General features: G+C 37.9%; 1 protein-coding gene across 1 annotated transcript; it reads left to right on the top strand.

Moving 5' to 3' along the window:
* Positions 1 to 16,717: 16,717 nt before the first annotated feature.
* Positions 16,718 to 66,166, top strand: EIF3E (eukaryotic translation initiation factor 3 subunit E). Its single transcript, XM_032760265.2, has 13 exons — positions 16,718 to 16,842; positions 25,206 to 25,320; positions 27,036 to 27,153; positions 30,894 to 30,936; positions 31,991 to 32,095; positions 38,494 to 38,619; positions 39,299 to 39,423; positions 50,187 to 50,313; positions 51,126 to 51,227; positions 52,925 to 53,034; positions 64,409 to 64,511; positions 64,795 to 64,929; positions 65,986 to 66,166. The coding sequence occupies exons 1-13, from the start codon at positions 16,753 to 16,755 to the stop codon at positions 66,022 to 66,024; spliced, it is 1,338 nt and encodes a 445-aa protein (XP_032616156.2). The 5' UTR covers positions 16,718 to 16,752; the 3' UTR covers positions 66,025 to 66,166.
* Positions 66,167 to 72,089: the final 5,923 nt, after the last annotated feature.

Genomic DNA, 72,089 nt, shown 5'->3' with positions numbered 1-72,089 from the left:
TTTCTACTTTGAAAAGAGGTCAGGAGTTCCAGACCAACCTGGCCAACATGGTGAAACCCCATCTCTACTAAAAATAAAAAATTAGCTGGGCATGGTGGTGGGTGACTGTAATCCCAGATACTCAGGAGGCTGAGGCAGGAGAATCGCTTGAACTCAAGAGGCAGAGGTTGCAGTGAGCTGAGATTGCACCACTGCACTCCAGCCTGGGTGGCAAGAGCAAAACTCCGTGTCAAAAAAAAAAAAAAAAGTTGTAGGCTGGGCATGGTGGCTCATGCTTGTAGTCCCAGAACTTTGGGAGACTAAGGTGGGAGGATCACTTGAGCCCAAGATTTTGAGACCAGCCTGGGCAGTAAAGTGAGACCCCATCTCTCTCTCTCTATATATATTTTAAAAGTAAATCACACTACAGGGAATATTTTTGTACTCACTTAAAGATAACATTTTGAATATATCTTTAAGATAGATTCTTTTTTAAAGGAAACTGATAGAAGGGATATAAGGATTTTTAAGGCTTTTGATATATTGTGATTCAATGACCTGCTGCTGTATAATAAAATTTCTACAACTCTGTGGCTTTAGAATCACAGCCTCCATGCCATTCTAAGGGAGTAGTAAAAAAGAAAAAAAAAATAACAGCCATATATTATGTCTCTGCACAATGTTGACTGGGGTCACTCGTGCAGCTGCATTCAGCTGAAGGCTCAACTGAGGCTGGATGTCTAAGATGACTTCACTCATATATCTGGCACCTTAGCTGGTATGTTAGTCAGTTCTTGCACTGCTGTAAATAAATACCTGAGACTGGGTAATTTTATAAAGAAAAGAGTTGGCCCACAGTTCTGTAGGCTGTACAGGAAGCATAGCAGCTTTGGCTTCTGAGGAGACCTCAGGAAACTTACAATCATGGCAGAAAGTGAAGAGAAAGCTGGTACTTCACATGGTTGAGAGCAGGAGGAAGGTGGGGAGGGAGGTGCTACCCACTTTTAAACAACCCGATCTCATGAGAACTCACTTGCTATTCAGTATCAAGGGGGTAATGGTGCAAAACTGTTCATGAGAACTCTGCCCCCATAATCCAATCACCTCCCACCAGGCCCCACCTCCAACACTGGGGATTACAATTCAACATGAGACTTAGGAAGGGACACAGATCCAAACCACATCAGCTGTGATGGTTGGAAGAGCTGGGAGATGACTTGGCCTCACTCTGCATAGACTGTCATAATTCAGTAGTCTAGCCTGAACTTATCTATAGGGCAGCTGGATTCCATGAAAATAAACTTAGAAGCTTCCAGGCTTCTGAAGACGCAGACCTAGAAGTCAAAGCAAGTCATGGGGCCAGCCCATATTTAGGGGGAAGAGAAGTAGACTCTACTTTTTAATGGAGAAGCTACGGATTAATGTTGCAGAAGGAGACTGAGGTAAGAAGAATTGTTGTGGTCATCTTTTGGAACTATTCAACCATATATCACCATATTATTATTTTATATAACACTAATTTACAATAAAAAAGTGTATGCAACATATACTTCCATCAGATTGCCATGAATTAAAAGGTGTCAGCAAGGATATACAGCAACAATAACTCTTATATACTCCTGGAAACAGTGTAATCTTGAATGCCCACTTTAGAAAGCAGTTTGGTATTAACTGCCAAAGTTCATAGGTATATACCTGAAAAAATGGGTGCATGGGTAGACTAGAATATATGTAGAAGAAGGTTCATAGCAGCATCATTCATAGCTCAGTATAGCCCAAAACTAGAAACCCTAAACTTCATGGAGTCTAAAATAGATTTTGTGGAAATGTTAAATATTATAAAGCAGTGACAATGAACAAACAATACACTCAGCAACATGAATGAATCCTTTACACATAATGTTGAACATAAAATCCAAGTCACAAAAGGATGGATACAGTGTGTTTTCATTTATGTAAAGTTCACAAACAAGCAAAATGGAACTATGTTGTTTAGGGATGCAACAAATAATATAACTATAAAGGAAAAAAGAGAAATTGTTACCATTTCAAAGCTAGAATAGGAGTTTGCCCCAATGAGGATGAAAGAGGATGGAGAGGAGAATCTAGGCAGAGGAAACAGCGTAACCGGATGATTGGAAGGAGCTGTTTAAATTTACGGAAATTAAAGCACATGCACAAAAGGAAGAATAGGAACTTACAGGCCAATTTAAGGATTTTCAGGTTTCATGCTAAGAACAACAAAAAGCCATTGATTAGTTTGAAGCACATCATAATCAGGTTTTCATTTTCAAAGGGTAATTTTGTCTATCCTGTGTAAATTGATTAGAGAAAGTCAAGAGTGGATACAGGGATATAGTTAGGAATCTATTTGCAGTGGCTTCAGGTGAGATATGATATGGCTTCAACTGGTGCAGTGACTGGAAAAGGTGAGAAAACAATAAATCTGAGATAAACTTGGAAGGTGGAATTAACAAGAGCTGATGCTTGGCAATTAAAAAAAAATAGAATGAGTTAGCGTGACTTTTATCTTCTGGCATGATCAACAGGGTGCCATTGATCAAGAAAGGGAACACTAGTGGAGGGCTGGACCTTGATTTTGGATTCCTGGGAGACATGCAATTGCAGATGTTAACGAATAAGTTGAATAAATGATCTGGAGCTCAGATGAGGTGCTTGAGTCAGAAAGAGGAATTTGGGAGTCATCAGCACTGATATTTTTTTCTTTTAATATACCGTGGCAGTAGATGAAATGGGGCATAGCGAAATACCAGGAGAGGTAAAATGACTCAGAAAGGACAGGTAGAAGCAAGAAGCAGTGAAGATATTAAAACTATCTATGTGCAAGGCACTGTGTTTGATGCTGGGGCACATGGATGAGTAAGATATGGACCCTAGTTTACTGCCAAGTAGAGGAAATAGACACTTTAGCATATTACACATATTTTACTTGGTAAATGACAGAATAAAGATAAGTACAAGATGCTGTGGGAACTCAGAGAAGGGCAGTGAAGCCTGGGAAGTCCAGTAAGAATTAGCCAGAAGAAGAAAAGTGGGAAATGCAATCCAGGCAGACAGAATAAGACACACAGAAGCACTGAGGCTTGAAAGTATATCATGTATGTACATGATTGCAAGCAGACCAGTATTATTAATGTACAGAGTTTGAAGGCTAAGTGACGGGACATCAGAGCAAAGAGGGAGAAAGACCCCAGTCATGGGGACCTTGGATGCCCTGTCAAAGAACTTAGGATTGAATCAGTAGGAATACAAGTGACATAGTCGTATTTGCATATTAGAAAGATTACTTAAACTGTGAGTGAGGGGTGAGAGTAAACTGAACACAGCTGAACTGGTTAGGAAAACAATAAGTGGCTGAATAGTGGGTGCTGATAGGGACATGGGAGAAATACATTTGATAAATATTTAGGACTATTCTTTAATTCAAAGAGCCTTTCTGGAAGGTCATAAATGCTCATTTCTAGTTTGTCCCAGTTTTAAAAGCAGTTGACTAGTATTTGGGGAGATGGCAGTGGCCCAAATTGTCAATCTCTGAATTCCTACACACACACACACACACACACCCCCACAGCAACTAGATGGCAAAGCCAAAACGCCTAAGTAATATTTACAATAAAGCTAGGGGACCTCAAAATACAAGCAGGTGGTGGTAACCCCTCAACAGTCACAGACTGTCAGGTTCTGTGCGGGAGGAAGAAGGTAGCCATGAAGCTGAGGACCAAGATCACTGCCAGCAGGTGACAGCAGGTGCGGGCATGAGCCTCAGCAGCCGTGGGCTCGCGGACCACTGCTCAGAGCAGCCGGATAGGAGACAGCACATTGTCCTCTTAGCCAGGGTGGCGCTCCTGCTGGCAGTCTGCGGGCACCGGAGCAGTCCAGCCTACCTGTAACTCCAAAACTTGTGACTCGCCACTGCTCCCTCCCATCTGGGACACGGCCCCACACTGAGAAGAATCTGCTGCAAACAATCCAAAGCAGCATTGGGATAAATGGGATAAAGAAAAGTAAAGGTCCAGTGGAGAGGGCTCGGGGCCAAGGAATCCCAGAAAGCAAGCCACTGATGCTTTGACCACTACGCAAAAACAACAGAAGTGGGAGCTTCTTAAAGTCAGAAAAGATTTCCTCCATTCCATCCCATTGTAAAAATTTGGGAAAAACTAGAACTGAACACCAGGAGAGTACGGAGGGAAAATCCCATATTATTTTTTTTTTAAAAGGAGCAAATAAACATCTACAGACAAGGAAAGCAGGCCAGGAAGATGTGCCCACAAAACAGCTCAAAATAGTAACTTCACACTTTAAAACAAGTCTAAGAACATTAAGAAAATTATTCAAGATTTTGAATAATGGTGTTTTGTGGAAGAATGTGTTCACTGGGTAACTCATAAGTTACAATCAGAAAAGCTCAGCACTGAGGGGACAAAACGACAAAGAATTAGAGATAAAAGGAAAAACATTTCCAACACAAAGATGAAATGAAAAAGAATATCAGAGAAAATAAACACAAGAGATAATGCCTTAAAAGAAATAGGAAGTGGCCAGGCACGGTGGCTCACGCCTGTAATCCCAGCACTTTGGGAGGCTAAGACGGGCAGATCACTTGAGGTCAGGAGTTCAAAACCAGCCTGGCCAACATGGAGAAACCCTGTCTCTTCTGGAAAAACATAAATTAGCTGGGCTTCATGGCATACACCTGTAGATCCAGCTACTTGGGAGGCTAAGGTAGGAGAACTGCTTGAGCCCAGGAGGTGCAGTGAGCTGAGAGTCCCCCACTGCACTGGGTGACAGAGCAAGACTCCATCTTTAAAAAAAAAAAAAAAAAAAGAAAGGAAGTGAAAAAGGAAATTTAAAAAAATTAGAAAAGCAATATTTTTAAAATAAAAAAGAAATGAAGAGATAAAGACTATTAGTGAAGCTAGTAGTCTAGATAAACCTTTTCCAGCAGCTACAGACAGAGCTCTGCTTTGTATCTGCCGCTGCCTTAAAACCATCGTCTTAGGCATCTTTGTATCTCTGTGGCCTCACTTAGTTCTTGTCACATGACAAGAAGGTGATGAGAAACTGGGGGAGCCATTCTACATAGGAAAGTCAGGGAAGACTTCTCTAACCATATTCATAGCCTCACATTATGAGCTTAGTTTGCTATAATGTTAAAATATTCAAGCACCCATGAATCCCGGTTGTTCTTCTGTGAACTAACTACAGGCCTCCTTTCCTTTTTCCTTATTCCTTCCAAAAGGTACATGGGGTATAGTTATAAATACACCTAATTCCAGACCTCTTAGAACTCATAGTTTAGTGGAAGGGACAGATGGGTAAACAGTAAGTAAATACAACATGACAAAGGGCATATCACAACTTTGAACAGTATTACTGTTCTCGTTGGTAACTCTTCTCCCTTGGGCCTCTGAAGTCCCTGGAAAACCCTGTTTTCCTGTTTGAATTCCAGGCTGAATATCTGCCTGGCTCCCTACATCATCTCAATATTTACTTTTTATTTTTTGGCTAGATCAGTAACTTGACCTGCATGCAATACTAGCTTAATTCCCTCATAGTCAGTTGATTATAGCATTGGCTTGAGATACATGACTTAATGTAACATGACAATTTTATTTTAAAATTACTTTCTTAAAGAGCCTGTATTTTTCACACCAAATATTTTAAATAAATGCTAAATAAGACTTTTGGCCAGATAATTCAAACTAGCTATTAGCCAAGAGAATGCATTCACTGGGTAACTGTCATTATTAGAAATCTATGCTGCATTCTAGTATTACTGTATTTCTATCAGTAAGCACAATCACCAACCACTTGGTCTGGTAATCAGGCAGGGAGTGTTTATCTGTACTGCAGGAATTTTTAAAGACAGATAACACAGACAGAATATTCTGTAAGAGACACACAAAATTAGAAGTATTTAAACAAATACATAGGTATTTTAATTATGTTCTGAACTGGCTAGTGGTTTCTATTAGCTTGTCAACTCTTCTAGCTTTACCACAATTCTTTTAGATTCCTCTGAGGTACTCCCAATTACTGGAAATTGCTACCTTCCCCCAAAGAATGGGGTAGCCACATTCCAGGGCCTAGTGTTGGGGACAGATGAGAAAGAACAGTGACGGTTCCCCTTTCCCAATATCCTTCACTTCACATATTACCAGGCCTCAGAACTAGAGTAAAATTGACTGTCAATCCTAGCTTTATATGAGGTGGTAAGTGAAGAAAGAAGGGGATTAAAGTTCTCCAGAGGCATCTTCTCTCCAGGTGATTCTTTAATGAGGATGACAGCAGGTTTGAGGCTTCTGGAAATTCTCACACAGGCATTAGGTGTAATCATAGGAAGTTCCAATAAGGTCCCTCAAGAGCAAGAGAATAAGGTCAGGAAAAAGTCATCTTCTGAAGATACATACTCCAAGAAACAATAATTATTTTACAAAAAGACATAGAAAACACTTAGATGTAAGATACGTATATATTTTAATCTAATTAAACTACTCCATTACGACTTCATAACGCATCACTATGGTCGTACTTATCACACTGCAGCAGAATTCTAAGTTTTGACCTATCTGTCCCTTCTACCAACCTGTGAGTTCCTTTACATAGGAACAGTATTTTAGTCATTTTTGTTTTGTTTTACCCTCAGAATCTAGCTCTGTGTCTGGCTCAGAAGAGGGATGAAGAAAATGTGTGTTGACTAAATGAGCTGGAAATATAATGAAAGAAGGCAGACATTGAATTGTAATAGGCATCTGCATGTAGTATACAGGAAAGGTTATTTGATGATTAAAATGTTAAGGCTATTTAGAAATATCTGAGATATATGGAATCAGCAGATATGAACATTCTGATTGCTAAAATATGTGCACCACAGTAGTGGCAGGTATTCATTAGACTATTCCAAAACATAAGCCAATTTCTTTCAAGAACACATAGTTCTAGATATCCAGGTTTTGTGCACATTCATTTATTTCTAGAGCATTTACATTTATTAAATACTTTTTTTTTTTTTTTTTGGAGACAGAGTCTTTTTCTGTCACCCAGGCTGGAGTGCAGTGGCGCGATCTTGGGTCCCTGCAACCTCCACCTCCCGGGTTCAAGTGATTGTCCTGCCTCAGCCTCCTGAGTAGCTGGGACTACAGGCACACACCACCACACCAAGCTAATTTTTGTATTTTTAGTAGAGACAGGGTTTCACCATGTTGGCCAGGCTGGTCTCAAACGCCTGCCCGCTTCGGCCTCCCAAAGTGCTGGGATTACAGAAGTGAGCCACCGTGCCTGGCCTACTGAATAACTTTTATGTGCCAGGTACTGAGATGGGAACCGGAACTATAATAACAGATATTCATAGTCTTTTTTTATCAAGATGTTTAGTAGGAGGAAACAACAACAACAAAAAAGGTAAACTAAAATGTTATAAGCTTTGAGGCCAGGTGCCATGGCTCATGCCTGTAATCCTAGCACTTTCAGACACCGAGGTGGGCAGATCACTCGAGCCCAGGAGTTTGAGACCAGCCTGGGCAATATAGCAAAACTCCTTCTCTGCAAAGAATATAAAAATTAGCTGGATATGGTGGTGCGCACCTATAGTCCCAGCTACTTGGGAGGCTGGAGTGGGAGGATCACCTGAGCCCAAGGAGGCCCAGGCTGCAATGAGCTGTGATTGTGCCACTGCACTCCAGCCTGGGCAACAGAGTGAAACTCCACCTCAAAAAAAAAAAAAAAAAGTAATAATAATGTTATAGGCTCTGAGATAAAAGTTTGTTGCCAGTAGAGAGCGGTAGAAGAAGAGACTGATGACTTTAGATAAGTTTTGCTAATGGGAAATAGAGAATAAAAAGATGCTTCATCCAAATCTTAAAATATGACAAGGTGATCAACAGGGTGAGGACAGAAGAGCATTTTAGACTGAAGGAGCTTTATTGAAGAAACAATAAACTTGGTGGCTTACTTGAGCAGAGCTTACTGTGGAAGGGGTGTAGGGTTCTGGAGAGATGAGGTCCCAAATAACTCTATTTCATGGGCTAAGAAGTTTTGACTTTATATTACGCAAAATTGGAAGTGACAGAGTATATTAAATTGCTAGGGCCACCATAACCAACTACCATAGAATGGTTGGGTTTAAGAACAGAAATTTGTTTTATCACAATTCTGGAGGCTGGAAGTCCAAGATAAAGGTGTTGATAGGGTTGTTTCTTCTGAGGCCTCTCCTTGGCTTATAGATGTCCATCTTCTCCCTGTGTCGTTACATGGCCTTTACTCTGTACATATCTGTGTCCTAATCTTCTCTTCTTATTAGGACATCAATTATATTGGATTAGGGCCCACCCCAATAATCTCATTTTAACTTAGTCACCTCTTTAAAGACTCTACTTCCAAATACAGCTACATTCTGAGGTACTGGAAGTTGTGACTTTGACATATGAACTTGGAGAGAATATAATTCAGCCCATAACAGGGTTAGATTTAATTTAGATCATCAAGACAGCAGTGTGGACAGATGCAAGACCAGGGCAGGGAGACCCTTTGGAAGACTATTGCAGTATTTAGTTTGTATGGGTGATGATCCCAAGGTTGGTTTGGTTGTTGTTTTATCCCTGTCTTGGCTGATAATCTGAATTTGAACAAGAGACAGAGGGAAGCCCGGCAAAGGAAGATGTCAAAAGGGTCAACAGGAATATCATGTTAAGGATCACTGGCCTGCAGGATAGAATTCAGACTTTTTGGCACAGTCCACAGGCTTCTGACAATTTCCTTCTGATCCCTCAGTGCAGCAGACTCTCGTCCTGCCACTCAACACAGTGCACGCCCTGCCCTCTAGCCATAAAACCTCATAGTCTCCAATCACACTAGGCTTTTCCTCAAAGCCAAGCCTGTGTGCCTGCTCTGCCCTCTGCCTGAAATATTCTTTCTCCTCTTCTTAGCCAGCAAACATCTATCTGTTCAAGTAGAGGTAGTCAAATGTTGCCTTCTTCGTGAAACTCGAACGTTCTCTGGCAGCGAGGAACTTCCTCCCCTAGACTCCCGGGAGCATTCTGCCTAGACACTCTCATTTGGTGCTATGATTAGTTTACATTTTACACACTTGCTACTCTGACTAAATTGTAAACTCCTTGTGGGCTGGGACTGGCTTCCTTTGTTTCCCCAGAGCTCGATATTGTGATCACCAAATGGGAAAGTCTTCAATAAATATTTGATAAATGTGTGAGAATCAAAGTCTACACCTGTTACCACCTAGACACTACCAGGTAAAGCCTTGCCTGTGCTTTCTCTGTGATATCTCTTTTTAACTAAAACACTAAGAAGAGGTTAAAGAAAGTCAGATTCTCCATATTTGGGGCTAAATCTCTCTTATAAAAAGAAACAAGATATTTTACAAACCAGCAAGGAAAATTCCAGGGGAAAAGCCAGGGGAATCAGCAGAGTTTCCAATCTGTCACCACTTTAATCCATCTTGTAAATCACTTCCAGTTTAATTTTAAAGGACAAAACACCACTGTCTTCATGTCTTTTTCTATTTAAAAATTTAACAAGTGGCTCCCTTTGCCTATCTGATCAAATCCAAGTTTCCCCATATGGTTTTGAAGACCTTCCATGGCCTGGCTCTATTTTACTCATCAAATCCACTGTCTACACAACTGTCAGAATCACCTCCCTGAAACACAGACAGGATTATTCACTATCATACTCAAAAATACTTTAAGGCTCCTTATGACCTAAGATAAATCTCAAATTCCTCAGATTAGTTTTCTACTCTAGTAAGCCCTCATTTAACATTGTCAATAGGTTCTTGGAAACCGTGACTTTAAGCAAAATTAAGTATAATGACACCAAGTTTTTGGGTTTATTTTCCTCATGAATGTTATAAGGAAGCGACCTTGAATGAAATGACATTACTCGAAGACCTGCTGTACTTTGTTTCGCTTAAGGTTGCAGTTTCCAAGAACTACCAACAACATTAAGTCGGGACTTACTGTACTTGGCCCTGGTCTTTCTTGCCCAGCAATTCTCCCCTATAGACTCCAATCATCAGCTCACTTCCCGAGTTGTCCTTCACAGATATTTCTTACATTTTCCTGTTTCTGTGCCTCTACAGTCTTCAAGTTGTTCCTGAACCACCTGTACTGTTCTCTTCCATATCTGTAGTACAACTTAGCAGTCTTAATACAAAAGACTTCCAATCCACTAACCTTTCCAACTGCTCTACCTCCACTGATAATCAATTCCTGTTTGGGGTCAGTCTTGAACTAACATCACCATCTGATATAGTTAATTCCTCTTTACTGCTTGGGCCACTCTCCTCCTTTGACTTCTAGGACACCACTTTCTCTTCTTCCTCCTCTTCTTTCTTCCATGAACTGGCCGATCCTTCTTTAGCTTTTTTATTTGATCTGAGTTGTCCCAACCTCTACAAGTTGAAGTATCTAAGATTTAACCCTGCTAATCTCTTTTCTAAACACACATATACTCAGATTTCATCCAGTTCCATGGTTTTCAATTTCATCAATAGGTTAAAAAGATCTAATTTTCTATCTCCAGCTCTATCTCCTTTCCCCCGATTCCAGATTCATATGTTCTACTGCTTAATTAATATCTCCACTTGGATGTCAAAAAGGCATCTCAAACATAACATGTCCAAAACTAAACACTTTATTTCCCTCTTCCCTAAAACTTGCATCTGTCATACCCTTCCTCATCTTAGTAAATGGCCCCCAGTTCTTGTAGATCTTAGAATCATCTCTGACTCCTCTCTTTCTCATCTAATCCATTAGCAAATTTTGCATTGAAAATATGTTCAGAATTGCACTGTGTCTACAACTCTTTCACTGCTACCACTTTGGTCCAAGCCATAATCATCTCTTTTTTGAAGTATTTAAATAGTATCTTTACTGATCTCTCTGTCCCTGCACCCCTAACCCTCAAGGTGGTCTTTCTAGAGCTGATTATGTAAACTCCTCTGCTCAAAACCCCGTTAGTAGCTTCCCATCTCATTTAGAATATAACCAAATTCATTACCATGGCCTACAAAGCATTATGACATCTGGCCCACCATTGCTTCTGAGTCTATCTGCTACCACAGCTACTCTTAGTCAGCTCTAGCACTTCTAGCCTCCTTGTAATTCTTGCAGGACTCCAAGCACACTTCTGCTTCAGTATCTTTATATTTAATATTCCTTCACCAGCAATGTTCTTCCTCTAGATAGTCACAGGCTCTCTCACTTCCATCAGGTTACCTTCCAAATTCTACCTTATATGTCCAGGTATAGTGGCTCATGCCTGTAACGCCAACACTCTGGAAGGCCAAGGCAGGAGGATCATTTGAGGCCAGGAACTTGAGATCAGCCTGGGCAACACAATGAGACTCTGTCTCTACAAAATTTTTTTTTTAAAAATTAGCCAGGCGTGGTGGCACATGCCTGTAGTCCCAGCTACTCAGGAGGCTGAGGTGGGAGGATCACTTGAGTGCTGGCGCTTGAGGCTGCAGGTCAAGCTGATACCACGCTGCTGCATTCCAGCGTGAGTGACAAAGAAAGATCCTGTCTCCCAAAACAAAACAAAACAAAACAAAAAACAAAACCAAACAAAAAATTCTACCTTATAATTGAGGCCTTCTATAACTACTTTATACAAATTAGCAACCTTTCCCCATCATTCTCTAGCCTTTACCTTGAGTTATTTTTCTTCATATCACTTACTACCACTTAATAAAGTATATATTTGTTAATATGTTTTTATCTATATCCTTCCACTTGAACGTAAGTTTTCTTTAGAGAATGTTGTTTTCTTTCCTTCTGTATTCTCTGGACCTAGAATAGTGCCTAGCATGTTGTAAGCATTTAGTTTAAATTGAATAAATTAATAATTATCATCTATAAGACTGAAAGCTCCTGTGGCCACGGACTAACACTTACTGATTATATATTCCCAGTAACACCTAGCTTAGTACCTTGCATGTGGTAAAAGTTCAGAATGTTTGTCAAATAGAATTGCATCTTATTTCTCTCTGCTTCTCAAAGATGCTCTCTGTTCCTTTTTGGAAAGTTTTCATACTGCTACCTGCTTCCTTCCTTCCTATGCTCTACCTCACTTCTGCCTCTTTTCTTGTTTATATTTTATTACAACTTCCTGGGGTTTCAGGAAACTTCAAATTACAACTGTTATTTCTCAACTCTTAGAGGCCACACAGACTATGCCCCACAATTTAGCAGCTTATACTAACATGTATTCTCTGCTTCATGGGCATTCATCCTTGCTTTCCCAACAATACTGTAAATGGCATAATGGTAGAGATCATATAATACTTCCACATCATTGTAAATTTACAAGGTGACATGCATTGTAAGCAATTGATAACTATATCAACTCATTCAGAATAGTATCTCCATTTGCTTACTAGACATAACCACTCAGATATTTAATAGAGATCTCATTTTGCAGAACTCCTTGTTTAAGTACCCATGCATATTCTTTTGCCATTCTACCCCATACACTGGTCACCAGAAGGAACTCAGTTTCTTAAGCCCAAAGTGGAGGAATAAACTTCTTAATTTTGAGATAGAAGATTCACATGCAGTTATAAGATCAATTTGTAAGCACAGGGGAGATCCCATTTGCTCTCTACCCAATTCACCCTAATGGTAACATCTTGCAAAACTATAATACAGTCTAGCACTTCCTCAAACTATGTAACCCAGCAATTCCACTCCTATACATATACCTGAGCAAATTGAAAACACATGTCCACAAAAATACTTGTACACGAATGTTTATAGTAGCATTATTATTATTATTATTATTTTGAGACAGAGTCTCGCTGTGTCACCCAGGCAGGAGTGCAGTGGTGCGATCTCAGCTCACTGCAACCTCCACCTCCTGGGTTCAAGTGATTCTCCTGCCTCAGCCTCCCAAGTAGCTGGGATTACAGGCACACGCCACTACGCCTGGCTAATTTTTGTATTTTTAGTAGAGATGGGGTTTTGCCATGTTGGCCAGGCTGGTCTTGAACTCCTGAATTCAAGTGATACTCCTACCTCAGCCTCCCAAAGTGCTGGGATTACTATAGTAACATTATCCTTAATAGCCAAAAAATAGCCAAAAGATGGAAACTATATAAATTTCCATTTACAGATGAATGGATAAACAATATGTGGTCTATAAATACAATGGAGTATTATACAAATACAATGGCCATAAAAAGGAATGAAGTACTAATACCTGCTACAACTTGGATGAACCTTGAAATCATCATGTAAAGTGAAAAAAGTGGGATACAAAAGGCCACATATTATACGATTCCATTCATATGAGCATCTTGAATAGGGAAACCTGTACCAATAGGAAGTGGTTGTTTAGGGCTGGAGTGAGGGGAATGGAAGGATAGGGGAGTTACCCTTAACTAAAGGGTACAAGGCTTCTTTCTGAAGTGATGAAAATGTTCTACAATTGACTGTGGTGATGACTGCACTTCTCTGTGTATGTCTATGGAACTGTATACTTTAAATGGGTGGACTGTATGGTATATAAATTTTATCTCAATAAAGCTGTTGAAAACAAAACATAAATTACAGTACAATAGCACAACTAGGATAATGACATAGTTAAGATCCTGAGCATTCCATTACCACAAAAATCCCTGCTATTGCCTTTTATAGCCACCCTCACTTCCCTCCCACCCCCACATCCTCCTTAACCCTTGGCAGTCACTAATCTAGTTTCCATTTCCATAATTTTGTCATGTAAAAATATTATGTAAATAAAATAATTTAATATGTAACATTTGGGAACTAACTTTTTTTTTGAAATGGAGTCTCGCTCTGTTGCCCAGGCTGGAGTACAGTGGTGAGATCTCAGCTCACTGCAACCTCCACCTCCCTGGCCCAAGCAATTCCCCTGCCTCAGCCTCCTGAGTAGCTGGGATTACAGGTGCACGCCACCATGCCCCGTTAATTTTTTTGTATTTTTAGTAGAGACAGGGTTTCACCATGTTAGCCAGACTGGTCTCGATCTCCTGACCTCAGGCAATCCACCCACCTTAGCCTCCCAAAGTGCTGGGATTACAGGCATGAGCCACCGCGCCCGGCCGGGAAGTAACTTTTATTCACTCAGTGTAATTCCCTGGAAATTCATTCAGGTTGTTGTGTGTATAGCTAGTCCTCTCCTTTTTAGCTGAGTAGTATTTCTAGAAATTATTTTGATTTTTACTCTTCCTTATCCATCATATCCAATCCAGGAACAAGTCTTGTTGGTTCTACCACCAAAGTCCATCTTGGTTCTTATCTCTTCTCTCTACTTGTATGAATATACTTGTCTATACCACCATTAGCCCTCATCCAGTCTGAGAACATCAAACTGATCCTGCTGCCTTCACTCCTGCCCCTTCACAATTCATTTACCACACAATAGTTAGAATACATTTTAACTAAAAATCTTTACATCAGGCCAGGCACAGTGGCTCACGCCTGTAATCCTAGCACTTTGGGAGGTTGAAGCGAGCGGATCATGAGGTCAGGAGATCAAGACTATCCTGGCCAACATGGTGAAACCCCGTCTGTACTAAAAATACAAAAATTAGCTGGGCACTTGCCTGTAGTCCCAGCTACTCAGGAGTCTGAGGCAGAAGAATCGCTTGAACCTGCCAGGCGGAGGTTGCAGTGACCCGAGATCGCACCACTGCACTCCAGCCTGGCAACGGAGAGAGAGTCCGTCTCAAAATAAATAAATAAATAAACTTTACATCACTTTCCAAAGGCCTACCTCCCTCTTTTACTCATATACACATTCAAAAATATTTATTGAGTGCCAACTATATACTGGGCATTGTTTAGACTTTGGAGAAGCAGTTATTATATTTAAAATAATGACAAAATCCCTGATCTTGTGGAATTAATACAATAGTCAGGGAAGACCAAAAGTAAATAAAATAAGTAAAATATTGTAAAACAAAAAAAATAAAGCAGGAAAGCAAGATGAGAAGTTCTTGTAGGTAGGTTAGTTACATTTTTAAATAGACTGGTCAGGGAAGGTCTCATTGAGCAGATGACATTTGAGCAAAATATGAAGGAGACAGAGAAAGAGCTATGCAGATAACTGGGAGAAGAACATTCTGGGTAGAAGGAATAGCAAATATAACAGAACAAGATGAAAGCAGGGTGGGAGTAGCTGAGGAACTGAAGGGAAATCTGTGTGGCTGGAGTCAAGTGAGCAAGAGGGGAACATTTAGGAGATGAGGTCAGAGAGGTAATGGGTCCAGATGATCTACTGGCTTGTTAGGTCACTTATAATACCTACTACATCTTTTACTTTAAATGAGATAGCAAGCCTTGGAGACCTTTAAGCATAATTTGGCTTTTAAAACTTCACTCTGGCTGCTTTATGAAGAATAAAGCACAGGAGGAAGAGGGGAAGCAAGGTGATTAGTGAAGAGGTGATTCCCAAAATCAAAGCAGGAGATAGTGGTGGTTTGCACTAGAGTAGTAACTTTGGAGGTGGTGTGAACTGATTGGGTCTGAATATGCCTTAAAGATTAGAGTCAAAAGGTTTTTTGGTAGATTTCATGCACAGTGTAAGAGAAAAAGTCAACGATGACTCTAAGGTTTTGAGTCTGGGGAACTGTACAGATGGAGTGGCCATTCACTGAGGTGAAGAGTGCAGCTGGAGCAGGTTTGGTAAGCTACATGGGGAAACTTGGTTTGGGACAAGCTCGTGTTGAAATGCTGGGTACATTTGAGTCTGGGACTAATAGTCAGTGTTGTGGCTATAATTTGGGAGTTGTCAATGTGCAGACTGCATGTAAAGGATGTTACCATTTAGGGCATTGGTCTAGATGGAGAAGAGGTCCAAGATCCCTGGGGCTCTTCAAAATGAAAAGGCCTAAAAGATGAGAAGTAACTAGCAAAGGACACTGCAGAGTACTTAGAAAACAATCCCATATTCCTTACCATAATCATGACCTGACCCTTGTCAAACTCTTTAACCTTACTCCCCAGTACACACAGGCCATTCAATTTTTGAAACGCACACACTAAGTCCCTTCCTGTCTCATGGTCATTGTTTTTGCTGTACGTTCCAACAAGCATGTTTTTACCCTGGCTCTAGGTTTAATCACCTCCTTCTCTTACCACCACTCTCAGCTAACTTGTTACTCTATCAGACTTTTCTCTAATTTCCTTAATTCCTACTGAGTTATCTCTAACCATCCTAATTAAATAGGTCCAACCCAACCATCTCCACCAAATTATGGCTCTTACTATATCTGAAATTTGTTTCACTTATTTCCTGTCTAAAAACCCACCCTCACTTTAACAATCGCTTACAAAATGATTAGCGTATGCCAAATGAAAAAGCCTAGATATTCTTCGCTGTATGCAACTTCCTAGAGAGCAGGGGCCTCCTCATCTTGTCCTTTGCCGCATCCCAATGCAGTCACATTGCCTCAGCAATCAATTCTGAGCTTTCAATAGTTATTAACGGTATAGATCGCAAGCCACTGACTGGTAATCGAAGGCCAGCATTAGAAAGAGGATACCGACAAACTTACAAACAGAGGGATCTGTTTCCGTCACTCGAGGCCTAACGCAAAGGGTGGGACAACCCGCGCGCATGCGTCGTTGTCCACTGCTCTCCAGGGTAAACCCCGCCCCTTTCTTCAGGCCAGTTTTACCACAGCACATGCGCAGTACTGGATCTGTCTGTTCGTTTGTCGGCGCTACCAATAAAGTTTTAGTCAGCACGGACTCCCTTTTCTTTGGCAAGATGGCGGAGTACGACTTGACTACTCGCATCGCGCACTTTTTGGATCGGCATCTAGTCTTTCCGCTTCTTGAGTTTCTCTCTGTAAAGGAGGTGAGGGGGTCTTTGGGTGCGAGGAAGGCGTGGGGGCGGATGAGGTGCTGAGCAAGGCCGAAAGGCGGTGTCTGTAGCCCTAGGCCTGACACGTGCGAGGCGGTCGCGAGTTTGGTTCCTGCACGGACAGTAAGGATCTTCTGGTAGTTTAGCTTCGTCTCAGTTAAGAAGCACCGCAGTATTCGGCAGTGAGGAGGAGGGAGGTTACGGAGAGAGAAAAGACGTCTCTTTCACTTACTGAGGTGTCAGTGCGGGCGGGACTTTCGCATCAGTTCTTCTCGGAAGTTGGCGATTCGCTGGTTTCGCTAGAGAACGTTAGAGCTTCACAGGCTGGCTTCTAAAAGCAACCTGGTGTGCTGTTAGAGCTTTTGATTTTTCTTTTGGGAACTGTGGGAAGCCTGGGCTTGGCTGTGGGTTTTTGCACGTCGAGTCGTTTGGAGTGATTCTCTTACACTTAAAATAAGTATCTAGCGCTTTAATTTCCATGAAGTTGTGAGTTCTTTGCGTTTTCTTGTCTTGGTTAAGTCGGACTTTCTAGAACAGCATATTTCGTCAGATGGGGACGGCGCTCCCCCGCCCCCCCCCGAAAAAATCCCCCCAATCTTTAAATGTGTTTTCCGGTGGATATATTGTACTGACTTCATGTCGTTTGAATTGGTCGTTAATGTTCAATATCTACTCAAGATGTCATGAATAAATGTGTAATTCTGGAACTTCATTTTAAAGCATATGTCAGTCCTAAAAGTTTTATTGGACTTGAAAGTTTTGGCTAAAAGAAAATTGACGTTAGTTATACCGTGAGTTTATTGGGAAATTGATGCATTTTAATAATGCAAAGTAATTTGCAATGATGAAGGAATTCGAATTTTGAGCAGAAAAATAAGTGAATTCTGTTTCTGGAAGCAGACTACAATATAAGTCTACTTAGGGAACTCTAGATTTGGGGAGTAGATTTTGTGTAGCAAAAGACAAAAAGCAATAAAACAAAAACGTCCCACAAAACCAGCGTCCAGGTGTTGTGGCTTGTTAGACAGGTATAATCCTCATATTCATATGCACCTTTTCTAAACATAGACAACTCTAAAGTTGTTGTTAGGTAACGGCTAAGATCATTTTCAGTAAATGTCCAAGAATGTCTTCTCATGTAAAACTTTCTCTTGAAAAGATATATTTTTGCTTTGATTCTTCTTTTTACACCTGTATTTTAGACCTTGAGTAAAACATTCCCATCTGCATTGTTTTCTTTTCTGGAAGAGTGAGGACAAAAGATCTAGTAAAAGTGCCATATTTTGAAAGCCTTTACCAGCTACTTGTAGAAGTACTTCTGAAGTAGCTGAACTTTATATATTTTTGTGTTCTTTATAATTTCATTTTTTTATGGCAGACAGAAGGAAAGGAGGAATATGTAAATGTGAATTAGATTTTCATAGGGCTAGACGGAAACTATGAACTGCAGGCAGTTGAGAATCAGTGGGAAAAACTGCCCAATACCCACCTCTTTGGAAAAAATGTTGGTAAGATAGCTGTAATACACCAAGAGGAAGACAGATGCTGGAGTATTTAGCAATCACTAAGTACATTTGACTCTTGGACAATACAGGGGTTAGGAACGCTGAGCTCTTGCAGTCAAAAATCCGTTATAAGTTTTGACTCCCCCAAAACATTTTAATATCCTAATGCTGACAGGAAGGCTTACTGAGAACGTGGACAATCCTGTGTTGTATGTGTTATATACTGTATTCTTACAATAAAGTAAGCTAGAGAAAATAAAATGGTCTTAAATTATAAGGAAGAGAAAATACATTTACTTTTTAGTAAGTGGAAGTACGTCATCGTAAAGGTCTTCATTGTCTTCATATTGAGTAGGCTGAGGAGGAGGAGGAAAAGGAGGAGTTGGTTTTGCTGTTTCAGGGATAGCAGAGGTGGAAGAAGTAGAGGAAGTGGAACGGAAGTCGGGAAAGGCAGGCACACTTGGTGTAACTTTATTGAAAAAAAGTTGTGTATACGTGGACCTTTGTGGTTCAAACCCTTGTCGTCCAAGGGTTAATTGTATAGGGCCATATAACTGTGACAAATCCAAGATAAAACCCAGACATCTCACCACTAAAAAACTTACCTATCCTTTAGAGTTGAATGTTTTTGATATAAGGTAAAAATAAATGTCGAAGAGGTACTGGTAGAGTGCTATCAAAATTGAGATTTTGTTATCTTCAGTGAGCAAAGAGGACTTTGAGGAGGTGAGGCTTTGAGTCTTGAAGGCAAGATGGTTAGAATAGAGTCAGTGATCTTGCTATGTGAGGATACAGCAGCCCCCCCGCCACACCCCCTTAGCAGTTTCAATTTCTGCAGTTCCAGTTACTCATGGTCCAAAAATATTAAATGGAAAATTCTAGAAATTAGCAATTCGTAAGTTTTAAATTGTGCGCCGTTCTGGGTAGTAGGATGAAATCTGTCTCGCTGTCTTGCTTAAAACTGGGACATGAATCATCCTTTTGTCCAATGTATCCACACTGTATATGCTAACTTAATTGTTCTATTTTGTTATTGTTAATCTCTTGTTCCCAGTTTATAAATTAAACTTTATCATAGGTATGCATGTGTAGGAAAAAAAACAGTAAATACAGGATTGGCGCTATCTGCAGTTTCAGGCATCCGCTGGGGGGTCTTGGAACATTTAGCTCATGGATAAGGGGGGACTATTACATTGCACCAAGAGAAAAACAGTTTTGTATATTTGTAGTACATTGGAGAATATAAGCTTCATGAGAGCAGAAGCTTCCTTGTGCTCTCAGCATATAATATGGAGTCTGGCATAAAGGCTTTTTATGATTGTTTAATAAATGATTGAATGAATACATACTTGTTTCTCACTCTTCTTTATTTTCATGTGAAGCAGAAGGCCAGATAGTGAAATATTTAGGACCCTGGGCTCTGAATTGGACCCTTCATGACTCTGTCATTTAATACCTCTGTGCAGTCAGAGCAGATTCTTTTACCCTCTTAACCTTTTCTCATGAATAAAATGTTAATACTACCACCAATCTCATGGGGTTAGAAAAATTGCATGAGATAATACATATAAAACACTAAGCTCTTCTGGGACAGAGTGAGTACTCCTTAATGTTTTGTGTTTTGAGATAGGGTCTCGCTTTGTCACCTAAGCTGGAGTGCAGTGGCACAATCTTAGCTCATTACAGCCCTGACTTTCTGGGCTCAAGCAATTCTCCCACCTCAGCCCCCAAAGTAGCTGGGACTACAGGTGTGCGCCACCATGTCTGGCTAATTTTTTTGTATTTTTTTAGAGATGGGGTTTCACCATGTTACCCAGGCTGGTCTCAAACTCCTGAAATCAAGTGATCTGCCACCTTGGCCTCGCAAAGTGCTAGAATTACAGGCATGAGCCACCACCCTTGGCTCTAAACGTTTTTTATTTTGGAAGACTAGCCCGTTCTATATTGGTACGAGATGGGAGGGGGAGGCAGTGAGGGTTTTGAGGAGTAAGGTGAAGACTGGAAATGGTTACTAAGAAACTGATCAAAGAAAAGTACAAGGATTGGTTAAGTGTGGAGGGCCCAATTGAGATTGGAAATCATACCTTAGAGCTAATAATGGTGGTCATTCTAAGGGCGAGGAGCGGTAGAAGGCTATGGGAGTAGTATAGACATATTTAGGGGTAGGCTTGTATGTAAATGTCATTTAGAGAAGCACAGATGTGATCAAATAACATTATTCCCTAATTTTGAAACATTTTCTAGTCATTCTTAGCCAGAACCTAGAGAATAGGTGACTTTTTTCCCCGAGTTAGTGATTGACACTGAATTGTATTTAGTTGGAGAAATTAGTTTGAAAGAATCAGTGATAGAGCTAAAGAGAATATCTTTGAAATAGCTAAAAATGATATCCAAACTAAGGCAGAAAGTGACATCAAAAAGGGTGTTGTAAAAATTAGAAAGGGCAGAAAGTCTGAGATGATGAAGATTTTTTTTTTTTTTTTGAAGGGTGAGAATAATAGTATTTATTGAGAAAAAAGGAAAAAAGGGGAAACAGGAACTCAGCAGAGCAAGTCCACCTCATATAGGATTCCCACCTCACAGATTGAATCCCAGGTTCACCCAAGAGGAGAAGGGGCCAGGCCCGTCCTTGCTGCTCACATGCAGACTTCTGTGGCTCCACCCCAGGGTGGATTCCTTCCAGTATGCAGGCCTGTTGGAGTTTCTCTGGAGACCCCTTCCCACCTGGCTGTCTCAACAAAGGACTTTATTTCCATTTTCCATGAGTTATCAGATTTATGGATCCAAAGAATGTCTCAGACAATATACTGACTGGCATATACCTTTATAAATTAGGTGCTGAAACAGGGACTAGATGATAGCACCACCAGGTCAATTCATAGCTAGATGGACAGCTGAAGGACAGCCATAGTGGAGGCCCCGGGGCTCCTTGTTTTGGTGCCAGCCAGCACTTCCATAGAGGCTTAGAGAGAAGCCCGGGCATTTTTGTCAAACTTGCAAATGGCACACACCTGGGAGGGATGCTTCAAGTGAAGGATGATGGAGTCGATACAGAAAATCAACTAAATCAGATGCCACACTGTGGCAAAACCAGTGGGTCAGACATTGCTGGAGCTCCTTCACTCTTAGGGCGCCCTCCTCACAAGCTGGGGAAGCCTAGCCCAACAGCAGGGTGCCGTGTGGGAAGCTGCTGACCGATGATGGACAGGGATAGCAAATGTCATGGAAGTTGACGATGGGGACACTGCCAGGAAAAGCCAGCACAGCCTGGATTGCATGAAGCCAACCCCTGGGAAAGCCTCACGCCGCTGGTCAGGTCACATCTGGAACTCAGCCTTCCATTCTGGACACCCTGGTTTAAGAAAGATGGGAGCAAACAAGGGTGCATTCACAGAAGAGGCATTCAGGGGAGTACATTCCGGACGGAAGGTGAAGGGTGTGGAAAGAGGAGGAGGGATGGAGAGACAACATTAGCTGAGCTTGAGCTTGGAAGGAGGACAGTCAGGGACCGGATCTTATCACAGGCTGCAAGTATTTCCCATGCTGCAGGGAGAAAACAAATGGTTATTGAAAACCCAAAGTGACCGTGGCTGGCCCTGCTTCCCAGGGAGAGAGGTGTAACTCCTGCTGGGGGGACTTAAATCTGGCCTCCTGCCCCCACCCTTGCTGAGGAACAAAAAAGAAAAGGATGGGCCTTTGGGGACCCTGGCAGCGCTGCTGTGCTGTGGAAGTGGAGGCTCATGGTTGTCAGAGCTGGGGAGAGGGGGAACGAGGGTGGAGCCTGGAGGCCACGGGGGCCGGGGACACACGGCCCTAGAAAACGCCAATGGGACTTGAACTGGGGGAGAAGCAGGCAGGGCGTGTGCAAAGCAGGAAGTGGGCCAGGAGGAAAGGAGGTGCCTGAGCCACTGGGCAAAGGTGCTGGGGTGGGACGGGGTCCTATTCGTGGGAGGTGAAGGAGGCGGAAGAGCAGCTCTCTAATGTATGACTGGGGCTGTTGGTTGAGTGGGGTTGTGGTGTGAGCTTTTCTCCATCACCAGGCCAAATACTGCACAGTTGCTTGCACATAAATACTTGTGTGAATATGTTGGGAAACAGACCTGTGTTCCAGGATGATGGGGGCCATAGGCAGCCAGTGCCGGGGATGCTGAGGTGAGGGCCCCTTCAGCAAAGAGATGATGAAGATTTTAATGGTAATGGTGGAAGGCGTTATCAGTTTTAAGTTGGAATTCTTGGAGATGAGATACATGATGAAAGTCGTTATAATTTGTGGAATAAAGGAATTTTAGGGCTCAAGCTGTTAAAGAGTCATCAGTATGGCGTTATATTTGTGTTGAATGACAGCAGAGGAAGAGACAGCAAAAAAAGATTCTTAATCTGTTAAAAAGTAATATGTTTTCAAGAGGTTGATAGACCATGGATCAGCAAACTATAGCCTGGGAATCAGATAGCAGCCTGTTTTTGTGTGGTTTTGGGGCTAAGAATAGTTTCTAACAGAGGAACATTTGCAAACATTAGCAGTTATAGAGTATTAACTTTATACCCCAATTAAGTGAAATAATTTGTCTTGAAAAAGCATTCTATTCTTATTAATAGACCTGTATTACAAAAACTTTTACTGTTATTATTTTTGTTTCAAAATTTTAAAAAAAATTGGAAATTTGGTTCTCCTTTTTCATGTGAGTACTTATATAGTATTTTCAATTGTTGCTTCTTGATACAAAGCCTGAAGTATTTGCTTTCTGCCTATGAGGCAGAATTGAGAGGCATATGTAGATTTGAGAACAGGACAGTAACACCTGATGGTAGAGGAGCAAGGCTATTGAATCTATTGTGGAGAGAGACGTGGCAAATTAAAAGTTATTAGTGAAGTGGGGAGAGGTAGTGTGCTTGGAAAAGAATGTTTTTATTTAAGATTAGGGTTTCTATAGGGCAAAGTGATGAGAAGTTAAGGTTTTTCAGGTAAATTTTTTATCAGATACGACATTCATTCATACAAGTACACAAATATAAATGTACTGGTCAATGATACATATTTTTTTCAAAATGAATAGTGAATACATTTATGTGACCACCACTCAGATTAAGAAATAAAACATTATAGACATCCTTTTTTTTTTTTTTGAGACGTAGTCTCGCTCTGTGGCCGAGGCTGGAGTGCAGTGGCGCGATCTCGGCTCACTGCAAGTTCCGGCTTCCGGGTTCACGCCATTCTCCTGCCTCAGCCTCCTGAGTAGCTGGGACTACAGGCGCCTGCCACCACGCCTGGCTAATTTTTTGTATTTTTAGTAGAGACGGGGTTTCACCGTGTTAGCCAGGATGGTCTCGATCACCTGACCTCGTGATCTGCCCGCCTCGGCCTCCCAAAGTGCTGGGATTACAGGCGTGAGCCACCGCGCCCGGCAACATCCTTAAACCTTCCTCTTGACTCCTGTTAGTCGCTACTCACACCCCCTAAAGGTAAGGGGGTAGTAGTCTGATGTAGTCTGATGATTCATTTTGCCTGTTTTTGATTTTTATGTTGGTGGAGTTAAGCATTTACCACCATGTACTGCTTTGTATGACTTCTTTCACTCAGCATTGTTTGTGAGTCATCATGTTTTTAGGATAGCAGTAGTAGTTCATTGATTTTTCAGTGCTGAATGTTAATCTATTATGAGTATGCTGTGGTTTGTTTTCTCATTTTAACATTGATAGACTTGGCTATTACAAATAGTGCTCCTGTGTACATTTTTGGAAGTGCACTTTGACTATATGCACCCATTTCTTTTGGATGTCTCGAAACAGAATTGCTGGATCAAAAAGTATGTTTGGCTTTGGGAGGTAAAAATCTTACAAAGTAGTTGTATTCCTGTCAGAAGAGACTATGTTCCAGTTAGTCTACATCCACACCAACACTGGTATTGTCAGGATTTTTTAGGTTTTTATTGTAATTTTTAGTATGCATTTTCTTATGATAATGACGTTGAGAACCTTTTCATGTGTTTATTGGCCGTTTGGTTGTCTTCTTTTGCGAAGTGCCTATCTTTTAGCCATTTCAATTGCAAGGTCTGTCTTGTCTTACTCATTTATAGGAGTTCTGCATGTAATTTGGAAGGTTCAGTTTTGCTCTCATGGCTAAATACCCTTTGACCAGCTTCATCTTTACTTCTTGCGGGCAATGAAATATTGTGGCATTTTCTTAGATTTTTCTTTCCTTGCAAAATTAAGTTCAGTACAGAAATGTTTTCTTTTGCTGAAGCATTTCTGTCCCTGAATATTTTGTAGAATCTTTACATATTATTCAGTACACTTCATGTTTATGTGAGTTTGTATATATATCTATTTGCTCTCTGTACTATAGGTTAAATTATGTTTTTTTGGATCCTTTGCAAAACAAAAGCCTGGTCTGACATGGTTGACTTAAAAATTCGGTGCAGGTTGTTTCAGCAATGTGGATGGAGAAGCATATAGGAGTTTATTACTGATTACCTGGATGTGGAGAGGTGACAGCTATATGTGCTTTACAGAAAAGATGGCATGGGTTTTATTTATACACAGCCTTGCCTAGAAAGGGTAAAAGATGGTTTGTAGGGACACATGAAAAATAAGGTCATATAAATCAGAAGTAGGTGGGAATGTCTATAGTAATTCTCTTCATTTTCAAATTTTTAGGTAAGTAAAATACTTTTACGTCTGTAGGTTGGTTGCTTGCCATATTGCTTGCCATTGTTACAAGAGGGGAATGTTAGTAGGTTATCGTATTTTATAAAGTATTTCTTCAAATATATTTCCAGGTAAACTAGTTTTAGTATTAATCAGTTTATTTGGGGAACTTAAATATATTCATTAGAAAGTTATCTTCTTTTGCAGATATATAATGAAAAGGAATTATTACAAGGTAAATTGGACCTTCTTAGTGATACCAACATGGTAGACTTTGCTATGGATGTATACAAAAACCTTTATTCTGATGATATTCCTCATGGTAAGTTTTGTCATTAGAACCGAAGCTTGTCTTGTGACTTGAGGATGTGTGTATTAAAGTTTTATGATTTATAAGAGAGCTTTAGCCAAAAGGCTTAATTATGATTTGAATGTTAGTGTTCTTTGGGTGAGAGGTTATATAAAGGTTTCATGTCTTCCGAAATATATTGTTTTCTCCCTGTGAAAGACGTGAAACTACTTTAAAATATGGTCATCAGATGCCTTCATTTCATAGTATGTATCATCAAAGTTGTGCTTATGATTCACATTCCTTAGAATTATCTGAGAATGTTGCAGTTCTTGGGTTGCTAACTTTTTCAGTTAGTGCATTGTGTGCCTTAGAGATTTTTTTTTTTTTTTTTTAAATTTTGAGGCATCTAGTGTAGACATTGTTCTCCAAATATGGTCCCCAGGACCAGCGTCATCAGTTCACCTGGGAGAGCTTGTTAGAAATGCAGGTTTTTGGCCACACACCAGACCTACTTAATCAAAACTGTTAAGTGGTCCTCTAAGTTTGGGAAATAATTCTGTGTTATTTCTTCAACGCACATTACATTTTTAAAGGTTCCAAGAATTTTGGCAATAGAGGAATACAGTATACTCTGTTTAAATTGGCATTTCTCAAAATTTGATCATAGATCTTCTGTGTTTGAGAAAGACTGCTCTAGAATATACTTTCTAATATATAATAGAGAAATTATTACATTAAACATAATCCAGGTGTTTGACTTGTAGTTCCCTGCAATAACAGTAGCTCTTCTTTAGTTTGTCATGGATAAACGGAAACTATTTCTTAGTTTCTTTTTTTTTTTGAGACAGAGTCTCGCTCTGTTGCCCAGGCTGGAGTGCAGTGGTGTGATCTCAGCTCACTGCAAACTCCACCTCCCGGGTTCACGTCATTCTCCTGCCTCAGCCTCCCAAGTAGCTGGGACTACAGGCGCCTGCCACCACGCCTGGCTAATTTTTGTATTTTTAGTAGAGACAGGGTTTCACCATATTGGCCAGGGTGGTCTTGAACTCCTGACCTTGTGATCAGCCCGCCTTGGCCTCCCAAGTTGCTGGGATTACAGGTGTGTGCCCCCGCTCCCGGCCTATTTCTTAGTTTCTTAAGGAAACATTAAGGTGTTACCAGAGTTGGTTATGTGCAAGTTTTCTCCACCTTTTCATAGTATAGTAAAAGAAACAATAGAATTTGGTTTGAGAGACTATAGAGCTGGATTTGTAGTTAAAAGAGATTATTTAATGGATTTAAATTCCATTCAACCTAGTTGATAGCCTGTAATAGTAATATGTAAACCCCTCTGAGTTTTTCTTCAAAAACTCTGGGATAATATTCACCTAAGAAAATTAAATGAGAACAAATATAGAAACACTTGGAATGAAGTTTCTGCAATGGAGAATTAAATGATAGATAATTGGGTCCTACCCTTTTTTCTTTCACATCCCTCTGTCACCCCAAGGCTGTATATTCTCTAGTTTCCCTCAAGAGTAGGAAGAGGATTCCCTTTTCCTTTTTGTGCCTTTGGATTACTAGAAAAAAGAAATTGGGGATCGGGGGACATTTCTGACTGAGTAGCCCGTGGCATATGAATATATTGGGGGTAAATAAATATATATATAGTTTAAATACACTGAAAAATTTCCAGACATTCTCATGATGAGTAGCACAATTTAACATTCCTTAACATTGTAGTACTCTTCTGCATTTTTACTTAGCTTTGAGAGAGAAAAGAACCACAGTGGTTGCACAACTGAAACAGCTTCAGGCAGAAACAGAACCAATTGTGAAGATGTTTGAAGATCCAGAAACTACAAGGCAAATGCAGTCAACCAGGTAAACTCTTCTTAATTTTGAATTCTAAAATTTCTCCTTTCTGGATTCATACAAATGTTAATTCAAACTTTATCCAGTATCCCATAGTAAAAGTTCATGGTTTAAATGAGTGCTTTATTCATTTTTAATTTCCATTTATCCTTATTTTGTAGGGGCCAGTATAATTAATAAATGTTAATATTAATACTAAGTTTTTTTTAAAAAAAACTTCTTTAGTACTTATCTGTACTGATTATGCTACAGAAATTCCATTTCCTGTTTCCCACTTCCTGGGGACATTTGGCAATGTCTGGAGATACTTTGGGTTGTCATAACTGGAGGGGTGCTATAGGTACCTAGTGAGTAGAGGCCAGTTATGCTGTTAAACATCCTACAGTGCATAGGACAGCACCGCTGCCGCTACTCCCCAACAAAGAATTATCCAACTCAAAATGTCTATTAAGAAACCCTGTGCCACTGTGTGGTGGCTCACACCTGTAATCTCAGCACTTGGGGAGGCAGAGGCAAGCGAATCTGTTGAGCCTAGGAGTTTGAGACCAGCCTGGGCAACATGGCGAAACCCTCTATCTTACCAAAAAAATAAAACCAACAAAAAGTTAGCCAGGTGTGGTGGTGTGCGCTTGTAGTCTCAGCTACTTGCTACTTCGGAGGCTGAGGTCAGAGGATGACTTGAGCCCGGGAGGCGGAGGTTGCAATGAGTCAGTGTCATACCACGGCATTCCAAAGTAGGTGGCATAATGAGACACCATCTCAGGAAAAAATAAAAAAGAAACCCTGTGCCTGGGCAATACCTAGAGCCTTAGAGCATATGGGTATCTCGTTATAAGAGAAACCTGAGCTCACTTTATCCCTGGCTACATTCTTTCATACCCTTCCAAGCTCCATGCCCAAGGAGGGTAGTTTTGAGCCAATAAGATTATTTTATTCCTAACTTCCCTTTACCTAGAAATAGACTTACTGTTTTGTTTCCAAAGAAAACATGTCGCCTTAGTCTGACGTAGTACATGTCACAGGTAGAAATCTTTTGGGTTACTAGAAACATTTAAAAATAAAATCTCTTACTAAAATTGAATATTGTCATTTGAGATAAATCCTAGCTACCAGTAAATTCACTTGAGGAATTGCTGGATATTTTGCCATGCTATACCATTGATTTCTATGTATTTAAACCAAATTTTTAGAGATTGGCTCTTAAGTTTTCCTTTGTGATTTGTGAAGGTGTTATCAGATATTTTTAGAAAAGCAACAAATACACAATTACTGTGTCATACTATACTATACTGTACTATACTATACTATGACATATACTACATACAAATGCAGTCAGCTCTTTGTTCTGCATCTGGATTCAACCAACTGCAGATTGAAAATATTCAGGGAAAGAACCTAAAAAATAACAATACTACAATAAAAAATACAAATAAAACTACAATATAACAACTAACAACTATATGATATTTACATTGCATTAGGTGTAAGTAATCTAGAGATGATTTAAGTATATGGAAGGATGTGTATAGTTTACATGCAAATACTGTGCTATTTTACATAAGGAACTTTAGCGCCTGCAGATTTTGGGTATTTGAGGGGGCTGGTAAGTAGGGGGTATGCGAGGTCTTGGAACTAATGCTCTGGGGATACCAAGGGATGACTATATGCGACAAAACACACAGAGATATATATACACACATTACATGCATAGACAGAGCTATATATTATACTAAACTACTTTTATGCTTTTAGAATAAGTAATTTTAGATCTTCAGGTCACATGTAGGTGATTACAAAGGGACAGCGGAAATAATCCAGATGTTAGACTACAACAGAAAATTTAGGATGCTGTAGTTTAGTCACTCAAAGACTGGGAAGTAATGGGATCAGAGCATGAATAAGATGAATGTAGATGTGTTCACCAGTTAGAAAAAGAGGATCCTTGTAGCTTAATAGGTACTGAGTTTGAGATAAATGAAAGGATTATGTGTTAAAAACTTGTAATCTTACTATACTTACAGACTACCTATTTTCAATGTAAAAACCTTTTTCTGACAATTCACCCTCTTTAAATTTCATTGAACATATAGTATCGTACTTACACTTTCCCGGAAATAATCAGCCAGAGGACAGTGATTATATACGTGAGTGGTGTCAGTAGTGCAATACAGAGTTATTCAGTGTGATCCACTGCAAATGTTCAGTTTTTGTTGAAGTTCTTCTATGTTGGAATTTCATGTACGTTTCATATTCAGTATTATAATACACCTATGTTAATTTTTATGGGGACATACCTCTGCTCCATTAAATCTTCAAGCAAAATTGTGCTCCCAAAGACACATTATAGCATATTTCTTCTCGTGAGAAGGATAAGAAAATGTTTTTGTTTTGGAAAATGCAGTCAGGTGCAGTGGCTCATGCCTATAATCCCAGCACTTTGGGAGCCCAAGGTGGGTGGATCACTTGAGGTCAGGAGTTTGAGACCAGCCTGGCCAGCATGGTGAAACCTCCTCTCTACTAAAAATACAAAAATTAGCTGGGCATGGTGGTGCACGCTTGTAATCCCAGCTACTTGGGAGGCTGAGGCAGGAGGATTGCATGAACCCGGGAGGCGGAGGTGGCAGTGAGCCGAGATTACACTGGTGAACTCCATCCGCAGCGACAGAGTGAGACTCCGTCTCAAAAAACAGTAACAACGAAAATGCTCATAAGGTGGGCAGCTATCCACATATATCCCCTGTCCCTTGATGTCTTTCTTTATTGTCAGTTTGTCTTTTACCAGTCTGTCAACATCTCAAGATAATGCAAAGCTAATTTAAGAAAAATTAAATATGACACTTGGTTATACCTAATGATTGTGTAGGGTATGTAGCATAGCTGTCATGTATATCAGACATGATTTTTAAATTTTTATTTATTTTTTTTTTGAGACGGAGTCTCACTCTGTTTCCCAGGCTGGAGTGCAGTGGCTCTATCTCTGTTCACTGCAACCTCCACCTCCCAGGTTCAAGCGAGTCTCCTGCCTCAGCCTCCCAAGTAGCTGGGATTACAGGCACCCGCCACCATGCCCGGCTAATTTTTGTATTTTTAGTAGAGACTGGGTCTCACCATGTTGGCCAGGCTGGTCTGGAACTCCTGACCTCAGGAGATCTACCTGCCTCGGCCTCCCAAAGTGCTGGGATTACAGGCATCAGTCACTGCGGCCGGCCAGGCATGATTTATTAATCTTGTAAATTTGTCAAATCGTCCTTTTGAAAAATATTAACAGATTGGAGGAGGGGACAAAATTTATATATAGGATTAGTTTCTTCTAGTTTGTACGTGGTACATTTATTTCAGTCTCTATAATTGACTATATTATCTATATTAGAAATTTGACCACATAGAGCAAAAACCATTCTCAGTAGATTAGCACTAAGTAGACTATTGACCTTACTAGAAGTAGTCGGAATCTTCTGGTTTTATTATCTGACAAACTGCTAAAGGCCTTACCTTAGTTGTGGTGAAACACACTAATTTTCAGTTAGGGCTAAAGAAATCTGAAAGTCAATTTTAAAGTTTGTAGCTCTCCTTGTGTACTTCTTATATTCAAAACATGTAATGTCCTGCTTATTTTATTCTGGAAGTCTTTTAACATTTAAGTATTTATTTAAGGTGGCTTTGCATAGGTAATAACTTAGAAGTTGGATATGCTTATTTTGTTTTCTGTGGCCTTTAAAATAATGTAATTTTTGTTTTTTATTATTTAGGGATGGTAGGATGCTCTTTGACTACCTGGCGGACAAGCATGGTGTAAGTGTTTTAAAAATATTTTAAAGTTGTCATGTTTTAATAATGCTGACTAAAGACTAGTTTGTACAGATAAGCTCATGGCTTGGCCTAAGAATATAATTTCCAGATTAATTTATTAATTATAAAATCTGGTTGTATTTTTAAAACTTCAGTTTTTATAAATTGTTGCTGACAGGAAAATATGTGCTTATAGCTCACCTTTAGATGACAGAAATTCTCAAGGCTTGTATTTATTCGAGAGTTGTAATGGTTGGCAATAATTGTTGGCATTTTATATAGTGCCAATAGCAAGCTAAGTATTATATATTATAGGGCATAAGATGCTTTTTCTTATGGATTAACAAGTAAGGCAAACAATTAAATTAGAATTAGAAATGCTTTGAGCAGTAGAATTAGGTAGTACTCTGGCTGCCTCGTGGAACATAATAGCCTTTGAAATTATCAAGGTCTTTATAAGTCCCCAGATACACAAATAAAGAAATGTCATAAGCTTTCCTAACCATCACTCAATCTCATTTCCCTTGTGTTAACTCAAAGCATGAGGCTTTGCATATAATTAATTATTTAAGGGGTCCCCAGCTCCCAGGTCATGGACCAGTACTGGAGGGCCACAGAGCAGATGATCAGAAGGTGAGCAAGCATTACCATGTGAGCTCTGCCTCCTGTCAGATCAGTGGAGGCATTAGATTTTCATAGAAGCACGAACCCTATTGTGAACTACTTATGCAAGGGATCTAGGTTGCACGCTCCTTATGCGAATCCAGCTAATGCCTTGATAATCTGAGGTGGAACAGTTCATCCTGAAACCACCTCCCCGACCCCAACCCCCATTACTTTACTTCTTTAAATAACTCCAGAGGTCAGTTCTTTAAAAGTCTCCCAAAAGCTGCCACCAAAAATGAATACAATAATCAGAGATACATTTGACTCGTAAAATATACATTAGAAGTTGGTGAATTAAACATTCATAGTTTTGACCTCAAAGACTTATGAGTTACAATGGGGTTCTAAAACTCTAAATTAAAGAGAACTTAATCTTTTTTTTTCTTTTTAGTTTAGGCAGGAATATTTAGATACACTCTACAGATATGCAAAATTCCAGTACGAATGTGGGAATTACTCAGGAGCAGCAGAATATCTTTATTTTTTTAGAGTGCTGGTAAGTATAAGTACTTGATTTTTTTTTTTTTTTGTCTTTTGTAGGAGTCCCTTGGTTCTTCAAAACGTGTATATAGATAGATTTGGGTCTGTTCATTAAGTTTTTAAACAGTCATTGGCAAAAGAGAAAAAAGTAAAGAAAACCTTCCCACTCAAAAACAGAAACCAGAAACCTTGTTTCAGGGCCTCAAAATTTGGAGGGTGATTTAACTTGTCCTTGAAATCCAAAAGTAGGAACAATTTTATGATTTTTAGCATTAACAGAATCGTATCATGTAATGGATTTATTATTATAATATTCAGCACATTGAGTGGCACATTGTAGGTGCTTAATTAATATTGTTGAGTAAATCCATTATTCCTGATTTAATACTTTGTGGTATATATATATTCCTTGAACTTGCTCTAAACAACTGTGGAATCGTAAGGGTATGTGAAATATTTTATGCCTTAGTAGTAACTTTTTTCCAGTTACCTCTGCCTTCAGCTATTGGAATATAAATATCAATGGTTTCTTCATTACGTGGGGTATAGATGAGTTTAAATGGTACTATTAACCATGAAGTATCCTATTACCATATATTTGACAGGCTTCTAGATTTAGTGCTTTTGTTAGAGAAGGAGAGTTGTGTGAAGCCAAATTAAAAGTCAGGCCTTGGCCAAGTGCGGTGGCTCACACCTGTAATCACAGCACTTTGGGAGGCTGAGGCGGGCTCATCACCTGAGGTCTGGAGTTTGAGACCAGCCTGGTCAACATGTTGAAACCCTGTCTCTACTAAAAATACAAAAATTAGCTGGGCATGGTGGCACACACCTGTAATCCCAGCTACTTGGGAGGCTGAGGCAGGAGAATCCCTTGAACCCGGGAGGTGGAGGTTGCAGTAAGCCGAGATGGTGCCACTGCACTGCAGCCTGGGTGACAGAACAAGACTCCATCAATCAATCAATCAATATATATCAGGCCTTCAAATTGATGTACTTCGTTCTCACTCTGTCTTCTGTTTAGAAAAGTGTATTAAGGCCGGGCGCGGTGGCTCACGCTTGTAATCCCAGCACTTTGGGAGGCCGAGGCGGGCGGATCACGAGGTCAGGAGATCGAGACCACGGTGAAACCCCGTCTCTACCAAAAATACAAAAAATTAGCCGGGCGTGGTGGCGGGCACCTGTAGTCCCAGCTACTCGGAGAGGCTGAGGCAGGAGAATGGCGTGAACCCGGGAGGCGGAGGTTGCAGTGAGCCGAGATCGCGCCACTGCACTCCAGCCTGGGCGACAGAGCAAGACTCCGTCTCAAAAAAAAAAAGAAAAAGAAAAAGAAAAGTGTATTAAGTGCCTTCTACAGTTACCAAAACATCCTTGTATTAACTAGCCTCTCATTTGAGAAATTGTAATTTGTTACTCACCTTGGACTAGTAAGTAGGTACATAAAGTCTGAGATTTCTTTTTTTCTTTTTTTTTTGAGACGGGGTCTTGCTCTCACCCAGGTTAGAGTGCAGTGGTGCCATCATAGCTCACTGCAGCCTTGAACTCTTGTGCTCAAGAGATTCTCTTGCCTCCTGAGTAGCTAGGACTACAAGTGTGCATCACCACTCATGGCTAATTTTTAATTTTTTTTTTCCAAGATGGAGTTTTGCTATGCATAGCCCAGGCTGATCTCAAACTCCTGGCCTGAAGTGATCCTCCCTCATCAGCCTTTTAATGCTTTGGGATTTATAGGCATGAGCCTCTGCACCCTGCCTAAGATTTCTCTAGTTAATCCTAGAAGTTGGAAAAAGACCTTAAAACAGAGACTTTTTGTCTTCCAACCTTGGAAGAGTTTGTTTCTTTTTGCCTTTATTTTCTGGTGCTTTTTTCTTCACTTTTAGCTCCACATGTTGCAAAATAAAGTCTCATGGCTGCTGTCTGTGGTTATTTTCTAGGAAATTAAAATTTTCATTTTGGGGGGAGGGAGAGATTAGTATTACTGATTCAGGTAATTTCTACAATTAAATTGCATAGACAACTTCACTTTTTGAAACTCCACCGTCCTTTAAAGAAACAGATTTTCTGTTTATTTCCAACTTTGCTTAAGAAAAACAACTTTTTGTCTTGCTTCCATTTGTAGATGAATTCTTAATTTACAGATTAGCTGTGGTTCACTTGCAAGTACGTTGAAGGTAATCAGTGATGCTAAACTTGTAGTAACTTATCAAAAAATTCCATCAGTTTTACTTTGAATATTACGAGGGATTTAGGAGAGCAAAAGTTGATTACTTTGGAAATGTAAACAGCTTAAACCAGGATTGTAAAATCAGAAGCCTGGTATGATTACAGGTACATGAAAAGAGTTGGTTATTTATATCATTTGTTAATGCTGGGAGTGAATTTTGAGAATGAAGATTTAGTGTCATGTTAGAGTTCCAGCACAGTAAATTTATTGTTGCTGGTCAGTGAGTGAATGTGCCATTTTACTAAGACGTGGAAACTTAAGGTAACTGCTGGAAATCCAGATATTGAAACTCTTCTAGCATATCCACCCCTGAAAGCGGGTTGGTATGAAGAGCCAACTGTAATGACATGGAGTTTAGCCAGAGTAGTACACATGAACCTTTTGAGGAATAAAAAACTTGCTACACTGCTACAAAAAGCTTTTATTCTAACACATATAACACATTCTAGTGTTAATAGTATCATTATATTTATGTAGTATGGTTTTATATTAGTCTGAAAATTTCTACAAGTGACAGGTTTGTACTTGTAGGTTTGGTGAATTTTTATGTTTATTTTTTTAAAATATGAAGATACAAGTTAATTCCCTGTCTTAAAAAAATTTGAGGGTTAGTTTTAAGCTTTTGCATTGCCCCTAACAAATCTTGTGCTGGAACTCAAATGATATTTTGGTTAAATGATTGAATACTGTGATACAAACACTAAATTAATATGTTTTACGTCAAGAACAGTCAACATAGAGTTACTGGAAATTCTAAAAAGTTACATTCAATTCATTTTAAAATTTTTGTCCTGTCTGGGCCACAAAACATTTGTGTTAGGTGAGAGTATGTTGCTTCCTATTGGCGTATTGGCAGGCTAACAGTGCCAAGCTAAAAAGAATAGATATCTTTTTCTTTTGATTTAGATAGCCACGATCACAAGATCTGTGTATTTGTTTGAAGTTTTGTTAATAGCAAATCTAAAATTCTTGTTTGGCTTTGGGATGAGAAATGTCAGTGTTTTACTTTTTAGTTAATTTTATTTTTTGCAGTGGCCTTTTTTTTATTTCTAAATACTTTTCTGGTGGTTGATTATTCTTTTAAATCTATGGTTAGGGAAACATAAGCTATGAAAGAGCCATTGTAACTATGATCTGAGATTAGAATTTGACTCTCCAAATGACCTATTGTAGGTCAGTATTGTATAAATTAAAGCTGTGTGACCCTAGAATCTGCCCTTAAAAAAAAAAAAAAAGACTCGTGGATTTTAGAATACATTGAGGATTGTTCAGGTACACTCTGTTTGGTGTGAAACTTCTTTGATTTATACTCCAAGAAACGTGTTAATTGAAATAAAATGACGAAGCTGGTTTGGTGGGAATTTTTGAACACTTTTGCTTTAAAAGTTATTAGCACTATTGATTATTTTGTTAAAATTTTCCCTCATTGTGGCCTTTGATCTGACTCCATAATATACCCCACTCCCTTATTCAGCAGCTCTTTGAAATAAAAGTGATTTTAGTTCCTAGGACTATTTGTTATACTTTTAGAGCTGTCTCTTTCCCTCCCTCAGGATGTAAAGTGTATTTCCTGTTTGTATATACCACTTCATTTAAAAATATTTTTCCTTGAGGCTCAAGACAGTATGAGTAATGATAATTTTTGGAGGCATTAGGATCTTGACTGAAATTTTGGCTCTGATGTGTACCCTGTTGTGATGTCACTGTAAAAATTGTGCATTTAATATTGATTTTCAAGCATAGTTTTGCATATTTTAACATCTGAAATCAGAAAGTGTCTTTACTGGGTTTTTGGTTTTGGAAACATAAAATAATAATGTATGTTAAAATTGATGGCATTTTTGACTCGATGATATATTTTTATATTCAGATGTCCTTTATAAGAATTAAACATTTTATCCTTTGTAATTAGAACAATTATTTTATGGATTTTGATAAACCAGTTTTTAAATTTTCGATGAATTTTGGAACATTTGTGTACTTGTGTGGCTACCATTAAATCAAGATAAAGAATATTTCTGGCCGGGCGCAGTGGCTCACGCTTGTAATCCCAGCACTTTGGGGGGGCCGAGGCGGGCGGATCACGAGGTCAGGAGATCGAGACCACGGTGAAACCCCGTCTCTACTAAAAAAAAAAAAAAAAAAAATACAAAAAATTAGCCGGGTGTGGTGGCGGGTGCCTGTAGTCCCAGCTACTCGGAGAGGCTGAGGCAGGAGAATGGTGTGAACCCGGGAGGCGGAGCTTGCAGTGAGCCAAGATCGCGCCACTGCACTCCAGCCTGGGTGACAGAGCGAGACTCCGTCTCAAAAAAAAAAAAAAAAAGAATATTTCTGTCACCTCAGAAAGACCCTTTTTGTTCTTTTGTGGCCATACTCCACCCGTGGTCCTGGGCATCCATTGACCTGCTTTCTGTCCCTATAGATTAGTTTTGCCTGTTCTAGAATTTTATGTATGTAAGTGGCATGATGTACTACGTATGTTTGTGTTTGGCTTATTTTTACCAGCAAGTTTTTGAGGTTCATGTTATTGTGTGTATCAGAAGGTAGTTTCTATTTATTGCTCAGTAGTATTTCATTCTGTGAATTTACTATGGTCTGTTTAATATATTCATCTATTGATGATGAACATTTAGTTTACTTTTAGTTTTTGTCTATTAAAAATAAAGTTATGAATATGCATGTACAAGTTGTATTGTGGATATACTTTGTGATAATAACTAGAACCAGGAGTGGTTCAAAATTTAATTTACACATCTAGTCTCTGTGTTATTTGCCTACTCTTAGAGTGTGCCAAATGTTATTTAGTACATTTGAAAGGAAGAATCTCAGTATAGACTGAGTTTGTATTGTGGTCCACAATGTTTAGATCATATATCTGTAAATATGTGTATAGATTTACATATAGATAAATATAAATTTACATATGTAAACATATGTAAATATATGTAAATATGTATACATGTCTCTACGATGATTTTCATCATCATTTCAGTAACTCAGATTTACCAAGTTCTTATTCTGTATCAGGTGATAATTGTAATTTCTGTATGTCTTATGTCACTTAAACTATACAACTGAGGTGGGTTCTATCTGCATGTTGCAGTGAGGAAGCTAAAGTACAAACTAGCTGTTAAGTGGTAGAGACAGAATTCTTGATTGGATTTCTGATCCTGCACATACAATTTAACTTGTAATTATGATATCTCTTGATATTTATACTATTATGTAAAAGTACTTCTGTAAAAAATTAAATTTGAAATTTCATCTTGAGGTGTAGACATGTATTCTTCCCCCTCTACTACCCTTACTTGCTTCTACTGCTTTAGCACATCTGATCAGTTCAGAGTCAGTTTACCTACTTCTGCTGCTTTGTTTTGGGGGAGTCCAGCTTTGCTCATTGTTATTAGCCTGGTCGTCATGAATGTTTTGAGTTTGTGACTCTTTTACCAGCGGATAGAAGAGGGTAGGGATGGACCTTAGTCCCCTTTTTTTAGGTTAAGACTGTGGTATAAAATTTATAGGTTTCATGATTGGAAGTGTAATTTGGGGCAAGTTACACTCTGTATGTATTAGTTCCCATTTTGAAATGGGGATAAAAAATACAGGATTTTTGTTAGGATTACAGGAGAACACTAACTTGTATTGCTCAGTACATAATTCTTTGATAACTATTAATTGTTAATCAGTGGGCCTGCTTTTTCCCTGTCTCTCTCTTTCCATACTGACTTCCATTTGTGTCATAATTTGGAAATATTTTTTGGTTCTGTACATAATTTCTCATTACATTGTAAATGAGACTCACGAGTCTTGATTTTCCACATCTTCATCCTAGTGATTTTAGTGACAAATTACATGTGAATCTAACTTGGTTTCTGAAGTTTTAGGTGCCTGAAATTTTATTAGTTGTATATAAATTATCTGAAGTGGGTTATAGTAAGATGATGCTGCTGTTTCCTAGTTATAAAAGTTATTTTTCATTTTCTTATCTAGACTGAATATTGAAGACCTGAGTATTTTTAGCAAAGGTTTTTTGAAACAAACCAGTGTGATCCAATAAGGACTTAGATAACTACAGTTTTGTGTAGAAAGCTATAGGTCTTTAGTAGGCTAGAGGGATACGTGGGTATAAAACATACATTATGTTCATTTTTCAAGAGTATTCACAATATAATTAATTATGATTTCTTAAACAGGTTCCAGCAACAGATAGAAATGCTTTAAGTTCACTCTGGGGAAAGCTGGCCTCTGAAATCTTAATGCAGAATTGGGATGCAGCCATGGAAGACCTTACACGGTTAAAAGAGACCATAGATAATAATGTGAGTTCGACTTTTTCACAGTTATTCTCTGAAATATCTGTGTATCCTTCACACTTTCTAATGAGGAAAAACAACTATGCATTTTGGGAATAAAAAAAAAAAAATTCAAATTAGCTTTTGTTGACCTTACAAAAATCATAGTGGATTAGTGGCTTGCCTAGTTTGAATCTCCTTGAATGAAATTGTCAGACTTCTTTTGGCTGTTAGAGAAAAAACGTAGCCTTCATTTCATTATACAGCTACTGTGCCCTTTTTTTCTATGCCAGTCAAAATGACACTATGCTGTTAGTGCCACCTATTATTGAAAGTCCTATGCAAAAGACAGTTTTCATCTACAATTATCTAATTAAACCACTTAGTATGAAATGTTCAGTTTAATTCTTGCTTTTAAAATGTTTTCTGAAATGATTATAATTTATAACTTCTGTAAGAGTTTATAAATTAGAATGTCTTCAGTGGACATTATTGAATCTGTCTCTAAGAACAGGGTAATAATTTGGAATGTCGAGGGATCATGCAGAGAGAAGGCATAGGGGGTCGGACATTGATCATAATGACCCTCGTGCATGCCTTAGAAGGGGCTCATTTTTAATAACAGTTTTGAAGTTAGTGATGTTTGTCCTCCTGCCTCTTTCTTATATATTAATATTTTTTATGTATATATTTTTAAATCCTTTAGTCTGTGAGTTCTCCACTTCAGTCTCTTCAGCAGAGAACATGGCTCATTCACTGGTCTCTGTTTGTTTTCTTCAATCACCCCAAAGGTCGCGATAATATTATTGACCTCTTCCTTTATCAGCCACAGTAAGTTATTTCACTGTGTAATTTTGGCTTTGTTTAGATAAAATTATATGGAATTGTTTAAAATTAAACTATACTTTTCTCTATCATATGAATTTGTTGTCACCTGTTTTTTTTTTTTTCTTCATGTAGTAGATTTGCTTGTTACTGAAAAGTATGCATATGACTCTTAAGTAAATTATTTGACAAAGTGTACCCTAAGCCTTTTAAAGTGCTATTTAAAGTGTGGTCCCTGGGCCAGCAGCATAGGAATCATGTAGAATCTCAGGACTCACCCTAGAACTAAATTAGAATCTGCATTTTAATAAGATCCCAGGTAACTCATGTAAACATCAAAGCTTTAGAAATGAGGCTCTAGGCCATACTACTTGAAAGGAATATGTGCATCTTTTTATATCATCTTTGCTCTGTCAACCAGCTTTTGTTTAATGTTTTGGTGATGAGAAATTCACTGCTTATGAACTAGACCATTCTTTTGTAAGCTAGAAATTACTTGTAAAATTTACTCTTCCAGTGGAACTCAAATACCTCTGAAACTTCTGCCCATTATTTCTTGTTTGTTTGGAGTGACAGAAAACAAGACTGCTTCATGGAAACTCTTTAGATGTTTTAAGATAATTTTTTACTCCTCTCTGCTTCCTTCAGGCTAAATATCTCTAGTTTTATTAAGTAACGCCCTTTAGTATTTTGATTTCTTTTTTAGATAATTTCTATTCATATTCTTACAATCTAGATCTTCATAATTGAAATTTTATTCTAGGATTGTCATCTAAACTTTATAGATTACTGTGGCAATATTAGCTCCTGTTACTTGTATGTATGCTTTTACTAATATAGCCTAAGATTGCAATAGCAATTTTAGCAGTTGCTTCATGGTATGAGTTATATTGTATTGACTATATTATTGGGCAAATTTTACAATAACACTTTTTTTTTTTTTTAGATAATGTCTGGCTCTGTTGCCCAGACTGGAGTGCAGCGGCGTTATCTTGGCTGACTGCAACCTCTACCTCCCAGGCTCAAGCCATCCTCCCCTGTCAGCCTCCCAAGTAGCTGGGACTACAGGCACATGCCACCATGCCTGGCTAATTTTTCTATTTTTTGTAAGACAGGGTTTCGCCGTGTTGCGCAGGCTGGTCTCAAACTCCTGAGCTCAAGCAGTTCTCCTGCCTCAGCCTCCCAAAGTGCTGAGATTACAGGCATGAGCCACTGGGCCCAGCCCTACGTTAACACTCTTAGTTCATACTTTTATTATTTGTTCATCTAAATGAGGATTTTATAGTTTCATTACATTTTATCTTGTAGAAATTTAAATGGTTTCATATGACAAATGAAATAATAAGAATTCTAAATCATTAGGAAATACTATACACTTGGCTGATATCCTCCAAAATCTGAAATACCCTGTGTGGCATTATCAGATCAGTTAATTGAGGGAGGAATCATGGGGGATTTTGCTTTGTTTTTAAATGATTCCATTAAAAGGATTATAGGTCCTGAAGAATGTATTGGTCAGTATTTAAAAAGTGTGTGCATATGGGAATATATCCTAACTTTGTGGGGCAAAAAATCCCTTATTTGAACATCCAGTAAAGCCTTCCTCCTCAAACATTAAAGTTAGATAGATACACACTGAAAAGCCATTGTATATTTGGAAGGAAGAGAAAAATGATATTAAAATTACATTTGGGAGTATTTTTACCAGCCAGTGGTTCTTAAACATTTTGGTCTTGGAACCCATTTACACTATTGAGAATTATTGAGTGTAGGCTGGGCGCAGTGGCTCATGCCGGTAATTTCAGCACTTTGGAAGGCCGAGGTGGGTGGATCACCTGAGGTCAGGAGTTCAAGACCAGCCATGGTCAACATGGTGAAACTCCATCTCTACTAAAAATACAAAAAATTAGCCCATGTGGTGATGGGCACCTGTAATCCCAGCTACTCAGGAGGCTGAGGAAGGTGAATTGCTTGAGCTTGGGAGGTGGAGGTAGCAGTGATCCTAGATCACACCACTGCACTCCAGGGGCAAAAAGAGGGAAGCTCTGTTAAAAAAAAAAAAAAAAAAAAAAAAAAAGAATTATTGAATGTAATTTTCTTTACATTGGTTTTATCTCTTGGTGTATACAGTAAGTCCTCAATATTGTCTCTAGGTTCTTGGAAACTGCAACTCTAAGCAAAACAATGAATAATGAAACAATTTTCTTTCTCAAGAGCTTCATAATGAAAGAATGTTACTTGGTTTTAAAGTCGTAGTTTCCAAGAAGGTACTGATTATGTTAAGGACTTAACTGTATTAAAAATCAAAACAAATTAAAAATTTTCTCATTAATAAATGGTAAATTGATTTGATTTAACACATAATAGAATTTTAACGAAAGTAACTTTGAAAACAAAATTAGTGAGAAGAGTGACATTGCTTTACATTTTTGCAGACCTTCAGTTGCTGGATTAATTGACAACTGGGTTTTCATGCCTGCTTTCTTGCAGTCTGTTGTGATGTGCTTTAACTGTAGGATGAAAAACCTAGCTTCACACATGTAGTTGGAAAAGAAAGGTGTGTTTTATTAATAATATCCTTTTCCGATAATTGTGAATATTCTTTTTTGAAGATACGGTATGAAACAGTAAGAAGTACAGTTACAATAAAACTCAACAAGAAATAGTTTTTAAAAGGTTGTTTGTAATGTAGAATCTGAAACCATGTCGTTAAACTTTTTGGGATCCTAAGCTGCACTGGTATTCTAGACTGTATTGAGCTATCTTGCACTTGGAATGGATCTTTTTTAACCCATGCATGATTTTATAGTATCATTCATTGGTTGTTTGGGAAATACTTACTGGTCCAGTGAGTTATGCAGGTATTCCAGTGTGTTGACATCATACAACACATTCATGAACATCACTACCAGACCCATAGAAACAGCTTTAAGCATTGGAAAGCTTTCAAGCTCCCAGTGGCTGATACAAATTTTCCAAAATTCTAGTTTTTCTTGAAAACTCTAATTTTATCATTTGTTTTTCTTGAAGGACAGGCTCACTTCATTTTCTGGAAAATGTCTGCCAAATTCCCATGTCTGAATGTCTAAATAGCTTTGGTTTGTCTGCCATTCTTTCAAGTAAAAACAGTGTTCTGTGAGAAAAGCAGCTGGTTCATCTTGTTTCTCAGTTGCACAAGTGCTTTTCCTTAAGGACAATTGTGACAGTGAAGTGTGTATACAGCAGAAGCACTTTATGAATACTTACCATTTAGTCATACAGAAGACTAGAAAGATTAGTACTTAAGGGTTGAAATTTTTAAAAATTGATTTGTGCTACGTGATTCAAGGATATAGTTGAAACTTTTTGTGTGTTTTTTGAAACTGCAAAGTGTGGTGGTGAAAAATATAGGGACTACTAATATAGTTTGATGCCACTGCTTTGATTTACTCTAAAGTACAAGAAGAGTTTGTTTATAGTTTAGTAATTTTTAGTAACTTAACTGAGTGATATAACCATCAGTTTTAGAACATTTTTATTGCCGCAGTAAGAACCATCATGCCTGTGGAACTATTTTCTTTGAACAGAAATAGCCTGTGGAAAAGAAAACTACTCAGTAGTGTGATGACTTTTAGTTGTTTACAAAAGTACTGTGTTTACTGTTTTAACTTGCTATAGGGTCAGATTGCTGTCTTATTTTCTGTCTTGTTAAGTCTTCTTGCCTGATTTTGATTTTTGCTTGATTCTGACTTTTTTCCTAATGGAAATATACCCAGTTGACTTGACAGATCATTGTTTCACCCATTTCCTGGAATTCATATTCTTGAAGTGGAGAGCTATTTACTGTTGAGATTGTGTGTAATTTGCATTTGTATGTCTATAATCAGTATGTGTTTTTCAGTTGTCTCTCTTTAAGATTTATGAAAACAGTAGTTTTAATTTCTTATAGCACAGTAGGTGGTTGGTTGATTGCATGTTCAATGGATATTATACGTAGATTGTAAATTGCATATTTTTAAAAATTATTTTATTTTTATTTTTTTTTGAGACGGAGTCTCACTCTGTCGCCCAGGCTGGAGTGCAGTGGCACGATCTCGGCTCACTTCAAGCTCTGCCTCCCGAGTTCACGCCATTCTCCTGCCTCAGCCTCCCGAGTAGCTGGGACTACAGGCGCCCACCACCATGCCTGGCTACTTTTTTTTTTTTTTGTATTTTTAGTAGAGATTGGGTTTCACCGTGTTAGCCAGGATGGTCTCGATCTCCTGACCTCGTGACCCGCCCACCTTGGAATCCCAAAGTGCTGGGATTACAGGTGTGAGCCACTGCACCCGGCCATAGTTTTTATTTTTAATATGAAAGTACTTTAGAGATCATGTATACGTTTGTCCTTAAAATGAAAGTTTAGATACCAGTGCAGGTTAAAGTCTCGTACGTCACGTACATTACCATTTCTGCCATAATTTATTCTGAATCTAAAATGGAGATGATTTACACATTTGAAAAGTGTTGAACTTTTAAATGTAACATAATATATAAGATAAGGTGGCAGGTATAAGATAGAGCAGTGTTCATAGGCTGTCGGAGATGAGGCTTTGCCACTAAATGTAGATGCTGTTAGGAGAAAGAATCCGTTTGTAATACAGTGCCCTATTACTCTCCACTTGTAGAAAGAAAGATGCAAAGTTCAGTTAGTAAAAGAGTATTTCGTTTTCTAAATAAAAATAATATGAATTTTCTAAGAAATTTCAAGTTTTACTATTAACCAGTCCACTATATGATATCCAGAATTTGTATGGACAGACCTTTCCTGCTGTTATTTTCCTTATATTTTCTAATTAGTTCCTGGTAAAAAAAAAACCCTCTGTCATGCAGGTAGTTTACCTGCTTTAGCTCACTCAGGATGACCTCCAAGGTCCTCATCTGGAGGTCTGTTTAGTGTCCTACCTGTGTTTTTGTTTGTTTTTCTCTTTTTAAAGCCTGTCCTTCATGAAATGCACTTCCCTTTTTGTTCTTTCTTGTCCAAAGCCTATCTGTTTTTAAGGTCCAGCTCAGATTTACTTCCTTTGTGAAGTCATTTCAGTGTATTTTGTTTAGCTTGTACTTGGTGTTTAGTTACTTAAAGCTGTTAAAATAAACAAAACTTAAAATAGCTTCATCTCCCCAATTTGTAAACATAGTTACAGACAGAGTTGTCATTTTTCATATTCTTGTAGCACATAGTAGATACTTAAGTATTTTTAATTTAGTGGCATATTTTATGTTTTGATTATTAAATTTTCTGACTTCCAATTATGAAACACTGTAGGAAAACTCCCATAAAGCTGTACAGTTGGGGAAGAATTGTGCTAGAATGAAAAAATAAACTAAAACATTTTACTTACCTAGCTTGAAATTTCACTTCACAGTACAAATACTGAGTCTGTTATTTAAAAGAAAAAAAAAAACCTAAGAAAATTTGATTTCAAAACTATGAGAAGTATAGCCTGCTATTATACAGCTTAGAATTCAAACTAGTAACATAATGAGTAATACAAGAGCATGTCTAATAAGTACATACAGTGGTATTGTACATGCTAAATACTGGAGAAGTGAGAAGCATCCAGTCCTTGAAGATGAAAATTGATCTGTCTTAAATTTGGTTGGACAGAGAAGAGAGATAAGCCAGGGAAGTAAAACAAAAGAGCACATTGGTCATTGGTAGACTAACTGTTAAAATATATACCTGTGGTTTTGGTCATGTTTTAAATAAGTTTTTAATTGCTGATCCTTCAAGAATGTGAATTGAGATAACAAAATAATCATCTCTAATCTCTACTCCTATTCCTTCCTCTCCTTATCTATATATAGATGCATACACATCTAAATGTATATACACAGGATGGATCACTTTTGCCCTGTAAGGTAGGGAGTCTGCCATGTTTCAAAGTCTGGCTGGGCATGGTAGCTCCTCCCTGTAATCCCAGCTACTTGGAAGGCTGGGACAGGAAGATCGCTTGAAGCCAGGAGTTTTGAAGCCTGCCTGGGTAACATAGTGAGACCTATCTCTAAAACATTTTTTTTAGAAATTAGCTGGGCATTGTGGTTCACTCCTGTGGTCCCAACTGCTTGGGAGATTGGGGCAGGAGGATGGTCTGAGTCCAGGAGTTAAAGGCTGTAGTGAACTATGACTGTAACACTGCACTCCAGCCTAGGGGACAGAATCAGATTCCATCTCTAAAAAGTAAAAACGCCTGGAGCCATGGTGATACTGTATACCAAGGATCAGCAAACTATGGACCATGGGCTAAAATCTGGCCCATAACCTGTTTTTATATGTCTGGCAGTCTAGAATGGCTTTTATATTTTAATTGGCTAAAAAAATGTGAAAAGAAGAATAATATTTTGTGATGTGAAAATGACATGAAATTTCAGTTTTAGTGTTCATAACTTTTTATTGGAGAACAGCCACTTTCTGTGTGTGTGTGTGTGTGTGTGTGTGTGTGTAATCTGGCTGCTTTTGAGCTCTAATGGTAGACCTGGTAGTTGAGACAGAGATGATATGTTGCACTTTTGCCACCTCATACTCTTCTCAGTTTACTACAAAATCCAAGTGATGCCGGTTATACCTGGACAGTGTTTCTCATGCCCCATATTGTCACACTGCAACATTATATTTATGTGTTATTTTATTACCAGTGCTTATTTACCATGTCAAAACAGAGAAGTGAACTTCAACTGTGATTATAAAGCACAGTGGAGTGGAGATTTTTATTGTAGGAATTACAAAGCAAAGTACTAAACTGACACTGTAGGTAAGCTAATAATATACATCCACATTACTGGACTATAATCACTTATCACAACTGTCACATGTTCTCGAACTGACAGGAAAGCAACTGTCAGAAAAATTATAAGCTTTAAAAATGGAATATTAGATCCTAGCGAATTTTTTCACAAAAATTAATGAAAGTGAGGCATCAAAATTTCTAGCCCAGAGCAGTGCCTCATGCCCATAGCCCCATCACTTAGTCTAAGGCAGGAGGATCACTTGAGCCTGGGAGGCTGAGTGGTGATCATTTCACTGCACTTCAGCCTGGGTAACAGAATGAGACCCTGCTCTAAAATTTTTTTTTAAAGTTAAGTTTCTGAGGGGTTCTTTTCTTTCTTTCCTTTCCTTTCTTTTCCTTTCCCTTTTCTTTTCTTTCCCTGTTCTTTTCTTGTTCTTTTTCTTTTCATCCTGTCCTGTCCTGTCCTTTCCTGTCTCACTCTGTCGCCCAGTCTGGAGTGCAGTGGTGGAATCTTGGCTTACTGCAGCCTCAGCTCACTCACTCCCTGGGCTCAGATGATCCTTCCTCCCAACTCAGCCTCCTGAGTAGCTGGGACTATAGGCTTACACCACTACGCCCAGGCATGGGTAGTACTTTAATTAGCCAAGTAAGGAAAGTCGTTTACCAGTGGTGATCCAGTTAAAACATGTTTGATTTTAGCAGCCAGAGAAATCTGTCCAGTGAAATAAACTTGTTTAAAACTATTAACCTTTCAGCGAGAACGGTTGCTCTGAGTTGAGGATACTGAGAGCATGTTCATCCGGGGAGAGGTTGAAACTGCCCCCAACCTGTTATCAAACACTGAATGGCTCTGGAAGTTAACTTTTGCAGCAGACTTGATAATGTTTCTTAGTCTGTTCCATCTAAAATTGCAAAACAAAAGTGTTTATATGTAGAATTTATATTGCAGTAAAGTCATTTCAGTGACAACATGGTATGAATCATAAGTAATAAAAAGCCAGCTGCTTTACACATTTTGTGTTCTGTCAGAAGTTAAAACACAAAGGGAGACCTTCATTCCTAAATAGGATTGTAGCAGATGCATTTCCAAGTTCAAATTATAGTTGGCAGAAAGTTTTAGACCTCATTGCAAGTACGAAGGAAATTTCTGTATTTCAAAAATTAACTACAGTTGAATTGAAAGTGATTAATCTGCAATGTAATGACACGCTAAAAAATAATACCAAAATAATAGAATTGTACATGTCTTTCTAAATGTGCTCAATTAAAATAATATGCTTGTCAGTTGGTGTTTGATGTCAGCATTTACTAGTGCCTGTGCATGTTTTTACATTTTCCTTTTTTTTTTTTTTTTTTTGGGAGATGGAGTCTTGCTCCATTGCCCAGGCCTGGAGTGCGGTGGCGCCATCTCAGCTCACTGCAACCTCCACCTCCTGGGTTCAAGTGATTCTCTTGCCTCAGCCTCCTGAGTAGCAGGGATTACAGGTGCCCGCCTCCACACCTGGGTAATTTTTGTATTTTTAGTAGAGACAGGGTTTCACCATGTTGGCCAGGCTGATGTCAAACTCCTGACCTCAAGTGATCTACCCACCTCGGCCTCCCAAAGCACTGGGATTATGGGCATGAGCCACCATGCACCACCTACATTTTCTTTTTTCTTTCTTTTTTTGAGGCGGGGGCTTGCTCTGTCACCTAGGTTGGAAGTGCAGTGGTGCAGTTACGGCTTATTGCAACCTCGACCTCCTAAGCTCAGGTGATCCTCCACCTCAATTTTATTATTATTATTTTTTTTTTGTAGAGACAAGGTTTCACTATGTTGCCAGGCTAGTCTGGAACTCCTGGGCTCAAGCAGTCCTCTCACCTCGGCCTCCCAAAGTGTTGGGATTACAGGCATTAGTCATGGCACCTGGCTGTTTTTACATTTTCAGAGACTAAATATGTAAAATCTCATTACAGATTACATTATCAGAAAAACATTTGTAATACTTTTTAATGATATGGACCTCTAAATTTGAAATTAATTAAGCAAAATTATTCTCAGTGAAAGAATTCCACTGGTCTGATTAGTAGACCTATATTTTGGAAATTTGTTTCCTCTCTTTTTATAGAAGTATCTGGCATAATATTCTGAATTTTGTCTCTTGCCCACAAAGCCAAAAATGTTTACTATCTGGTTCTTTACAAAAATTTTGCTGGCTTCTGAAATACACTCACAGAAACAAAGAGTAGATTTCCCAAATAAGTAATCCTCCAGTAAAAATAATTAAGATATATATGGTGCAATGGTATAAACTCAGGATAAGTAAAAATAACTATGAGTTGAAAACACTATACAACAAACTTACAGAACTATTTATGTATAAATTGATTTTAGACAAATTAATGATGAGTCTCATAAATGTGCACTAAAATGACCTACTTTGAGTGGAGTGGCTCATGCCTGTAATCCCAGTACTTTGGGAGGCCAAGGCAGGCAGGTCACTTGACTCAGCAGTTTGAGACCAGCCTGGCCAACACGGTGAAACCCCATCTCTACTAAAAATACAAAAAAGTTAGCCAGGTATGGTGATGTGCACCTGTAGTTCCAGCTACTTGGGAGGCTGAGGCAGGAAAATCTCTTGAATCTGGGAAGCGGAGGTTTCAGTGAACTGAGATGGTGCCACTGCACTCCAGCCTGGGAGACAGAGCGAGACTTCGTCTCAAAAAATATATAAAGAAATAAAAAAATAAAATTACCTACTTTAAAACTGATAGTAAGAGAAACAATCATGCTTTCCCGTGTTTGTACCTGAGCTCTCTGGCAAGAGAAGTAATTGTTCTAAATGAGTATTGCAATACAAAATTTTCATTTGAAACTTGAGCTTAATTTTTCAGATGGCGTAATTTAGCCAGTGTGTTTTTGGTGTCTTTTCCTAGAAATTATTTATTCTTGAGTGGATATTCTTTTTATACTTCATCTTGTTTAGAGGGTATTCAGGGTGGCTAAGTGGGACTAGATGGTATTAAGTGTTCGATTCTTGGGTCCTCTAAAGAGTTTAAACAACATTTTGTGGGAATCTATAATATAATAAAATACAGATTTGCTCATCATTGCCTGGGGGAACTTAGAAGATAAGGTATTGAAGCTGGACCTTGAAGGATGGCTAGGATTTAGGCTTTCAGGGGTATGTGTTTGGGAGATCAATCTGTGTGGAGAGAACTTGAAGTAAAGGAAGAGGAAGCTGTCAATGGTAGTGTGATGGGAGATGTAGCTGGATGGATAATTTGGGGCTTGAATATTCACCTAAAAGACATGGACTTTATTGACAGATAATTCTGAGATAGGTATAGTGTCTGGCACTCAGAGGTGCTAAATTAGTATTTATTGGGTAAATAGGGAGCTATTTGAGGAAATTAAGCAGGAAAAACAAGGGTAAACACCTAATTACAGGGCATTATCCCATGTTGATCATCACAACAGCAAGATTTGCTAAATATTAGCCAAGACCCTGTTAACGTTTACCTGACATCTATTCCTTCCTAATTCCTACTGCTACCACTTTAACCAATGCCTTGCAATATTGTAATATTCCTTCCCCCTGTTGCTTCCAGTCTTTCATCCCCTGAATTATTTAAGTGCTTGATTTTCTCATTAGTATGAGTGCTTTGCACATAGGTTTTCACACATTTTTTTCTAATGGGTGAATGAAAGTCATCGCTTAGTAGCCTTTTGGAACAGACTGACAGCATGTCAATGAACCTTCCAAAATCCTGTTACTCAAAAATAATAATAGAATAATTAGCCTCTTGATTGAGTCTTCCATCTCACCCCATATTAAAGAAATAGTGGCTAGCATTCTCATTTGGATTCCTGAAACTGGATTCTGTTTTTAAATTTCCTTGGAGGAGATTTTCTTATAATACTCATTCTTAAGTGTTTGCAGTCTTAGGCTAGTGAAATAGTACAATCTAATGACCTGCTCGAGAGTTTTCTTTATCTCACCTTGGGTAAGTTATTAAATAACTTTTATATTTTTTTCTTAGATATCTTAATGCAATTCAGACAATGTGTCCACACATTCTTCGCTATTTGACTACAGCAGTCATAACAAACAAGGATGTTCGAAAACGTCGGCAGGTTCTAAAAGATCTAGTTAAAGTTATTCAACAGGTAAAACTAAAATAGATATTGATTTTTTAAAAAAAATACCTAAGCTTTAGGTCTAACCTCTTTTTCTAAGGTAAAACTTAGTTCTTAAGGTAAAAATGTTTTTAAAAATAGGTGGGAGGAATACTTGAAGTTTAGAAAAGAGAAGAGCCTCAAATGGGCTTTTGTTTTCCTTAAGTCCAAGATACACAAGTTGGATGTGGTAGGAATGATTATTACTGTCTGCTAGATGAACACTTAATATACGTTATGTGTATGTGTTTCTCTTATTGCAAAGAGTGAAGAAAATCTGGAACTGGAGGTGGGGGTCGTTACCTGTATAATTCTACATGGGTGAACTTTATATACAATACAGTTTCAATAGACCCCAAGTTGGGGAAAAGGTTTCAGGCACCCATGCTGATTGATATTTAGTGAGCTTGTCAGCAAAACCCATAGATTAGAAAAATAACTTAAATATTTATTTAAGAGTGTATTAAATACAAAGAAGTTATTGTCATTCAGTAGGGAATGAATACCCTTATGATTGGGGAAGTTTATTACTGTTTATTGACCAAGGGAGACTTGGTAGTAGGGGAATTTGAAAGCTTTCAGAGTGCTTCTAGGATGAGACTTTAGAGAACTTGGTTTGAAAGACATTATAAGCTTCAGGTGTGGTCTGGAATCAGGATAGGAACAATTGCTTCGAGAAGATGCTAGGTAATTTGGCTAGAAATTAATGGTAAAGAAGGAGAAAACAAGATTGGGATATTCTGGGGCAATCTGCTAAACAGTGTTGAATCAGACTTAACTTGACCATTGACTTATTTTTACAGGAGTCTTACACATATAAAGACCCAATTACAGAATTTGTTGAATGTTTATATGTTAACTTTGACTTTGATGGGGCTCAGAAAAAGCTGAGGGAATGTGAATCAGTAAGTATGAATTTTTATTTATAAACTAATACTATTCTTAAATTTTTGGATATTGTAAAGTTAATCTTGCAGTGTCTTCCTTAAAATAATGAAGTAATTATAACAGAAATATGCTTATTAATCTTAAAAAGGCCTAAATGGCTCATGTTTATTAACCTTAAAATGGCTTAAATGGCTTGTGTTTATTAATCTTAAAACGGGAATGTGCTAGAGTGATGACTTTTTAAACGTTGTTGCCATGTGTTTATCCCTTTTGTGAGGGGAGTTTGTTAAAACATTGGGGGTAATTTAAATTCACAGACATATCCATAATTTCATGTTTTAAATCTCGAATGAATATTTTTAATATTTCATATGTACAGGCAAGGTCACTTTGAATTACAAATAACAACTGTGTTTTTAATTTTGGTTCATAGATGGGCCTATCTTTAGAATATTTCCCATGGTTATATTTAACATTTGTGATAAACCAGGCAATTCATTGTAGTTACGAATTTTATAATGGCAGTGTCTCTTACTGTTTAGTAGAAATTAAAGTACCTTTAGAACAAGTGGAAGAGTTATAGTTGTTTTGAATAATTAGTTTACAAGTTTTAAGACACTAAACTAAGTATTCTAACTGCTAAATGTAGTCGCATTTACCAGATTCACAAGTTACTAGTTATCAATTTCATTCTTGGTACCAAAATTTTGGCACAAAATGGGCAATTTGTTGACAAATATCTTATTTCTCTAAGGAAAAACAATGATCATGCTAATATCCATTCCCCGATGATTTTCTTTCTTTTTTTTTGAGACAGAGTCTCACTCTGTCGCCCAGGCTGGAGTGCAGTGGCGTGATCCCGGCTCACTGCAAGCTCCACCTCCCGGGTTCACACCATTCTCCTGCCTCAGCCTCCCAAGTAGCTGGGACCATAGGCGCCCGCCACCATGCCCGGTTAATTTTTTGTATTTTTAGTAGAGACAAGGTTTCACCGTGTTAGCCAAGATGGTCTTGATCTCCTGATCTTGTGATCTGCCCTCCTCGGCCTCCCAAAGTGCTGGGATTACAGGCATCAGCCACCGCACCCGGCCTTCCTGATGATTTTCAAACATTAGACGGAATAGAAAATTAGAATCCAATATGGTAATTGGTGTTTTTTTTGTAGTCATATATTGCATTATTGAGGTAAATATTGGTGTATATTCATTATGCTAAGTGTCTAGGTTTTGCTGTTAAAAGACCTAGAGGGCACTTAGTTGCTGTTCTTGAAATTAAAATATTCTCTTTTAATTACACCATCTGTGGAATAGTAGCCACCTTTTGCATTCTTTTCCTTTCTAATTTCTAAGTCTACTTAATATTGTAGAAATACTCAGGGCTTTTAGTCCATTTATAACTATTTTCAATAGTTGGAAGAGATACATTATCTGCAGAGCATTTATGTAGAATAATGGATAGTACCAAACTTCATTGTCAGAAGGCTACTTTATTACTTAAAGTTATCAGAAACATTGCAGTTTTTAGGTCTTTATCTTGTGGTATTCTTTTACTACTTATTTAAATCATTAAAGATTTTAACACAGTGTTCTAGAAAGTGCTGTGGTATAAAACTCATGATTGTAGAATGGAAAAATAAAGCAGATAAGGTATTTGATTCACGTTTCAGGCAATTGCTTGTCAGCATCATTAATTTTTGTTGTATTTGTACGTATAGGTGCTTGTGAATGACTTCTTCTTGGTGGCTTGTCTTGAGGATTTCATTGAAAATGCTCGTCTCTTCATATTTGAGACTTTCTGTCGCATCCACCAGTGTATCAGCATTAAGTAAGAACAGTGATTTGATTTGGATTTTCTACTTTAAAATTCCTGGAAATTTCCATTTATTGTGAATTTACACTTAATAGAATTCCAGTTAATTGGATTTTTATTTATTTTTGCTTTCAGAAGAACAATGAAACAATTTGATAAAATTATTTAAAAACCTAACTTTTGCTACAGGCTCAGATAGTTTTAGCTTGAGTGGTATAATTTTTCAAAATACTAAGTTGAAGGCAATATATGAGTATCAGTTACCTTATTGAAGAGTAAATACTCTTGTACCTTTACATAAGGAGAAAAGTGGAGTAAACATTTCTGAAATGGTTTTCAACAGCAGTACAAAGGAGATACCCATTAAATTGGAAATTCTGTTGAAAGACCACTACATTTGGTAATCCTTTCCATTTAGTTTGTATGATTTAATTACATATTTGACTTCTATAGTAAATTCCTGTGGCATCTTAAAATGTTGAAAGATGGAAAAATTATGGTGAATTTTAGTTGTAATTTCCTCTGTTTTGTGAGAAAATTTTTGGGAAAAAATTGTGAAATGTACATAACCTATTAGAAATAAATTGTACACATTAGAGCTTGAAAAATGACTGTTGCCCTTTGGGCACAGAGGAAGTCAAACAAATGTTTAAAAACCTACTACTTTAGTGTTTGCTTCTGAGGAATTGTGCATAAAACAAATTCTTTTTTTTAATGCCATTTGTTTTTGCTTATCTATACTTCGCTTGCCTAATTTTAGTGAGCCGTCCACTGAAGTGGTTGTCCAGAGTTAGAAGGATAATATAATCATGGGATTTTTCGTATGGGAATTGAATCCTTGCCTTCACAGTTTTATTAGCACTTTACTGTAGCTTGCAGACAGAATTTTTTAAACCTGATTATCTTAGAAATTACATGAAAATTCCTAATGTAATTGGTTGTGAAATAAAGAGGTACATAACATCATATGTGGGGCTCCGGTGGACAGCAGTAACTGAATTCTTGCATTGTTCTTTGTTTTTAAGGTTTGTAATTAGGGCTTGTGAAAGAGGGATGTTAGTATGTTGGTTTCCCTTGTAGAATTTTCTCCATTTCTCATTAGAATATGGTCATTTCGGTGTTTTTTGGTCCAGAACTGATTTAGCTACTACCCCTATTGTGGGCCTTTTGAAAGCTGACCCTTTTTTTTGCATCTTTAGCACTTAACATACTAACTTTGTAGCACCTAATATGCTTTGTACAGTATAGTGTGAGTATACAATATAAATATTTGTTAAGTAAATTTCTTCTGTTCTTTGTATTAGTGAACTTGGCATTTTTGTCCATGATAATGCTTGTCTGCTTTGATGTTTGCTTTCGAGGTACTATCAATAAGATTTGTTTTTAGCTCTTTTCCTTTAACTCTGCAACCATGGATTCATTATTTTCTTTCTTGGGATTTGGTTTATTATCTTTTAAGAGGAACATAGATTAAGTATGTGTCCTACTTACTGAAAGGAGATGTGCAGCTCAAAGAAGTTAATAGAGTGGGAATGTTTCTATATACCTTTATGTGACATTACCTAAGAATTTTTCATACTTTTCTCTGTGTAGATTTTTATTACTTCCTTGATCTCTGTAGTTTTCTGCTAGACAAAAATCTACAAAGCATTTTCAGACTAAAGTCCTAGTGGCTTTCCAGAGTCTAAAAATATTTTTTTTTTTCTAGTAGTAGCATTTTCTTTCACTTCAGTTCTTCAATTTTTTTTCAGTGTTTTACTAAGATGATTAAGAGTACATAGATCAATAATGTATGTTTTTCTGTTTCTTTCTTTTTTTGGGGGGGGGGCAACTGCACTGTTGCCTAGGCTTGGGTACAGTGGTGCAATCTCTACTCACTGCAACCTCTGCCTCCTGGGTTCAAGAGATTCTCGTGCCTCAGTCTCCCAAGTAACTGAGATTACAGGCATGTGTCACCACACCCAGCTAATTTTTGTGCTTTTAGTAGAAATGGGGTTTCACCATGTTGGCCAGGCTTGTCTTGAACTCCTGGCCTTAAATGATCTCCACGCCTTGTTCTCCCAAAGTGCTGGGATTACAGGCGTGAGCCACTTGCGCCCAGCGTTTTTTCAAATACCATGGTAGAATTTTCAATCTGAAAGAAATCTTAGGGATCTTCTAATCCAACAACACAGTTACTTTTCAGGTGAAGGACTTTTCAGTAGAATTTTCTGTAATGATAGAAATGTTTTATATCTGAAAATGTGTTTCTGTGTGTTCAGTACAGTATACTTCAAAGATGGCTCACATTTCAAGATCTTGAAGTATGGTTTCCAAATCTCTGTGTGGCAGTGGGACTTATTTTCAAATGCAATATCATATATATGAATATGTGTATTTATATATGTGTATAAGCAGATCAAAGCAGAGTCCATTCACCTTGCCTGTCTTACAGTTCTGTTCAGCTTCTCTCCTGACTACTAAGACAGCTCTTTGGAACACAGTTTTACAAAACACTGACTCAGAACAACTGCAATGTTTTGTAGCCAGGAAATTTAAAGCTCAAGGACATTAAGCTAGGTGTTGATAGAGCCTGTACTAAAGGTATCTGACATTCATTGTACTGCACCTCACTGTAAATTCTTTTATATTGTGAACAATTTATATTTTTAGAAATGTCAGGTTTAGATTAATTTGTCATTTAGTTTATCAGTTGAGCCAGAGGATAAAGATGAAAACTCTAAGTCAGTTTAACTCTATGTTTCAGAATCTTTGTAGAGTTTGTTTTATAAACTCCCTGTAGCCACCGTAAATCTTTAAATCAGATTTATTGAGTAGGCTATGCTATGATTTGCAGCAGGGCTGCTGTGCTGTATCTTGAGGGTGGTTATTCCGAAGCACAGCCAGAATCCAAAACCACTGCATTAGGTAACCAATTTTTTAGGCATGTAATTATAGCCTGCTAAAGTAATGGAGTGAAAAATCAGTAATTTAATACCTTTATTATATAATGAATTAAGAAGATAAGCTTCTTCATGTTTCTAAGGATGCTTTAATGGGTTAGGAAGACAAAAGAAACTACCATCAGAGTGAACAGACAACCTACAGAATAGGAGAAAATTTTTACCATCTACCCATCTGACAAAGGGCTAATATCCAGAATCTACAAAGTACCTAAACAAATTTACAAGAAAAGATCAAACAACCCCATCAAAAAGTGGGCAAAGGATATGAACAGACACTTCTGAAAAGAAGACATTTATGCAGCCAACAGACACATGAAAAAATGCTCATCATCACTGGCCATCAGAGAAATGCAAATCAAAACCACAATGAGACACCAGTTAGAATGGCAATCATTAAAAAGTCAGGAAACAACAGGTGCTGGAGAGGATGTGGAGAAATAGGACACTTTTACACTGTTGGGACTGTAAACTAGTTCAACCATTGTGGAAGACACTTTTACACTGTTGGTGAGAGTGTAAACTAGTTCAACTATTGGGGAAGACAGTGTGGTGATTCCTCAAGGATCTAGAACTAGAAATACCATTTGACCCAGCCATCCCATTACTGGGTATATACCCAAAGGATTATAAATCATGCTGCTATAAAGACACGTGCACACGTATGTTTACTGCAGCACTATTCACAGTAGCAGAGACTTGGAACCGACCCAGATGTGGCACATATACACCATGGAATACTATGCAACCATAAAAAAGGATGAGTTCATGTCCTTCGTAGGGACATGGATGAAGCTAGAAACCATCATTCTGAGCAAACTGTCACAAGGACAGAAAACCAAACACCGCATGTTCTCACTCATAGGTGGGAATTGAACAATGAGAACACTTGGACACAGGGTGGGGAACATCACACACCGGGGCCTGTCATGGGGTGGGGGGAGAGGGGAGGGATAGCATTAGGAGATATACCTAATGTAAATGACGAGTTAATGGGTGCAGCACACCAACATGGCACATGTATGCATATGTAACCTGCACGTTGTACACATGTACCCTAGAACTTAAACTATAATAATAAAAAAAAAGACAGTGGCTGGAAAAATACGTATTTATGTTGGGATTTTATAAATACAGCTAACATTTTAATTTGAACTCCAAGGATTTGTAATCCATGATAATGACCAACAGAGCTAAAAATTACCTTTAAACAATACACGGGAAAAAAGTAATTGTGCTTTAATCCAGAGGTTTTAAACCTAGTTGTACATTGACATCATCTGGAGAAGTAAAACAACAAGAATTTAGCTTAAAAATAATAGATTTCCTGGTTTTATCCCAGGCCTTCTGAATCAAAATCTCTGTGATGTAGGCTTGAGAATCTGGGATTAAAGCTTCTCAGGTGATTCTTTTGCAGTCAGCCTTGGGGAATCATTGCTGTAAATTAGTGACTTTATAGTACTGACCACACATTAGAATCAAATGGGAAACTCTAAAAAGTATAAACAGAAATACTGGATGACTGAGCCTAACCGTTAAAAAACAAAAACATTCTCTGAAGAGAGACCCCATAGACTGTGTTTTAAAAAAAGGTCCTCTAAGTGATTTTGATGCAAGATCTGGCTTAAAAAAAGTTAAACTGTTTATTTTGAGATGATTATGTAGTTGTAAGAAATGATAAAAAGACCCCCTGTGTCCTTTACTCAGTTTCTCCCATTAGTAACATCTTGCAAAATCACAGTAAAATATAGCAGCCAGGATGTTGATGTTGATACATTCAAGATACAGAACATTTCTATCACAAGGATCCTTCAAGCTGCTCTTTTATAGTGGTACCCTCTTCCCCGCCACCCTCTCCTTAATTTCTGGCAACTACTCATTTGTTCTCCATTCCTATATTTTTATTACTTTGAGAATATGCAAAACATTTTCTAAAAGTTAGTGTTCAGCTTCCTAAACGGCAAATATGCTATCTATCATGATTATGGTATAATTAATTACTAGCAACCTAACTAGTAGTACAGCTCTCCAAAGAAAACATTACAGATGTTAATGAGTGCCTCTTTTGGCCAAACACGGGGTAGAAAGTAGTGGGTACACTTTCAAAGAACTTAAAATCCAGAGGAAGGAGCAGATATTAAATAAGTGGACAAATAAATATGAAGTTACAAATTACTGAAAATATTTGTAATTTTGGGAAATTTCAAAATTTCATATTTGAAATTACACGTTATTAAAAATATGTCCATATCATTCTGTCTAGTCACTCTGCATTGGAGAACAATGAGAAGAAAATTAGATAGGGTCAGTGAATCCTGATAACTCTCCAAATGAAATATCTTTAAGCCCCAAACTAGACTTTTTTCCACTGAATACTAACTATGGCAAATTATTCCATTCACTAGTTTATGCTGGCTTATTTTTGCCTCTAATTAGTTTAAAGCTATTTGATGTTCTGTCTTTTGAGGGGGAAGGGAAAGGATATGTCTCAGCTTCTTTTTCTTCCACCAAAGGACACATTTCAAATGCTGAAAATAGTATTATAAAACCCATAATTGTTTATTAAATAACTCTTTCCATTTGTAGTTTGGAACATTCTCTGTTAATAGATTTCCTGACTAAATGCCTGTAAGCACATGATAGTCAGCTTTATAAAAATACATATAAAGAATGTTTTATATGTTTTTACACAATCTTATTGATATGTAGGATAAGTTACAAATCTGTTTACCATAAAGTTTGCAACATCTGTCAAAAGAGATTACTGTGTTGGGGTTTAATTTAGTATAGCTGAATCGTTTTATCAGCTATGGTATGTGTCTGAAATTTAAAAGCTGTTCTAAAATAATTCTTGGACCAGTTTTCAATTGTAGATGAAAACAAAGTGTGGAAGTAATATTTTGGATGTGTATGATAAACATGTTGGAGCATACATTAGTATAATTTCCCAGTGGGGGTTACTTTAAGTTTTGAAGTTATTCTACTTTGCTTATTTTATTAAGTTATATTTTAGTTCTTAATATTTTTCTTAAAGTTCTTATTACCACATAACAATTTACATTTAGAATGTAAATGTATGGAGATAAAGAGTTTCAAAGGCCATTATCATTGCATTTCTGCATTATCAATAAGGTTCAGTTATTTATAAGATTATAAAGAAATAATTTTCAGTTTTCACATAAGGATTTAGCTTTTCTCAATTTTCTCCTGTTTTCTTTGTCCTATTTCCTCCCAATCATACAGTTAAACACAGTTTACACTTAACACTGATTCTTTAATTAGTTGTCTTAAACTAATTAGAAAAGACTTGGAGTACTTTTCTTTGGATATGCTGAATAGTTGGCCAGTATTCTTCAGTGAAAACTAGACCAGAGGTTTCTATATCTGAATGGTTAAATCGGCAGTATTTTGAAATAAATTGTGCCTATCAGATAAAATTTGGAAAGCCAGGTTATTCAAAGAGGTAATTAATAAGACAGGTGAAATATCAGACCCCCAGGTCCTTATTTTTCCAAGTCTTTGTTAAGATGAGAGGGTGGGGGAAGATGGTGGCTATGGGAGGATTCAGGAAGGAGGAAAAGGAAGACCATTTGAAAGATTAGGCACAGAAAACCTGAGAGAAAATCTAGAGTTGATACAACCCTAATCAGTTCCCTGAATTAAGACTTACATATCTTCTGTCCTTAAGTGGGATCTCTGGTATTTTTTACTTCCTGGAAACAAAAAAAGTATTTCCTTAAATCAAGACTTAAATTTATCTTGCGTCCTTAAGTGGGATCTCTGTTATTTTTTACTTCCTGTAAACAAAGTATTTCATTTTGTGCTAGAAGCATGAACATGTTTAATTAAATTGAACTGAGGATGAAAGATTTGTTTTTGCTTTGGCTTTTGAAATAGCACTTAAGAATTCTGTGCATATCTTATTTAACATATTCAATGTTGTGTTTTGTGTGTGTGTCAGTTGAGCCGCAGAGCTAGTTAGGTTAAAGATATTTATAAAGGATTTACAGAACATATTTAAATATCTATCTTAAGCTGCCTACAGACAAGGTTGAGATTTTTAGTGTAATCTAAATAATCTAGAAATTTGGGTGTTTAAAATCTGGATTGGACTAGATATTTTTCTCAGAAATTCTCCATTTTGATGGATTTTGTCTTTTAGTTTATTGACAAATTGAATTATTTTCAGTAACATGAGGTAAGCATGTTCTGGGATAGGTTAAGCCAACTTTTTGTCTTTTTAAAATTGGTTTTATTTCTCCCTAGCCACTAGACCACCAGGGACAGCCTTTTAAGCTTTGATAGGATATTACACTTTTATTTTAAAATCTGTACTATTCTGCATAAAATTGCTAGATTGGAAAAGAATTGTAGACTTTGATGATTTCTATTAGTCCTTTTTTTTCTTTGCTTTTTGTAGAGACAAGGTCTTGCTATGTTGCCCAGGCTGCTCTGAAATTCCTGGGCTCAAGCAATCCTCCTGCCTCAGCCTCCCAAAGTGCTGGGATTACAGGCCTATTAATCATTTGGTTTCTTTTACTGTGTGTATTTTCATGTTACTGAAACCAGATTATTTCCATATTCTTTAATTCAGTCAGAGTGATAATTGGTAGCTTAGATAAATTGAGATGCCATCAATTATTTACTAGTATTCCTTGGGCCTTATTTCAGGTTTTTCTTTGACCTGATTCACTTCAAAAAGTAAAGATCAACAAATAAAAGATCAACAAGCACAGTGCAAACAAAGATCCACAAAGTAAGATATGGCTCAGAGCGTGCAGGCATTTATGGATCTTGATGCTTCTTGCAAAATTACACCAGCTGTGTAGGAATGAGTCTTAGAATATGGATATAAAGAAAGAGGGAGGGATAGAGAATTCTAGTTAGAGTTATTACATAAGATGGAATTTTTTTTTTATAGAGACATAGGATCTTGTTCTGTCACCCAAGCTGGAGTACAGTGGTGCAATCATAGCTTACTGCAGTCTCAAACTGCTGGGCTCAAATGATACTCACACCTTAGCCTCTCGAGTATCTGGGACTATAGGTGCAGGCCACCGTGCCTCTGTGTGTGTGTGTGCGCGCCTGTGTGTGCGTGCACACATGTGCACAGAATCTCACTGTGTTGCTCAGACTGGTCTCAAACTTCTGGCCTCAGCCTCCCAAAGTGTTGGGATTATAGGTATGAGCGACCACATCCAGCCTAGAATGGAATTTTCATTCTATGGTCTTAAAAATGTAAGATTAAATATCATTTCCTTAGGTAAGCTGTTCCCAAATCTCCAGATTAGAACTGGTAGACCTTTTTGGATTTCACATATGTAGATCCTTCCACTTTTTCTTTTTTCTTTCTTTCTTTTTCTTTTTTTTGACATGGGGGTCTCACTTTGTTGCCCGTGCTGGAGTGCAGTGATGCCATCTCAGCTCACTGTAACCTCTGCCTCCCAAGATCAAGTGATGTTTAAGTCAAGACCGCCTTGACTTAAACTCTGTAAAGGCTGGCAACAGAGGATGTTTTGCCAGTAGCATCTAACACGGTTGGTATTTTGTTGAGTGAATGTCAACAAAGTAAAAGGATTGGTTTGGTTTGGCTGGCATGTTATATTTATGAAGGAGAATGTTGGGAACTTGGAAAGTTAAAAGTGTTGAAAGGAATTTGGAAATAAACTGGGTATAGTAGTCTCCCCTTATCCAAGGGGATATGTTCCAAGACCCCCAGAGGATGCTTGAAACTGCAGGTAGTACCAAACCCAATATAGACTAGGTTTTTCCCTGTGCACACATAACTGTGATAAAGTTTAATTTATAAGTTGAGCACAGTAAAAGATTAACAACAATAATAATAAATAGAACAATTATAACAGTATGCCAGCATCACTACTCTTGTACTTTGGGGCCATTACTAAGTAAAGTAATGGTTCCTTGAACATAAGCACTGTGATATCAAGAAACTTGATAGCTGGAATAGCTACGATGTAACTGATGGGCGGGTAGCGTATACAGTGTCGATACGCTGGACAAAGGGATGATTCAAGTCCTAGGTGAGACAGTAAGACAATACAAGATGTCATCATGCTAGCCAGAACAGTGTACAATTGTTTATTTCTGGAGTTTTCTATTTAATATTTTCAGACTGGGATTGACTGCAGATAACAGAAACCACGGAAAGTGGAACTACAGATAAGTGGGAACCACTGTAGTTGGGTTGTAGAACTAACCTGGCAGCTGTGTAAGATAGATTGTAGAGACTCAAGAGGTAAAGTAGTTAGAAAACAAAGAAATAGGGCCGGGCGCGGTGGCTCATGCTTGTAATCCCAGCACTTTGGGAGGCCGAGGCGGGCGAATCACGAGGTCAGGAGATCGAGACCACGGTGAAACCCCGTCTCTACTAAAAATACAAAAAATTAGCCGGGCGTGGTGGTGGGCGCCTGTAGTCCCAGCTACTCGGAGAGGCTGAGGCAGGAGAATGGCGTGAACCCAGGAGGCGGAGCTTGCAGTGAGCCGAGATCGCGCCACTGCACTCCAGCCTGGGCGACAGAGCGAGACTCCGTCTCAAAAAAAAAAAAGAAAACTAAGAAATAGTAATGGAGCCTGGACTAGGGTAGTGACTAGAATAAGAATCAATCAGACAGTAAATATTTATTGTCTTCTGTGTATGAGGCATCATGCTGCTAATTGCTGGACATAACGGCAGTGAACGAGGAAGATACGGTGTGTGCACTTTGGTTACATGTATACAGTCTACCTTGGAAGCAGATATTCAGTAAAACAACTATAGCAAAAATAGGTGCTATGAAAGCACCTAACTGATGTATCACAGATGGGAGAGGTGTCTCAGAAGGCTTATGAGGGTCTTATTTTAGCTGAGACCTGATAGCTTCCATGAAGATAAAAGACAGTGTATAAACACACATATATACATGCATGTATACTACATACTCTTAAATATTTTACATGCATACGTAGGTACTCTTCCATCAGCAGAACTGACTTAACCTACTTACTAAGACTGGTGTGTTTTTAATTCTGATAAATTAAGCACTGCAATGGCCCTCTTCAACCTGATCATAAAATTGGAAAAATACAAAATGCAGATTGGTTGATATCAAAGAGTATTTTAGATCAAGATCTTCATGGTCTGGTCTGCTCCCTCTGTCTCTTTTTTCTGAAATTCAGTCTCTCTCTCTCTCTCTCTCTCTCTCTATATATATATACACACACACGCACACACACACATACTATATATAGTATATAGCTCCAGGGAGTGCCCCCACAGTTTATAGCACAAACATACACATTGCCCGTCAGTTTTATTTATGTTTTTCCTGAGATTATACTTATTACTCATGCTCTTTATAGTAGGTTTACTTTTTTAAAAATTTTATTTCAGTAGCTTTTGGAGTACACGTGGTGTTTTGTTACATGGATGAATAATATAGTGGTGAATTCTGGGATTTTAGCTCATAGCTTAGCTCCCACTTATAAATGAGAACATAAGGTTTTTGGTTTTCCACTCCTGCATTACTTCACCTAGAATAATGGCCTCCAGTTCCATCCAAGTTGCTGCAAAAGACATTATTTTCTTTCTTTTCACGGCTGAGTAGTATTCCATGGTTTACATATACCAGATTTACTTTATCCACCCATTAGTTGATCGGCGCATAGGTTGATTCCTAAGCAAATTGTGAATTGTGCTGCTGTAAATATATCTGTACAAGTGTCTTTTTCATATGTCTTCTTTATACAAAGAAACCTTTATACAAAGGTTTACTTTGTATAACCATTATATAGTTGTCCCTTGATATCTTTGGGGCACTGGTTCTAGGACCCTCCTGGATGCTAAAATTCATAGATTCTCAAGTGTCTTAAATAAAATGGGGTGATAACCTATGTATATTATCTCATATACTTTTAATCATCTCTGGGTTACTGTTAAAAATGTAAATGCTATGTAAATAGGTGTTATACTGTATTGGTTTTTCATTTGTATTATTTTTGTATTCTTTTTCATTGTTTGTTTGCTTTTTCCCAAATATTTTCTATCTATGGTTTGTTGAATCTGAGGATGTGGAACCTATGGATAAGGAGGGCTTACTTATATAGAGGGAACATCATAAAACCTTTTTCTCCCTTAGATCATTACTTGTTGAGCACCTGGCAAATATAAAGTACTATTCTAGAAGCTGAAGGATTTCCGTAAATGCAGAATATGTTACCCTACCCTCAAGGATTTTACAGTCCAGTTGGTGAATGGAACAGGTCATGCATAGTACAAGTCAATAGGCACAAGCACATGAACAAATCAGACAGTAGGGGTCATGGTATATAAGAGAAGGGTGATCCAGAAATACCAAATAGTCTCTATGCAGTGTGAGTCAACACTGTGTACATAAAACTAAGTTTTTAGGCCCAGTTAATTAACATTGCTGTTTTTACTTTTTCATTAGCATGTTGGCAGATAAATTGAACATGACTCCAGAAGAAGCTGAAAGGTGGATTGTAAATTTGATTAGAAATGCAAGACTGGATGCCAAGATTGATTCTAAATTAGTGAGTATTATGTTAGCTATGCTACATACTATCAATTCCTGATTATACTTTTGGGAATTCTTAACTAGGACATTTTATTACCTCCTTTAATAATTTATTTTGTTTTAATGTAAAACAGTTCTTTGAAGGCAACAGAAGTGTCCTATTTTTTTTCTTCCTTGGTAAATATTGTCATCTCTATACAGTGCGTTAAAATATGCACAAAGGTATGTCATGCTTTTTACTTACCTGAGAAACTCAGTCATTAACATTATAGGATCAGTTTCCCTGTGTTTCCTTTTAGGGTCATGTGGTTATGGGTAACAATGCAGTCTCACCCTATCAGCAAGTGATTGAAAAGACCAAAAGCCTTTCCTTTAGAAGCCAGATGTTGGCCATGAATATTGAGAAGAAACTTAATCAGAATAGCAGGTCAGAGGTAAGAACCACACATCTATTCTCTCTGGGATTTAGCAACCATGTAATTGTTACATGAAGTTTCAAAGTGTATTGATATGAGTTGTAGCTGATTTTGTTTTTCTCTTTAAAGATATGAACATTTTTAAGAAATTACTGAACAGAAAAGAATTTTTTCTTAGATGTATTATGTGCATTCAACATAGAAACCGAAAAAGAAATTGTGTTCCTAGTTTATTATAACTATTTTTCTTTTGCTTTGACTTTTCCTGTGTGACTTCATTAACTCATTTCCTCAGGGTTTTCAACACATCATTTTGATACTGGCAGATGATAACTTACATGTGTAGCCCTCTTTCAAGTGTTCAAAATGTGTATTCTAAATCTAAAGAAATAGTTCTGTAAAAATATTGATCTTATTATATGTATTAGTGCTGATCTTATACAAATTTCATTATCTTTCATCTGATATTCATATCAAAAATTAATCTCCCATTTTGATAGAGATCCTACATGTTAGAGATTGAAGAAACTTGAATGGCCTTATAATTTTGGAATCCTAAACTATGTTGTTTAGACATTATGATTATGTGTAACTGGAGGGTAGGAAGTCATTAGGAAACAGTTGTGGGATATGCAGAAACCCCATTTAATTGAAATTTTAGGAACAAATTTGTGTCCGCAGAATAGTCCTTTAGTTCAAATGAGAAGGATGCATTAGAATTCAAGTTGCATATTTTAACCAAGTTTAGAATAACTGAGCCTAGAAAATAACTTTCATATCATTTTTTTTCTATATGCTTCAGGATTAATTTGTATTGTTTATTGTTCCAGTATTAATGATACTGTTATTGCTATACATTTTAATTGGCCAAAAACTATACCAGATAATAATTTTGATGTTTGTTTTGTCCTAAGTGGGACATCTGACATCTAGTAATTGCAGGAGTTAAGATCTTAGAATGGTTTGGCAAGAGACTGTAGTGCTAAAGTAAATGCTGTGTCACTTTCTTCTATGTTATTTTTTTTTCAAAAGTATTTTCTTTTCACCCTGTTGATTTCTTTTTGCATATTTTAGGCTCCTAACTGGGCAGCTCAAGATTCTGGCTTCTACTGAAGAACCATAAAGAAAAGATGAAAAAAAAAACTATAAAAGAAAGATGAAATAATAAAACCATTATATAAAGGGTGACTTACATTTTGGAAACAACATATTACATATAAATCTTGAAGAATTGGAATAAAATTGATTCATTTTATCTTGCTGTCAATTTTCTTGCATCTGCAAGTTTGTGTTTTTTTAACTTTCTTTTTTGGAATAATTGTATTCAGAGGAAGTTGAAAAATAGTACAGAGAAGTCCATGTAGGCTGAGCCCTGTTTCCCTCAATTTTTTCACTTTATGTTACTATGGTACAGTATCAAAACCAGGATGTTGACATTGGTACAATGTGTGTATGAATAGCTCCCTAGCATTTTATCACATGTAGATTTGTGTAACCATCACTGCGGCCAAGATAGAGAACTATCATCATGATCTCCCTCATGCTACCTTTTTGTAGCCATACCTACTCCCAACCAGCTCTAACCCTAGGAACCACTAATCTGTTCCTCATCAGTATATTTTGTCATTATGAGAATGTTATATAAATGGAATTACATAATACACAACCTTTGAGATTAGCTTTTTTCATTCATCACAATGCTCTTGAGAGCCATCCAAGTTGAGATATAGAGAGAGATATATATATATAAAATCAGTAGTTAATTCCTTTTTTATTGCCAAATAGTATTCCATGGTATTGATGTGCCACGTGGTTTAACCATGTACCTATTGAAGGATATTTTAGTTGTTTCCAGTTTGGTACTATTACAAATAAAGCTGTTGTTCCTTAATTTCTTAAAGTGGCTTCTCAGTCACTCACTGTATAGTTACGGAGACTAGGCGTATAAGTTGAATTTTATAAGTGTCAAATGTTAAATACAGACATACTGTTTACTGGATACCGGAGGTATTTAAGAGCTACAAAGCCCTCACTGGGTCCCTTTTTTACATAGAAGTGGCTTGATTTTTCACTTTGGTTGTTGAACTGACAGCCAGTCAGATAACAGAAACTTGTTACTGCTCTCAAGGGGGAGGTTCAAAGATAAAAAGATACATACTGTTCTTTTATTTGACATCTGATCAGGCCTCCTTCCATACTCAGTTTAGAGACTACGGTAGTTAAGTTGCATCTGCCATTCAAAGAGCATGGAGACCTCCCAATACTAAACTTAGCATAGGGGGTCTACAAATTTTTTTTGTAAAAGGCCAGATATTAAATCTTAGGCTTTGCAGGCCGTATGTTCTCCGTTTTAGGTATTCAACTGTCATGTAGCACAAAAGCAGCCTTTGTATGTAAATAGATGCTTACGGCTGTGTTCCAGTAAAACTATTTACAAAAACGGGCCAAGGGCCAGATTTGTTTCACCTGCTGTGGTTTCCAACCCTTGGCTTGAGGTATTGGTACTTCTAAGCTTTAGTCTAAGGGTGCTGAAACTAGGAAGATTATTGATTAGGATAAGCCAAGTGCTATTTTTTTATTCATCTGTAACCAGTATTGTGAAAATGCCAAGTATAGGGCAGGAAAAAATACATAAAGAAATAAAAGAGGATTCTTGATAGTACAAAATGGTCAAGGATCGTGGAGAAAGTACCAAAGTGTTGCAACAGTAATGAGGTAGGACAGTAACAAGACAGACCCTTTATATATGTAGCAGCTAATTCCATGAATTAAAAGTTCTTACCTTCATCAAATAAAGCCATAGTTATATAGAACTATATAAAATGGCATATATTACTCAGGCTATGTAGAATTGAGAAAGATGGGCCGGGCGCGGTGGCTCACGCTTGTAATCTCAGCACTTTGGGAGGCCGAGGCGGGTGGATCACGAGGTCAGGAGATCGAGACCACGGTGAAACCCCGTCTCTACTAAAAATACAAAAAAAAATAGCCGGGCGTGGTGGCGGGCGCCTGTAGTCCCAGCTACTTGGAGGCTGAGGCAGGAGAATGGCGTGAACCCGGGAGGCGGAGCTTGCAGTGAGCCGAGATTGCGCCACTGCACTCCAGCCTGGGCGACAGAGCGAGACTCCGTCTCAAAAAAAAAAAAAGAAAAAAAAAAAAAAGACTTGAGAAAGATGTTCTCAGCTGAGAAGGAAGGAAACAATACTTCCATGTTTTCTTCAGCAGTAACCAAAGGGCCAAAAGTTCCTACATGGAGACATCATTAATCACCGTTTAAGACTGTAGCTCAACCAAGCCACATTAATAGCTAACAAAGATTTCTGGATGATTACATAGCTCAGCAGCTAAAAGCAATTATTAAATATGCCCTAGTGGACTAGTAAAAGCCGCAGGTAGGAAAAATAGGAAGCCAATATTAAGTATTTACCATGTGTCATAGGAAGCCAGTAGTAAGTATTTACCATGTGTCAGGCATTTTTATGTCCTCTGTTTCTCTAAACTAACCTAAGGAGAAGGAAGGGAATCTTAACATTTGAATGCCTTGCTTAAGCCTGGAAATACTAAAATTTAGGTGGTATTATTTATATGTTATTGATGAGGAAGCATACTCACATGGTCGCCTAAGGCAGGAGTCCACAGCCCCTGGGCTGTGGACTGGTACCAGTCTGTGGCAGCATTCGATTCTCATAGGAGCGTGAACCCTAGTGTGAACTGAGCATGAGAGGGATCTAGGTTGCTCACTCCTTAAGAGAATCTAATGTGGCCTACCCCCCATCCGTGGAAAACTTGTCTTCCACGAAACCGGTGCCTGGTGCCAAAACGCTTGGGGACTGCTGGCTTAAGGTAATATCTAATACAAGTTAAAGTAAGGAAAAGACTCTTCAGTTATGTCACACTAACCTGCCTTACATCATTCATTGTTGCTTTATAATTAGAAATTGCAAAGAGTTAAGGGATACATATTTAGTAGGTTGTGTGAACAGGTCTTGATCATCAAACTCTAGGTGTCTCAGCACCATTATCTTCCAATAAGAGCAAAGGGTACTCTATTTTTCTACGGGTATAATCATTGTATACAAGTGGCCCCTTACAAAACCTGTTGGAACATAGAAAACTCTGAAGAACATCTCTTTGATTTTTCTTTTTTCTATTTATACTCTGCTCCTTCAAGACTATCTGCTATATGAATAATTAATGCTCACTTCTACCACTTTTTTTCTTTTCACATATTGCCATCTTTTGAACTTGAAAGATGATGCCACTATGGAGTACTGGTATCAATTAGAAAAAAACTATATACAACTAATGGCCATTTTTGCACATTACCAATACTTGTTCGTCGTTAAAACCCATTTTTGAAGTTTGCATAATAAAAGTTACTTGATTTGGGGCTTAACCTTAATTTTTGATAACAGGTAGGCTGTCCCAGTAAAGTATTGAGCACCAAATAAGTAATTATTAATTTTCTTGTGCTCTTTTTTCTTTTTTTCCCATACAGTAGATAGTACATCCTCCTATGTGTTAGCAGCTTTAATAAACACGTCAAACAACAGCATTCATGAAACTTATGTTAAAAAAAGTTGCTTTGAGTCCTTTAAAATTTTTTCTATGCACTCATAAGCATATGTGTTTATGCTTTTTTAATATGAACTATACAAAAGTATATGTAAACATCCAGTTTACAGAAAAAAAAAATGCATTTACCCAATACCAATACTTCCCATCTGCTACTGAGCTTAAGAAATAGAATGGTCTTAGTAATTGGCCCTTTGGTAATTGTATTTTCTTCTTTGCCCCTGAAAAGTAAATACTGCCATAACTTTTGTGTTAATTTCTTTGTCTTTATTGTTTTATCACACACACACACACATATATACCATATATATACACAGTTGACCCTTGAACAACATGGGTTAGGGAAACCTATTCACCAGTAACCCAAAAGTCAAAAATTATTACATGGAGACACATAGAGTCAAAAGTCCATGTATAACTTACAACTCCCCCAAAACTACTAATAGTTTACTGATAAACAGTTGATTGATTAATAAATATTTAGTATGTTATATACTGTATTTTTATAATAAAGTAAGCTATAGAAAAGAATGTTATGAGGAAATAAGATAAAATATGCTTAACATTGATTAGGTAGAAATGCGTCATCATAAAGGTCTTCATCCTTGTCTTCACATTGAGTAGGCTGAGGAGGGGGTTGGTCTTGCAGTCTCATGGGTAGCAGAGGAGGAAGTGGAGGAGGTGGAAGGGGAGGCATGAAGCAGACACACCTGCAACTTTAAGGAAACACTGTAATTCAACTTTTTTGCTTTTTCATTTTTCTTAAAATATTGTATATGATACTCATCCTTTTTTCTCCATTTGTGTAGTTTTCAGTGCCTATATCAGAAGGGTCTATGCCATGAAGGAAGTCAAAAGCAATCTTGAATAATCGGAGCCCTTCTGTCGGATATCTAACATCAATTTGTGTTCTGGCACTGTTGCTTCTGCATTGTCTTACCATCTGGCACTGGTTCAGAAACATCTGCATCAAGTCGTGTTTTGTTAATTCCTGTGGTATGGTGTCTGTTAGCTCTTGAATTTCTCCAAGATCTGTATCTTGAAACCCTGCGTCCCCCACCTTTTTTGCCATATCCATAACCTCTTTCATGATTTCCTTGATTGGTTCTGTTGTAAATCCTGTGAAGTTTTGCACAACATCTGGACACAGTTTTCTGCAGCAGGAATTTATTGTTTTGGGCATGATGGCTTTCACGGCTTTTTTTTTTTTTTTTATAACAACAATGTATCTTCAGTGGTGTAATTCTTCCAGACTTTCATGATGTTATCTCCATCTGGGTTGTCTTCCACAGCATTGACAATTCTTTCCATAGAGTACCATGGGCATTGGGGCTTAAAGGTCCTTATTACCTCCTGATTGAGAGGCTCAATTAAATGTAATGTGTTTGGGGACAAGTAGACCACTTGAACACCTTTAGTGTTGAACTTACAGACTTCTGGTTGGCCAGGGGATTGTCCAATATCAGAAAAACCTAAAAGTCAGTTTCTTACTGGCCAGGTACTTGCTGAATTCAGGAAAAAAGCACTGATGGAACCAATCCAGAAAAAGGATTAAAAGTTGTCCAGTCTTTTTTGTACAGCCAAAAGACTGACAACTGGTGTTTATCCTTTCCCTTCAAGCTTGGGGGTTAGCAGGTTTATTGATAAGGGCAGTCCTGATCATGACTTCTTGTGCATAAGGCAGTAGAGTTAGCCTATTTCTTACTGCCTTAAATCCTGGTGCTCTCTTCTCTTTCTTACAAATAAGTGTACTTTTTCTCAGAATAGGGCAGTTTTGTCTGCAATTAAAAACTTGTTCATGCAGACATCCATTCTCTTCAGTGATTTTCTTAGTGTCTGGGAACTCATCTGCTACCTCTTACAGCAGAAGCTGCTTCTCCTATCTTGACACTTTTTAAGCCCATCCTCTTTAAAATTACCAAACCATCCTTTGCTGGCATTAAATTCTCCAGCTTTAGACCTTCACCTTCCTTTGGAATTTTAGTTGTCATATAATGACCACTATGTCTTGAACCATATTAGAGTCTATAGCTATGCCTTTCTTATAACAATCCTGCACTCACATAAAAACTGCATTTTCAATATGAGATAAAAATGTATTGCACAAAAAGTACAAGATTTCTGTACCTGCTGGCATAGCTACAGCAACAGCTTTATACGTTTCCTTTTTTTTTTTTTTTTTTACAATAGTTCCTATGCTAGATTCATTTATCTTGAAATGGCAGGCAATCCAGATGCACACCTCAATTTACAGCACATATCAAGCAATTCAGCTTTTTCTTGTAACGTCATGACTTCTTTCTGCTTCTTGGGACCACTTCCAGGACCACTAGTGGCATTTTGTATGGACTCCGTGGTGTTATGGTATTGTACTAAACGAAAAATACATGAGAACCATGAAAGATCACTTTTTACTGCAATATGCAATTTATTGGAGAGATAAACTGCTCACACAGATGGTAGCATCACATGGCATTTTAAGTGGCTATTCACCAGAACTCACTGTAATAGCAACAAGAGGTGGCTATGAAAGTATTACAGTGATACAGTATGAACTACAGTTAATTTTCTGCATGAGTGATTTAATACTGCATCTTTACATT

This window comes from Hylobates moloch, unplaced genomic scaffold, assembly GCF_009828535.3.
Source record: "Hylobates moloch isolate HMO894 unplaced genomic scaffold, HMol_V3 SCAFFOLD_9, whole genome shotgun sequence".
NCBI classification, from domain to species: Eukaryota; Metazoa; Chordata; class Mammalia; order Primates; family Hylobatidae; genus Hylobates; species Hylobates moloch.
This window is presented reverse-complemented; position numbering and strand designations above follow the sequence as displayed.

Excerpts from the sequence above, each read along its gene's own strand:
- EIF3E (XM_032760265.2), top strand. The coding sequence starts at position 16,753 with ATGGCGGAGTACGACTTGACTACTCGCATCGCGCACTTTTTGGATCGG. Across the intron at positions 16,843-25,205 it reads AGTTTCTCTCTGTAAAGGAG|ATATATAATGAAAAGGAATT; the intron begins GTGAGGGGGTCT and ends CTTCTTTTGCAG. Across the intron at positions 64,512-64,794 it reads CCAAGATTGATTCTAAATTA|GGTCATGTGGTTATGGGTAA; the intron begins GTGAGTATTATG and ends GTTTCCTTTTAG.